The sequence below is a fragment of the Camelus ferus genome, chromosome X, assembly GCF_009834535.1.
Source record: "Camelus ferus isolate YT-003-E chromosome X, BCGSAC_Cfer_1.0, whole genome shotgun sequence".
NCBI classification, from domain to species: Eukaryota; Metazoa; Chordata; class Mammalia; order Artiodactyla; family Camelidae; genus Camelus; species Camelus ferus.
This window is the reverse complement of record NC_045732.1, coordinates 71,639,070-71,702,947: the sequence shown is the minus strand read 5'-3', so window position 1 is coordinate 71,702,947 and position 63,878 is coordinate 71,639,070. Positions and strand designations below refer to the sequence as shown.

Sequence of the window (63,878 nt, the reverse complement as noted above, 5' to 3'; positions counted from 1 at the left end):
GGCGTACTCGCCGATCTCCCCGGGCAGCAGCAGGCACACTGAGGTGTGGATCTCCCTGGAGGTGATGGTGAGGCTCTTGTTAGAGCGGGCCAGGCGCGCGGCCTCGCTGGCTATGCGCTCAAAGATGTCCTTAACGAACGAATCCATGACGCTCACGGCCTCCTGCGAGAGGCTCAGGCCTGTGTGCACCCGCTTCAGCACCCTGCGGAAGTAAGTGGCGAAACTGGTGAAGTCGCCTGCTGGGCGGCGGCGGCGGCGTTGGCGGCGTACGGGTGTCTTCTGTTTCAGCGTCTTTTGTTTCGGCGCCTTCTGCTTCGGCGCCTTCTCCTTTGGCGCCTTCTGCTTCGGCGCCTTCTGCTCTGGGCTCTTGGACTCAGCTTCTTTGCGCTCCTCGGTGTCCACGATCTCCTCCGAAGTGTGGGCGGACCGCGGCTCAGCCATGTCGGAGTGTCTCGCCTCCCCCACAGCTCAGAAGGAAGGGCAAAGGCAGCTGAGAGGACCGGTTTATCAAGCCTGCCTTGCCTGACGTCACGGCCAATCTGCAGATCTGATTGGATAGGATGCGGGGCAGGGAGCCGTGTCGCTAAGGCAGGCCATGTCACGTGTCCTTGGTTGCCCCGCGGCTTGGCCGCACATCAACCAATCCGAGTGGCAATCTGGTGACCTTTAAACTTTCCGTGACCCCCACCAGGTGACCTGTAAACTTTCCACGACCTCCACCAGAAAAGCTTTGCAACACGCAAGTTCATGTCGAAAAATGACATCCGTTCCCCTCAGCTGCTTTATGCCTGCCAGTTATCCGCGAGAACTTTACAGAGAGGTCAAACCCACGTCTCCTACGCGGACGGAAAATCACTTTGATCTCCCTGAGAGGGTCTGACCTCCGCAACCCAAGTGCGTGACGCCTCAGAATGACTGGCCCCCTGGGGGCCATTTGACTTGCACCCAGAACCTGCTCTCTTGGCGGCTGAGTGCGCGGCGGTGGCTTGAGGAGGAGCTGTCCGACTCGGTGAGCGGAGGGCGCCTCAAACTCGTAGACACGACTGACCAGCTCTTACCTGCAATTCTTATCAAAACCTTCAGTGAATCAGAAGAAAGAGAACGGCAAAACCGCATTCTCCACAGACGGAACCCTACAAAAGTGGGATACCTGTACAGAAATATTAAAAATATCTAGTATTTGCCAATTTTTTAATCGTTTTGTAAACATTCCCTACGTTCCCCCCAAATACCACACGTAGTTGATTTGCTGAAAAAACTGAGCTCTCAGTTGAAAGGAGCTATTTTTGTAATTCCTTAGAAACCTTTAGAGTGAGAGGAAAATAGTCAATTAAAGGGAACTTTTTAAAAAATTAAAAATATATTCCTTTCAAAAATCAGTAAGAATTCAAGCAAAACACATCTTTAACGTCTTTATAGAGAAATAAATTACAGATATTGAACCAAAGACGACTTAGGAATAACTGAAGAACTAGAAGTCTTCAATGAGCTATGATCCTAATGCTCATGCTCCCAAGTGTCCTGTGGGACCTTCAAGAAATGAACGGTTAATTCTACCTCTAATAAGGTAGCTCCCGTCATGAAAGGAAAGATTCTGTTTTTTATTACTAGAAACTATTATATGAAGACAAAACCATGGAAGAAAGTTTGCAACAGGGAATTATTTGGACTGTGATGACGATGATAATGTGAACCCTAACGTTTTCGGAGGACGCCCTTGTGATTACAAATTCTTAAGCAGATATTTTCCCTCACCCAAAATCAAGGACATGGAGTAGAATTCTTTGGGGATGGGGGGAGCATCTGCCTTTTCCATTAAGAAATGTCCTGTTTTTCATTAACGGTGCAGTCATTCTAGTAACTACATTTATTAAAGGTCTCAGTGGACTACTAATTTCTGTCACTTTTCACGCATAGCTGAGCGTTTTAATTAATATATATGAATACTTTTGTCAAGTTATTTTTCATGTTTTAAATGGAAAATGTTCTCATTTTCTTTTCCATTTATTGAGCAAATTAGAAGGGCAAGTGACCCTTTAAACTACTCTGCAACCTAAGAGACAACTGACCCTCATACTGGTGCCCTGGAGGTACCCCTCCATGGGTGTGTCCAGCAGGACAGGCAGACTTTTTACTTGTCGGCTCAGAACTCTCAAGCAGCAAGGCAGAAGTTATGTGTCCTCTTAAGGATTAGTTCTGTAATGGACATAACGTCACTTCTCCCATACTCCATTGATCAAAGACATTACAGGTCTACCAGAGTCAAAAAGAGGGGAAAACAGACAGGACTTTTCCGTTGGAGAAGCGTCCAGGAACAAGCAGCCTTTGTGAAGTCAATGAAAGGCATCATACAACACATGCTTCTCGAGATGCTGCTGGGTGCTACACACATGATATATCCGTAGCACAAAGTCCTGGTATCCTTGCACCTCAGTGTTAATCTAAGGAATACTTTCCCACTTTATTCACTGCTATATGGGTGACCGCAGGCATGCAGTGAATCCCTATAATCCAGGGCAGAGTTTTCACTCTAGTGGCATGAGTTTTCTGACCATTGTAGGCATTCCCTCCCACCCCTGGGTCCCTGGACATAGAGACACCGACATACAGATGGACAGAAAGGAGAATGTATCAAATGAGTAAATGTTAAAACAAACTCTACCAGAAACTGATCTCAATATCAGATTTATTTTGATTTCCACATTAATGATCTTATCTCCATACAAGATTATATCTGAGGTACTGGGGGTTAGGACTTCAATATAAGAACTTCAGGAGGGCACAATTCAACTTATATGTAATATGAAACCTGAACTGTGGATCGGCACATATGCTGCCTCTTCCATCATATTGATTATTCCAATTTGGAATATGGATTGTTCCATATTTCCAATTAAGAGAAAAAAGGTGACCTCATTCATCCTCTTTGTACTCAGACTATGCATTGCTTAATTTATGAATATTTTTTTTCATTAATAGCTTCCTACCTCTGTGAAGAGGGAAGATAAATCTGTGATTTCAATTCTTAGAAATGGTTGATGATTTTCTTTAAACCCCTAATTAGTTCAATATTTTAAAGAATGGTCTTTGTACTTTTAAATTAATTTGTAATCTCCCCTGTGAAGAATATCACTTTGAGCCAAACATAGAGACACAGTCTGGATAATCTGCAAAATCTAAACTTTCCTTAAGCCCATCAGAAGCGGCATAGGAAAGTCTAAGAGAGGCAAATCTATTTATCATTGGCAGGACTGCACTAACTCAAGAGAAAGGGTGTGGGCAGGGCAGGGTACTAAAATTGCTTTACTAAGTAGTGCAGGCATGAAGGAAAGCAATTCCTGATCCAGGACTGTGTACAAACCTGTTTGTTTCTTGTTCTGTCCAATGTGGAAGATCTCTGATGAGCTACTATACTTCAGAGTTCTCCTTGGGATCATTAGAGTAAGGATTTAGGATAAATTCACTCTCCTCATGAGGGTCATTAGCTAAAATTATTCTGAAATATTAGAAAAATGTCACTAAAGAATTTGGAAAAAAAAAAAAAAGATTTTCTTCCCAAGGAGACTAGGAAAAATGATCGTGAAATCAACTACAAGTAAATCCCTCTGAATAGTCCTCCGAGATTGCCATACAGATAGGGAACAAAACTTTGAGAGCCAAAGGCTCTTTGGAAATCATGCTCATTTTCAAAGATGGAACTGTGAACCAATTTGAATGCACAGCATTTCATAAGTCCTTTCATTTCCATCATGCTCATTACTGCTATTTCAAAATCCCAGTGTTTGTCCATATGACGTACACATGTTTTGCCAACCTGGATCTTGCCTACTAGTCTCCTGCATATTGTTTTATGTGAGAACTTATTTTTAAGAAAATGAGTCCTTTAGGACATTTTTATAGTTTTTGTGTGTGTTTTGCACCTAAAATTTCAGAAATCGAATAAAAGCATTAGTGAAACAACATTTAAAATGTACCATACAGACAGCGAAGACTGGGAGTGCAGGGGTGAATGACTGATATGAAATCTAGGAGAGAGAGAGGAAAATGAGTTTTGATGTGAAGACTGGAAGCTGAAGTGAGTACACTTTGATCATTTACTCAGAAGGTGATTGAAGGTAAAGGGGACCTGATGAGCAATTATTCTCTAACGGTATGGTTAACAGTAAAGACTAATTGAAGCAAGGTTCAAACTTCCAATTTTAAAACAAAGAAGTCCGTCCCAGGGATCTAACATACGACATAGTGGCTGCAGTTAAATACTGTATTGTATATGTGAGTGTTGCTAAGAAAGCAGTTCTTAAAAGTTCTCGTGAGAGGAAAAAATAATTTGCATCTGTGTCTCGTGGTGGATGTTAACTAGAATTATTGGGGCAATCATTTGAAACTATATATACATATATTGAATTATTATGTTGTACACTTGAATCTAATATAATGTTACATGTCAATTATGTCTCGATAATAAAAATGCTAAGTGGGAGAAACAAGCTTACTACCTCAATTACAAATTAAAAGCAACAGCCCTGGAAAATAGTATTAATATAGCAAACGTATCACAGTCAAATCTACTCAACATTACCTTTGTTATAGAATTTATTGGAAAACATAAGAGAAAACCCAAATATGGTACAGACATTTAAAATATTTAAAAGTTCAAGGAAAAAATACCCATTCCAGGCTCCCAAGGAACTGGAGTTGCTACTCTGAGTCGTTCAGATTAATCTGAATCTACCCCTTCCAAGTTTGTAATCTATTCTGTTTGAAAACGTAAACATTCACGATATGAACAATGGCTTCGTGAGGCTGATGAAGCATCTAATCAAAGTAGCTCAACCCTCATTTAGCTCTGAATTTACCCATCAGGGTTATGCAGCCACTGAGTCACAGCCTTTGGCCCAGTGGATGATCAATCAGGTGACTCAAACTGAAGTGACGAGTCTTACTGGATACTCAGTCTTTGAGACGGAGGGAGAAGCCGGTATCATACATTACCTGCTGTTTCTTTCTTTCTTTGATTAGTTGTATGCATTTAATCATGATCATAAAAATATGAATCCAGATCTGTCAGTGGACATATCTCCTGTCAGTTTCATCAAGTCAGAGAATAATACAAATTAATAGCATTAAAATGATTTTCCTTGACTTAGTCCCCATATTTTAACTCAGGCTATTTGAATGGTCAGTTTGAAAACAAAGCAAAACAAAACTCTAACCACAGGGCTCTCACAAGATAAAACCCATAACATCAAAAGCCCAGCTATGCATTCAGCGGCAGAAACTAATAGACTTTGTTATAATTGTAGATGATTGAATGACTACCCCCTATGTGAAAGCTGAACCTTTTCTATTGGGAAAAAGAGATGCCACGAAAAATTCTATTCCAAGTCTTAGCTCCGGCAAGGATGAGAGAAGTTTCTCCTTGAGAATTTGCAATCACAAGAGTTCCCTCATGTAACTCTGGGGTTCAAATCAACACTATCAGCATGGTCCAAATAATATCTAGTCACAACCCACACATAAGGAAAACGCAAATCTAATCCATTCTGGAGGGCTTTAACCTTAATTGAGGCTTTTTCAAGATTCTTACGGATTAAGTTCCTATATACAGACACATCATCCCCAAAAAATAAAAAAATAAAAAAGCCACTCTCAGCCAAAGCAAACAATACACCCAGATGGAAATGAAGAAGTATTACCAAATGCTAATCTTAAGAAGTATATTTAGCATGTTTATATAAATGAAGAGATATATAAAATATGAGGTAGAAATAGCTAATTATCAACAAAGTGTTAAATGAATTTTCTAAACTAAAAATCATAACCACTAGAAAAAAAGATTAAAGAAATTTTACAGAACCAGTGAGTTATAGCTGGATACAAGATTGGTGAAGTAGAAGACAGAAAAAACAATAGAAATAATACAGAATTCTTCACAGAAAGTAAAAGAAAAAAAAAGGATTAAAGTGGTGCAAAGAGACTTAAGAATGAAATAGTAGGTATTAAGTATCTCATGGGCATTCCAGGAGCATAAAATTGGGAAACTAGGGGGGAAATAATATCAAAGAAAAATGATTGATGATTTCCCAGAACTGGGGAAAGCCATAAGTTCCTCCATTCAGGAAGCAGACCTGACACATCATAGTAAACAGCAAAGGTAACCCTAGAGATCAAAATAGCCGACAAAAAGACACGATGGCTAAAAAAAGAATACCAAATAGTGGGACAGCAGACCTCTTTTTCTGAATAAATTCAAGCCCAAAGCAAGTGCTGAGGGAAAGTACCTGTCATCCTAGTGTGGCGTATCTAGACAAAGTATCATTTAATAACGAAGCTGTGCTACACACGAAGATGGACTGCCCAAACCATATTCAAGGGAAGAATTGCTCCACTGGCTGCTGAGAGTACAGTCAGTTGCCAGTCCTCAGCCATTGGCCCTTTTGGGTATTTCCTCAGCTTTGGAGAGCTAATGTGCCCAAGGTCAGGGACTTCCCAAGATGGTCACATCCAATGTCTGATCAAGGAGAAAGTATAACTATATGGCTCATCCCATCCTCAGATGTTAATTCTGATCAACACTCCCGCAAAATTAGCCCCGTATCAAGGCTGGTTTCCCTCAAGATCTTAACTCAGAAATAAAGAGTTTTGAGAAAAGTGATATCTTACTGTGTTTACACCAGCTGACACCATGTTAAAGGAACTTCTAAAGAATGTAACTTAGGAAGATGGAAAAAGATCACAACAGATAATATGAGATGCAGATAGGAATGGTAATAGAATAAAGTAGCAAATAAAGGTAAATGTAAAGCAATGACTGTATACAAAAGTTGACAATAATGATTATAGTTCCTTTGAATAATCAAGTAAACAAGACGTAGCTAAACACCGCAGTTATGCGTCACTTGGATGATGCAAATACCCAGTGAGAACAGCTCAGGTCCTATTCTGCACTGATTCAGCCAGTGGTGGACTGGTAGCTTCTAAGCCACAACTTTGGCCCAAAGTGTGGGAAAGTGACCAAGGATGAACCAGTGAGAGCATTCCTGGGAGTTTCAGCCCTGGAGACGGTGGAGTAAACTGTAGGAATTCCTTCCCTGTTGTTTGTTTGTGTGCTACCTTGATTTAATCATGGTTAAGTTAATGATACGATTTCAGAGATTATATGGTATATCTCTCTTGTAAATTGCATCCTACAAAGGGAAAGCTTTAAATAGTAATACATCAGGTGGGACTTTTGTATTCACACTGGTAAATGGGACTCTTCAAAAATCAAGAAAACCAAGGTTTGACTGGTTTCATCATCACGCAATGTTCTCCGGTAATAAAAATGAGCACTTCCCCCTTCATCATTGGAACCATTTTATGAGAAGTAAAATTCCCATAAATGCCAAATGGGAATACATTTGGAATCCTGACCACTTCAGGTGAAACCACGTTGATGACCCCGTTTTTGGCCATTCCCCTTAAGCCCTTTTCTGTCTCAATTTCGGCGATTTGTTGGTATGGAAACACATTTTAAAAATGCTTCTGTCTCCATTGTCAGGTATCCTTGATAGAAATACGCTTTTGATTTTAATCTATTTCCATTTATTGATTCCAATCTTCCACCTAAGTTGATTTTTTAGCGAATTAGGGAAATCCTACTTTTGAACTAACAGCTCTTATGTTTCTTTATCAATGCAAGTATGTGTGGTATTTGGGGCGAACCTAAAGAATGTTTACAAAACGATTAAAAATTTGGCAAATACTAAATATTCTTAATATTTCTGTACAGGTATCCCACTTTTGTAGGGTTCCGTCTGTGGAGAATGCGGTTTTGCCGTTCTCTTTCTTCTGATTCACTGAAGGTTTTGATAAGAATTGCAGGTAAGAGCTGGTCAGTCGTGTCTACGAGTTTGAGGCGCCCTCCGCTCACCGAGTCGGACAGCTCCTCCTCAAGCCACCGCCGCGCACTCAGCCGCCAAGAGAGCAGGTTCTGGGTGCAAGTCAAATGGCCCCCAGGGGCCCAGTCATTCTGAGGTGGCACTCACTTGGGTTGCGGAGGTCAGACCCTCTCAGGGAGATCAAAGTGATTTTTCGTCCGCGTAGGAGACGTGGGTTTGACCTCTCTGTAAAGTTCTCGCGGATAACTGGCAGGCATAAAGCAGCTGAGGGGAACGGATGTCATTTTTCGACATGAACTTGCGTGTTGCAAAGCTTTTCTGGTGGAGGTCGTGGAAAGTTTACAGGTCACCTGGTGGGGGTCACGGAAAGTTTAAAGGTCACCAGATTGCCACTCGGATTGGTTGATGTGCGGCCAAGCCGCGGGGCAACCAAGGGCACGTGACATGGCCTGCCTTAGCGACACGGCTCCCTGCCCCTCATCCTATCCAATCAGATCTGCAGATTGGCCGTGACAAAAGTGGGATACCTGTACAGAAATATTAAAAATATTGAACATTTGCCAAATTTTAAATCATTTTCAAAATTCCTGAGGCTCCCTGAAACTACCACACATACTTGAATTGGTGTAGAATTCCTTGAACTGTCAGTTGAAAAATTGATTACTCTGATTCTCTAAGAGATCACCAGAATGAGAGAAGAATAATCAATGATAATTAAATATTTAAAATTCGGTAAATATTTTTTTCAAAAACCCATGATGACATAATCAAAGTCATTTTTTTATTGTATGTATACAAAAACAAGTTACAAACTTTGAACTAAAAAGAAGTTAAGAAGATTTGAGGAAATATGTTTCTTCAATGAGGTATGATCCAAATATTCAGGCTTACAGGTCTATTTTGTGTGGGCTACAAGTAGCAGCTAGTTCTACTGCTAAAAATGGTTCCTATCATGAAAACATTTCTATGTTTGAAAATGAGATGTCTCTACAATGAGTTATTCCCAGCTAACATTGTGTTCTGGATATATAAGAACATAGCAAGCTACCCCCAGAGAGAATTATCTGTAGTTGGTTTTGCGGTAGTATTTACTGCACTCCTAGGGAATCAGATTTTTTTAAATCTTTTCATAAAAGTTTTTTAATATTCCAGAATAATAATAAATGTTCTTAATGAGGGGACTCCTTAATCCTAAATCTTTAAAGATATCATGGAGAACCCTGGAGGTATAATGGCCCATTAGAGTTCTTCCCCATTAGACTATAAACAGAGACATTTACAAAATGTCCCAGAAAAGACTTTACCCTCTTCATGCCTTTATTACTCAGGGAAGCTCTCTCTCAGCTCTCCTGCTTTGTTCCCACTCCTTCTCTTTAGCTCATGAGGCTGTGCTAATATTAGTCTTTTTGCTTTGTCTCTCTTGCAGAGCCCTGTCCCTCTTATGAGGGGCTCAGGAACTGTTTGGTTTCTGTAGTTTACCCAGGTTTAATTCTAATTGTTCGGCTGAGAATGATATCCTTTACACTTTCTACATCTTATTCAATAGGGGAAATTACGACTTATTTTAAAAGCACAAATGGAAAACATAATAAAATTGAAAAAATATTTATTTTTGAAGCAATGATATTACTTTCTAAGGATTGAAATCAGAGTATCTCCTTCAGTCACAGAGAAAGGAAGGAGAAATAAAAGATCAAAATAAAAATGCTCAACATTCAAATAGTTGTGGAAAGTGACCAGGGAGTGTTCAGCTTTAGACTGGTAGTCATGTAGGCTCAAACACGTCCTAAGAAGAACAAAGAAGGAAAAAAAAAAGAAAGAAAGAAAGAAAATGGCCAAGCTTCCAAGGGTGTATCTGGTCAGATCTTCAAGGAAGAGTTAATTCTACTGCTAATAAAATGTTCCAGATTATGAAGGGAAAAACTTTTTTTATTTCAAGAAATATAGTATGATGATAAAATCAATTGAAGAGAGCATGCTAAACAAATTTCTGAGCAGTCTCATTTATAAATGAGGATACAAAGATCTTACTTGAAATAGTATTGAATAAATCTGGTGTTGCATTACAGAAAAGACTGAATAAGGGAAATAGCATTATTGCTGTAAATAACATTACAAACATCAAACTGAGGAGCATGTTATTCATAAAACAGTATACTCCAAACAAACCTTTTTCAACGTAACTTCTATTGTGGGAATTTATTTAAATAAATAATGGAGAGTTCAAACAGAGTCCAGAAATAACTAAATCATGAAATGGTTCATGAAGTGGTATTTTTTTCAGGCTTCCTAGGAACTGGAGTAACTAGTCTAACACATTCAGATTTATCTAATTCTATTATTTTCTGGTCTATACTCTTTGAACAAAAATACAAAGCTTCATGACCTGCAAATGTGCATCACCAGATGATAGGAGATCCAATCAGAGCAGCCCAAGACCCACCCTCCACTGACTCAGCCAATGAAGAACCTGCATACCATAAGTCATAGCCATTGGTTCAAAATAGGAGCAGGTGACCTGAGTTGAACCAATAAGTGCCTTCCTTAGTGTTCATCCTTGGAGACTGAGGAGGAAATTGGTGTGGATTTTGTTTTGTTTTGTTTTGGTTTGTTTTGTTTTGTTGTCTGTCATTTGCTAAGAGCTCTAAATCTCAATCCCTGCTAATAGTGGGCTATTGGGGGGAAGTATTTCTCTGGTTAGACAGGCTAGAAGTGTAGCCCCCACATATATATAAAAAATGCTGAATAACTACTCTAGGTGAGCAGTTGTTTTTCCTGTCTCATATATGTATGAGTGCTCATTTAGCAGCTACTAGTCTTTCATCTGCCACCATGTATCTCTCATCTGTTACCGCTCAGTTTAATACTTACACTGTTCAGGATGAAATCAATATGGCAATGAAAGGGTTGATTATCAGATGCTACTGAACAATGGGAATTATCATCCAACCCCCAGTTCCCCTGACAATATTCATTCTTTCCTTTAGGCCCTCTGAGGTGAGCCTAATCTTGTGCTGGATTACTGTGCAAATACAGAGGTTTTTGAATCTATCATGGATGTATAATATCTTTCTCAAATTTGCAAATAACAGTGTTGAAAAGAGAGCAAATGTGTTGAATGATGGAATAAGATCCAAAGGGATCTGATCATGAGCAAATTTGAGCATATCAGCAACCAAGATGATTCTTCATCATGTAACTTGGATCTAAAGGATCTGGGAAGTATCAGAAGACTTGGAGGTATAGAGGCAGACACCCAACAGCTGATTTCAAATACTGGAGCAGGTATTAACTACATTATGTTGGTGTCTAGCACAGTCCTAGAACTATTGGATAGAAACTACAGGGAAGCAGGTTTGGGCACAGTGTAAGCAGCCTGTCACAGCAAGGGAATGAGTAACTCTACCAGAAAATTGTTTCAGGCAAGAAGTAAGGTATTGGTGACTAACACGGTTACTTTCAACTCTCAAATCTTCTGGCTACACTAAGCCCTGTGATTATGTCACCTCACTGGCATTTGATCAGAGGTGACTCCCCCTGCTTTGTCCATGGAAGTCTATGCTATTGCAGAGACAACAGCTTTCACTTCCTATAAACCTAGTGATTATTAAGGATGTCAGCTCTTAGAAGGGGTTGTAAGATAATACTTGAGGTTGCAAACTGGTACAGACAGCATAATCCCTTTTAGTAAGAAAATATATGAACATTAATAGACCACAGGCTGGATGGTTATACACTCAAATGCTAACATGTGTAATTGGTGGGGTTATAAGTGATTGGTTCTTATAAATCTCAAGTGATAAAAGTGTTGTTTTCGGGCAGTGATCTGGACTCACCTATTTATATGTATTCCTCATTATATTAGTCAGCTTGGCTTGCCATAACAAAATACTGTAGACCAGGTGACTTAAACAACAGAAATTTATTTTCTCACAGTTATGGAAGACAGAAGTTCCAAAACCAAGATCCAGCACAGTCAGTTTCTGGTGAAAATTCTCTTCCTGGCTTGCAGATGGCCACTATCTTGTTGGGTCCTTGCATGGTAGGGAGACAGACCTGGTGTCTCTTCCTCTTCTTTTAAAGCCACAGTCTAATTAGATTAGGGCCCCATTCTTATGATCTCAATTAATCTTAATTACCTAAATACCCTATCTGCAGATACAGTCACATCGAGGGTTGGGGCTTCAACATATGAATTTTTTTGGTGGGGAGACAATTCAGTCCACAGCACTTATGCTCACCACAACTACCAGCAAATACTTGGTTCGTAAGACAGTGAATTCTGTTCAGGACAAGAACGAGACCAGAGGTTCAGCACTGTAGGTCATTAGCAGGTATTAGATATCTGAATTTATGCTCAATAGAAGATGTGATGTACTTAGCACAGCGTGGGTTAGCAATTGTCTCCCCATCCAACCACTGCCTCAGGTGGCCCCTGACTTCAGTTGCAAAGCACTTTCCAAAAAGGAAGAGTCCAGCTAAAATTCCAGTCCTTATTTTTCACCTTGGAAGATCAACTCAGACCCTGTGTTTTCATTTCTCCACTTCCGAGTTAAGGGGGCTAGTCCACGAGACCTCTTCTCCCAAGGTTCTCTCCCTCTATGATTCCAACTCTAAGGAAAAAGCACCTAGCATCTTTGTTGGGAGAAGATACAAAATAATATCCTCCAAACTGAGAATGATCTTTGACTCTGCAAAATGAAGCGAGTAACTCCATAAAGTGCAGTTATGAAGTTTATTGTGGGTAACTTACATACAGGCACGAAGGATAAGAGTGGACAGATGATCCAGAGGCATTCGCAGCTGCACTATGCACTGCACCACCAAAGGGGTTCAGGGGAATTTAAAGGGGCCAAAGCTAAAAATAGAATTTGACTACCAAGGGAGAAGCATGTCTGCACTAACTGGAACCAGGAGTTTCCTCCCCTCAGCGGTCTCGTGACCATTCACCATCTATGATAGCTAAAGGCACTCTTCCAGGTTTCATATCGGATGAAGGCAAGAGTAAACGTTGATAGGGAACTCATCTGGCTTGGACTCATTCCTTATAAATTATGCTAAAGCTCAGTCATGAGGAAAGGGGAGAGGTTAGGACTGTGGGACTAAAATGGAGCTGACAAAATGGAGTCAGTATGGTTCAGCCACACAACTCCCAAGTCAGGACCCACTTGATCTGGACAGAGGAGAGCCTTTCCCATGTGCCAAATCTGCTAAAGCAGCCTTCCTGCACCCATTTTGTTTGGCTGAAAAGTACCCTGTGTCCTTTCACTCCTTAGAAGACCACCAGAAATGAACCACAGGAGCCTATTATAAACATACTGATTATATTTATTATTTTATTGCTCCATTAGAAATGAAAATAAACTACGAGAAGATGTAAAAGCATGCAACTTCATAAAGATTATAAAGCAATAGAGGGAACCATTGTAGAAAGTTAAAAGTGGCTTATCCTGTGGTGGGTACAAGGACTACAAGCACAAAGGTCATCAATGGTAAGATTATTGACAGCACCTGCCAGCTGGAATTTATGCACAAATGGAGGTTTTAAAATGAATGTAAGGGAACATTGGCTACCCCTGACCCCTTAGCCAGGGATTATGGATGAGAAGACATCAGAAGATGCCTAAAATCTCTGCAACACAAAGGTTTACCAAAAACAAGCCAGAAACCAAGACACTCAAGCAATGTTGAAGTTTCTCTTGGGAGGAGATCCCCATTTTATGATGTTTGAACACACTCTTTCTCTTGTTGGATAGCTGGGGGGAAAAAAAAACACAAAAAAATCATTAAGAGGACACTTTCCTAAGATTAAGTTCAGTTTCTTCCAAAAAAGCTCTTTGCCAAGTCACTGAAAGCTGCCAAACTTTCTTTAAATTAGGAATGCCAAGGAACTAATCACAAATCCTTAGTCAGGTATGTGTGTGTATGTGTGTGTGCAAATTAATAAACTGAACATTCATTAAACTCAACTGTGTGGAGTTTTTTTTTCCCCATTTGAGAGGTAGATTTCTGCTTTGCCATTTTTTCCATAGATTACTCTGAGACTGAGGGGCAAGTGAAGCATTTTCTTCAGAATTATCTATCACTGTATGTTAGGAAGGTATGCCCTTTCAGACAATTTTGACTAACTTTGGAACTTTCAAATAATGCTGACATGACAAAACGTGCCCCTTGGCTTGGAATTTCTCCAGCAGGCTGTAAGTCAGGAAGGCAAAATTGATCCCTTGATCCCTGGGAGACTTGAGTATACCCAAGATCTAAACTGGTTCTCTCACCTCATCTTGTCATCAGGTTGAGAAGGCCAAAACCACAGTTTGCATGGCTCATTAGGGAGGAGATCAAAGAATCAAATAGCTAGCTGCAGAAAAATGCCAAATAACCAAAAACTGGACAAAACTAAGATGTTTCTAATGCTAAGTCCAATATTCCAAGATTGGTTTTAATGTGGTTTTTAGCAGTTTTCAAAAAAAAACCTATTTTAAAAATTCCCCCAATATTTTTAGGGCCTATTTTGTAAGAACTGCTTAAATAAGCAAAGTAAAAAGGCAACCATTTCATATTTTAAATGTTACATTAAATAATCGGTACTCTAATTATTGCTTATTTTATGGTAAAGCTTACTGGAAGAGTTTATTTCCTGAACCTATCAATTTTTGCCACTGTTTGTTTCAATTAGAAAGCCCCCATGACTTACTTTCCTTTGAAGGAAGAGTATTTTTTTCTTTAGTATTAGTTTTCTTCAGTTTTGACTTGTCAAACTTCTCCACTTCAGACAGGTCTGGCTTATCACTCATCTTGCCTAAAAGACTGAAAAAAAAAAAAACATTTTAAAAAAATTTATCTGGTAGAGCTACTATCACACTAAGGAGTAACAGCCAAAATTCTTGCATTTAATATCAATGTGTATTCTACCTGCTCATTTTTAAGAGGAAAATAGCAACAGATCTTAGAAAAGTCATGTTTTTATTAGAATACTTTTTATTTCACATTATTACCCTGTTTCTGATAGACAAGAAATGCGACTGATCACGATACACCAGAAACCAAGATGCTCTAAAACCCAGAGTCAATATGTCTGACTCTTAAAAATCACACTGAAGGTCAAATGTAGGTGACAGAAGCACAAGAGCATATAGAAGTAAAAGGAGACGTAAAGACTGGATTTAACCAGCTAATGAATTTGTAACAGGAAAAAGCACTATTTGAGCACCTTCACTCTGTATTCATTTCATCTGCCCAAAGACAGTAGATTAAGGAGCTGCAATAAGAGAAGGAGGGGATTTAATCTCGTCATAACTAATTACACTTCTCAGTAGCTCCCTGTAGCACTGGTTTGTAAACATTGTAAGAAGGGCCAGCTAATTATGATCAGGCTCAGCACTTCAGCAGAAGGGGGTAAACCAAATAGAGATAATTTTTATTTCACAACGCTTTATCCTCAAAGGGCGAGGCTAGGAGATGAGGTGCCCAGTGATCATTCCCGATTTGTCCAGAAGAGACAACAGGAGACCCCTGAGACCGGAAAGCGGACCTGGCCCCACCCACCCTGGTGGGGTAAGACATCTAGTGCCCAGACTAGAATAAAGAGGCCCCCAAGCAGCCAGACGTCGCGAATATGCCTCCTTCCCGTCGAGGTTACCCTAAGACCCTCCTGTGACGAGCGATCAGCCGCCAATCTCCAGAGGCGGGGAAACAGCGACTTCAAATAAATAATAAAAGAGATGGGCGCATCAGCCACTTGGTTAGCAGCAATTTGCTTACATTTTTAAATAACTATCATCATTGTCGGGCGCCCAGCCTAACAGCTACAGTGGGGGAGGGGGAGGAGGGCCAGCCCCAGAGGGCCCGTTTCGGGCGGCCCCAAACTCCTCGTCTTCGCAGCCTCGGACCTGCAGCCACAACGGACCCGTCGCTCTGGGGGCTCCCAACTCGGACCTTCCAGGCACCCACCCGGGAGGACTGCGCATCGCGCGCAGAAGGCGGCGCTGCGAAGACAAAGACGCGGACTCGCCAGGAGTGCAGATTCCAATCGCCAGTCCCAACCCCCCCCCCCCAATTCCAGAAGGCCCGACACCCCAGCCCCGCGGCCACTGGGCCCGCCTGTCCCCATAGTCCTCTGGCTCCGGCGGGGCCGCGCGTCCTCACCCGAAGGCTTGAAGACCAGGGACAGGCCGACGGCTGCGCTGAGACTGCTCCGCACGCAGGACGAGGTTAGCCTTCCCGCGCGGAACCCTGAAGTTAAGTTGCGTGGAAGACCCCGCCCGAGTCGTCTCCCATTGGCCAAGGGATCCCAGACCCGCCTCCTCGCCCCTCCCACCGCTTTAGCCTTGCTAGCCTGAGTCCACCTTCTCCGGGATACTCAGGACCTCACCCTTGTAACAGGGTGTTGATAACATCATTCGAGATCCGCCTCCCCAGACCCCACCCAAGCCCTCTCGGATTTGCCCGGGGACCAGTCACTGACCTACCTCCCCTGCCTCTCCCACTACTTTCGCCCTGAGGGCCCACTTCTCTTCCTCCCAAGTATATCACTCCTCCACGATAATAGGGGACTCTGAAATAAACAGGCATATCCTGCCCAGTTACCTTTGAACGTCTGAAGCTCCGAGATCCAAGCTGAAGGCGCGGTAATCAGATACTCTCGGCTTTTTATAGCCAAAGGAACCTAAGTACGCGGTGACCACCAGTGATTTGGTGCTCAGTGTTGTCTGTTCTAATCCTCGGCCAGGTCGTGGAGGAGGGGTGCTCATAGAGAGGATGGGTGGTTTGGGGTCATTCACCCCCACAGCTGGGCATTTCTGTGACAGTGGTGCGCTCCTATGTAAATGTCACATTTTCTAGTTTTACAGCCACTGAACATGATAACAGTCAGTTTGAGTAATCAGAGGATAATCTACAGAGGCTATTCATCTTTATATCTCCAAACCTGAGCCCTTTGCTTGGCCTACAGTTGACACTTAGATAAATGCCCATCTTTAGATTGAAGTAATAAATCCATGATACAGTGGAATTTTTGGACAGCAGCACCACCCAGTGTCTATGTTGGGAGAGAAAAGTGAGGATCCAGTGAGACTCCACCTGAAAGAACAAATCTTCAAGGTCATCTTCTGGATATTCACCCAGAACCTTGGAGCGTTGAGGTAAAATGGAGATAGGGCTATGTCTTTAGCCTGCACCCCATATTTTCCATATGGCTCATGTATGGTGCTAGAAATCCATATAGATCAGCAATCACTCTCTCAAGGATTTCTCAGGCCTTCCCACCTCTCCCCAATCCCTTTTCTATACTCTTCTAGCATGTTGTGCTAACTTCAGAGTTGTATTTGTTTTCTGGAGGAACTTTTAAAACAGAAGCGCATACTTGTTCAACAAAGAATATTCATTGAGTACCTACAACATCCCAGGCATTAAATATAACAAACACCAGTGTTTCCACCACTGAGATTTAGATGTTGTTAATATTTAGGTATATTTACTTTGCTCTTCTTTTAAGGAATAAAAACGCTGCAGAAAAATTGAGATTTCCTTGACCTTCACTCCATTTCCATTCCCCTCCCACTTCCCCAGAGTTATTCCTGTCCTGAATGTGATATGTAGTTTTCAGCCCATTTTTCTATCATTACAGATTGGTGTGATCTGTTTCCAGGAGCAATATGGAGCATTTTGTGGACCAGTGCTCCAGGTCTGAGACTGAATTTCCACATCACTTGGGGTCGACAGGAAGTCCCACACACACACAAGGCTGTGAACACATCCCCTCTTTAATTCACTTCTCACACCCCTTCCCTACTCCTAAAATGCAACTTGACCTCAATAATTCTTCTGTATCTTCACCCTCTTCTCTGAATGCACCCTTCATTGTCTTGCCCTAACAGAAGCCAGGCTCCTCCCTGAAGACTCTGTGTCCCCTGAAGTCCGGTCAAGAGGAGCAGATGATTTTTCTCTCCCAGAACCATTGTACCACAGAGCCTGAAGTTCCAGTAAATGTTTTCCATGCTTCTCACTGCTGCCTATAGAACATCCCTGAAAACCTCCAGCTTCTGACAGCTAGTGTCACTGACTAGCCTTTATTGTTGTTGTCATCTACCAAATTTCAGTCTCCCGCTGTTGCCACTTATTCCTCACAAAGTTTAGCTCCTGGAACTAGGTCACTCCCAATGGTAGTAGTCCTGTCTTAATTCCTGGTGAGTTCAAGAATGAGCATTCTAACACACTGGCTCCTTCAGTTCCTCGAACATTTCTTTGCCATGACATTGTCCTTGACCCCCACCTCAGCTACTTACTCCACTTGCATGACCATACCCTAGGATTTGCCATTGCAATTATAGCAACTCCTCCATAATCTCAGTTCCAAACATCCCTTTCCATGACCATCATCTCCCCTCTTTTAGCTCATCCCCTTTGGTACCCAAACCCCACTTTCTTTCAATGTCATCAGAATCTCTAATCCACTGATCTTGACAGATTTTACTATCACTTGCTCCCTTATTGTCCTCTCTACCCTCCTCTAGCTCAACTATCATGATAAAGAAACTTTTTGTTCTTTGCCGATATGATTGATGAGAAATGATATATCATTGTAATCACAATTTGTACTTCTGTAATCAGTGAGATGAAACATTTTCTCATATATTTAAGAAATATTGATTTGTCTTTTTAATGAACAATCTCTTCATATATTTGCCCATTTTCCTATTGGATTGTTGGTCATTGGTCTTTTCTTTATGAATTAATAGGGGTTTGCTATATATTAAGGAACTTAGTAAGGCATAGTTTCAAGCTTGAAAAGAAGACAGAAAAAGAAAAACAAACTCCCATTAAATCCAAATTATATGTATCCCCCCAAAAGTTCATTAAAATATGCAATATTAAGATACTCCAGGTTTCTTTCCAAAATTTATTTTTAAAATCCCTTGGTTCCTTCCTCCATTGAAAATTATGTAGAGACCATCTCCTGTGTACCAGACTCTAGGGTAAGCCTTGGGGTTACAGACATCATAGATGAAGACACACCTAGAGATAGTCACTGATCCGTAAACAATAGAAGGCACCATGGAATTCTCATGACTCAATGGCCCCTCATCTCTTTCAACTTGAAATGGAAAGTCAAATTTTTTATATATTCAGGGAGAATGAGGATATGCATCCATTAGGCAGGATATAGTGATGAGAGAAGAGGAGGAGTCAGGAGAGCAGCTAGGATGTGCCTTGAGAAGTGCACGGGTAGCGTCCTGTTTCCTTAGAGAGGACAGTAAAAGAGGCGCCAAAACCGGCCCTATTTAGCGCCTGACACCGGGCTGTGTGTGTGGGAGACACACAGGGAGGACTGTATGACCTGGTTTGGGTCTGGACAGGCAAAGGCCCTCTTTCCTGAGCGATGGTGGGGACTACAAAATGGCAAAGTGTGTTACCATTTCGAATGAGAAGCAGTGTGGCAGAAAAAATGACGACGCTGGTGCAGACAAGTGGTTTGTTTCCTCAACTGCCTTCCCTTAGAAGAGGGACAATGGCTGGGGCTCCGTGGGCGCCCCCTCCCACCTTCCTCCAGTCCACGGTCCCAGCAACAATAAAAGCACACCTGGGGAGGGCCGCCCCAGGACCTCCAAAGTGGTCTGGCCTCAAATAGCCTCACCCCTCCCAGCCTGCTTTCCTAACATTTCCTTTACCTCACCTGACTTCTTGTGCAATGGTGGGTCAGGCCTAAAAGGGGCCCACAACGGGACAGTTTGGCATTTAATCCGTTATCACTTTAGTGCTGCTTTTTAAAATTTTGCTTCCACTTCATCTTCCATTTTAGGTGACAAATAAGGAAACCACACGGTGAGCGGCGGAGTATGGGGTAAGGATGCCACGAGTACAAAGATATTCGAGTATTAATCCTCTTCCATGAGTACAGAGTTGTTTTCCTGCATACCCAAGCTCAAGTCCCTGCATACTTAAGTGCAGAAAAATATCGTGGGCGTCAGGAGGCGAGGCAGGGCATAATGGCACACGTACACATCGGGGTAGTTTGGTATTAAGATGCTTCTCTCCGTCTGTCTCTGCTATAGTCTCCCTATATTCTCATCCCACCTCATCTTCGATTATTTCTGTTTGAGAAATACAGTAGTCAGTAAGGGACTTAGAGAAGAACAAGGAAAAACTAAGCTGTTTGATACAGATCAAGTCCAACCAGAGCAGCTTTCCAGACGCCCCACCCCTGCCCATGTGTTCAGAAAATTACTTGGGAGGGGCGGCTGGGAGGGGCTTTTCTCATAGAGGCAGCGCATAGTTTTTGGAATAGATGAGAATTTATCCTCCTCTCTCAGTTTTGAACCTTTCTGTCTTGAGTCTGTTTCCCGACCTTCTCACCTCGGCTCCCTCCCCCAACCCACCCACTTCGGTGGGCCTAGGGATTTGGAGAGGGCAGTGTGTAACACCACATTTTGGTATCCGTCCGCTTTATCAGACCGAGGCTGATTCACAGTCGCCACCTCCAGAAAACCATATTCGTTTCAGATCAGGGGAAAAGATTGTAGGTTTGGCGGAGGGAGCTCCTAAGAGAGGAGAACTAATACTGAGACCCTTTGACTTTAGTTTGCTTCTTTCAGCCCGGCGCTGCTTTCTCATACCCAGACCCCGCCCCTGCCCAGTCCAGAATCCGAAACCGAGGGTGGGCGGGACGGAGCGCGCAGCTGGAGGAAGGAGCGGCGTAACGCAAAGCTTGGTATCACTCCGCTTCCGCGAGGCCGGATCCCCTTAAACGCCTCTCTAGCTGCTCCTGCTGTCGGTTTTGGTTCTGGGGACGTGGCGAGACAAGAGACTGCGGAGGAAGAGGTAGCTGTTAAAGAGTCACTAGGAGCGGGTCCCTGAGGCGCCTTGGGGACCAGAAGGAGAAGGAAATACCAAAAAGTGACAATTGTTTGCCCTTCATCTGATAAAACAGGTATCTCGTCTTAAATACCAGGTGCCAGGCCAATCCCCACACACAGTCGCCGCCATTGTCTCTTGTCCTTGTGTCCGTCTGACTGTCCGTCCCTCTTTCTTAGGGCTCGGCACCCCTCGAGGCAAGGAAATGAGAAAACTGATTTTCCTCTGATCCAAGCAGAGCAGGTCAGTGAGAAGGTGGGCATCGCTTGGGAGTGTGGTTATGGGTGTCAGAGATGAACGTGGGCGATGTGACCTGGTCGTTGGGGCGCGGGCGGTGAGAAGGGAGAGAGGGACGGGGGTCATTTGAGTGGCACACAACGATAAATTTTAAATGATCTTCCTCTTGCTAGCTTGATTTCCAGACATTCGCCCCACCTCCGACCATGTTTGGCGAGGGAAAGGAGTGTAGTAGCGGCTTCTAGCGGAGAAATGGCGGATTATATTAATAGGAGGGGCTGCTGCTGTCGTGAGAGCAGTTATCTGGGAAGCCCTGGAAGGGAGAGTGTAAAAAGAGGTTGTAAGTGTTTGATAATCAAGGCCCTGGATTAGAAAAGGGTCTCATGTCCTGATTACTAGTCTGACCAAGTCTCTCCCACTGTCTTTTCATTTGGTTTTTGAGTGTGTGTCATGCGTTTGTATGTGTAGGTCTGTTCCTACATTTGCGGTATTACACCTTCCTGTAAAGATCTGTGAGGGGCAGGGAACCTTAAAGGGAGGGGATAAATAAAAGAAAATTGGCCTAATTTCTGTAGAGTGGGCAGTGCTTGTGTGGTAGATGGCTAAGACTAGTGGAGGTAGGGGGTTTAGGGAAAACTCCAGATCTCCTTTCTGTCAGCTTTCCAAACAGTCCTACCTTACTCCCATTGTGATGAAGAAGATGATAGGCTTTGAGGAGTAGAAGAAAACATAAGAACTTAGATTAAATTGGGAAATAATGCTTTTCATTGATTTCCCAGCCAACTTTCATGGTTTGTCTGGGCATTCCATCCCTACTGACACGACCACTATCTTGCAGGGATGATTGAGTTGTCTCTGGAGGGGAATCGTCAGACTTTGAGAATAGAGCAGAGGAGCTTGGAGATTTGGGGGAAGGGAGGAAGAAAGGGAGATAGAAATTTAAAAAATTTTGGCAATCGTGTAACTGCATCCAGAAAGGATCAGTGTCCTAGGTGCTGATCTCTACCAAGGAAGGACTCAGTCTCCATTGTCTCTTGTCGAGTCTATTTATCTATCTCTGCATTTGTGAATCTCTGTGTGTAGATCTGTCCTTAGGTCTGTGGAACTCTCAGTTGCTGTGAAGGTTTATAAATGGTAACCCAACTTGAAGCTAGGAAATAATGAAGAAAATAAATGTGTCTTGTATCTGTTTAGATTGGTGCGAAGGTAGAGTGATTGAGACTAGAGGATTCTATCTCTTCTGTTTTGCCATTTTACTAACCCATTTGGTCCCCTGGTGATTTAATTGGGAGCCTTCTTAAGCTTTGGGGGCATAGAAGGATAATATATGCTTTTATTACTTCCCACTTGGTTTTCCGGTTCTTATGCTTCACCCTAGCCCAGTTCCGAAATAGGGAAATGCCAAGGCAGTCTCTGAAGAGGGAAATGGTGGGAAACAGGGAGGAGGAGGAGTCCTGAAGCAGGACAGTAGGAAGAAAGGACCAGGAGGAGGGAAACACTAGACAGATAACAAATATAGGGACCAGGGACCAAGGTCACTCTACCAAGAGATTGATTTCTGTATCCTCCTGGTTTTTTAAAATTATCTTCAACTTCTTTTTTTTGAAGGGGGGAGATAATTAGGTTTATCTATTTATCTATTTACTATTATTTTTAATGGAGGTCCTGGGGATTGAACCCAGGACCTAGTGCATGCTAAGCACATGCTCTACCTCTGAGCTATACCTCCCCCCTCCTCCTACTTGTTTATTTGTCCATAAATCTGCCTTTAGGTCTGTGGTAGGGCTTGTCATCATTGAAGGCAAGGAAACGAGGAGAAAATCACTCCAGATTAGTGCAGGTTGCTATGAGTGTGGAGACTTCCTCAGTAGACCTGTAGAATGAGGTAGTGGAGATCTGCTTGGGTGCAGTATGGGTAAAGAGCCAGTCCAGGGATTCTTCAGTCTCTCTCAGTCCCGTCCAGCTTTCCCACTCCCCATACTCCTGTTCTGTGTCTGGAAAAAAAGATCAGTTGCTCCTGCAGTAGTAGGGAGCATGAAATGAAGGGAGAGAAAGTTTGCTAATTATCTTTTCCACTTAGCACTAAATTACCATACTTTCCTGTCTCTCTGTGCTAATCAACATGAGAAAAAAATTGGAAAAGACTCAAAGCCCCATTTCCTTCCTCCACCCCTAGGTCCAACTTCAGTGGCAGATCTGGTGGCCTTGGAGTGGCTGAAGACCACCACCCTCCACAGGGCTGCGCTCAGGCACACAGCCATCCTTTCCTTCCCTGAGTGAGCTTCCTCTGCACGTTGTTTATATCATTGGCAGAGCCTATAGTTGGAAAGGGGTCTGAGTGACAACTGGACTTTGTATGAAAACACCAACCTGGGACAGACCTTCAGTCAAGGCTGAGACGGGGGTGGGGGTTTACATAATTTGACCTTGCCTTTAACTTGGATCATGATTGGCTTTGAGGCTAAGGCAGGGGCAGAGGAGGGGCTGGGGCTGGCCTGAAAGCTGGAATCAGTGGCCCTGTCCACACTAGAGCCAAGGCTAAGATCCAAGCCAAGGCAGTGGCTGAGGCAGAACTGAAAACAAGACCAGTGACCCAGGTCAAGGCTGAGGATGGAGCAGTGGCCTCAGTGACCTACACTGAGGCCGTGGCTATGACAAGGGAAGTGAGCAAGATGGAAGCTATGACTAAGACTAGAGACATGGCTGAGATTAAGGCAAAACCCGTGGCCAAACCTGGTATAGTGTCCGAAACCAAGTCAAAGGCCGTACCTATATCCAGAGTCAGTGCTGGGACTAAGTATGAAGTCAAGGCTGGTGCTGGAAGTGAAGCCAGTATCAAGTCCTTTGCCAAAGCTGATGATAAAGGCAATATTGGGTCCAGATCCCAAAGGAGGAGAGAGGCCAGCATCAAGTTGAGGGCTGGGGACAGGGCTGGTATTGTAATCAAGTCCAGTGATGAGGATGAAGAAAATGTCTGCTCTTGGTTTTGGACTGGAGAAGAGCCTAGCGTAGGATCCTGGTTCTGGCCTGAAGAAGAGACCTCTTTCCAAGTTTATGAGCCTCCACCTAAGATCGAGGAAAAGCCCGAGCCCACACCCAAACCCAAACCTGAACTCACTATAAAGCAAAAAGCAGCAGCGTGGTCAAGGGCCAGGTATTGTGTCCTAGTCCCAGTAGAGGGAGGGCAGGGATCCTTGCCTCCAGAGGGGAATTGGACTCTGGTTGAGACTTTGATTGAAACTCCTCTGGGGATTCGGCCTCTGACCAAGATCCCACCCTATAATGGCCCTTACTTCCAGACCTTAGCTGAGATCAAAAAACAGGTTAGGTATAGGGAAAAGTATGGGCCCAATCCAAAAGCCTGCCGCTGCAAATCACGTGTTTTTAGTTTAGAGCCTAAAGAGTTTGATAAACTCGTTGCCCTACTTAAGTTAACTAAGGATCCTTTTATTCATCAAATAGCTACAATGATAATGGGCATCAGTCCTGCTTATCCATTTACTCAAGATATAATTCATGATGTAGGTATTACTGTTATGATTGAAAACTTGGTCAATAATCCCAATGTTAAAGAACACCGCAGAGCTTCAAATATGGTGGATGACAACTCTGAGTCTTCTGCAGGACCAAATACAGGAGAATCGTACATAAATCAAGTTTGTAAGGACATAACCTCTTATCCCTTGAACTCCCCTTTGCAACTGGCTGGACTAAAATTATTAGTGCAACTGAGTGTAAAATTTGAGGATCATCATACGATTGTCAGTTACATTCCAGATTTCCTCACCTTGTTAAACAAGGGAAGTGTCAAAACCAAGTTTTATGTTTTAAAAGTGTTTTCACGCTTGTCTAAAAATCAAGCCAATACAAGAGAACTGATCAGTGCCAAAGTACTTTCATCATTGGTTGCACCCTTTAACAAAAATGAGTCAAAGGCCAATATTCTTAATATCATTGAAATATTTGAGAATATAAATTTCCAGTTCAAAAAGAAGGTGAAGCTATTTACCAAGGAAGAGTTCACTAAATCTGAACTTATTTCCATATTCCAGGAAGCAAAAGAGTTTGGTCAGAAACTACAAGACTTAGCAGAGCACAGTGACCCTGAGGTGAGAGATAAAGTTATACGATTAATACTCAAACTCTGAATAGCTGTATGTTCTCACAAAGCTTGAACAATTTTTTGGTATTGTAATATGAAACCAATGCATATTATAATTATTTCAGTATTTATGCTCTGTGTTGATTGAAGGAGCCAATTTTACAGGTACCAAATGATCTTGAGAATTTGAATATTTGTTGATTTTTATTGTGCTTTGTAAATTGAGATATTTTTAGTATTTCTGCAACATGACCTGATAATGAATTTATTCATCCTGAGTAAGCTATACTTCTGTGCTTTATATTGACATAGGTGTATTCATTTGAGACTTCATTTACATGTTAATAAACTTGCATGCTAAAACTGGTGAAAACATTGTCCTAGTTCTTTAGTTGAAGTCTAGTCAGAGGGATGAAGCACAAAAAAAAAAAAGAATGATAAGGAGCACTGTCTGAGTCTGTAGCGGGGTACAAACAAAATAAGTTTACACTGACCGACCCTTTAGTTTCAGCATGTTCAAGGAGTAGAATCACTCTGCACACGAGACAGGACTGTGCTACCGTCCTCGTAAGCTGACATCTGGGCAGATCTGGGAAAAAGGTGAAGACACAGACTTAGGAGAAAAGGAATACAGATGCTTTCATTTCGGTCTGAGTCCCAGAATTTGTGTTCAGCCTTTCACAAAAGATGTCTCATCAGGATACCTTGAAGCTTTTTAACCTCCAAGAAAATTCCTGGTTCTCACCCCCATTTAGCAAAGCCAAGGGAGTATGGCTCTGAAAGGACCTAGTCCCATTGTGCCCTCAACATCCAGATACCCCATCCTGGGGTACCAAGTTTACTGCATCTGTGGCTCCCTCCCCCTGTATTCCTTGGCCTCAGAGGAGGGCCTTTCTAGGGTCCAACTACAGAAACTGCTTTGTGGATAGTCTCATTTGTCCCACCTTGGTGACTGTTTACTCTCATACTTGCTTTTGTTTGCTGACGAATGCTTTGGACATGATGATTTGCACTTAACAAAAACTAGGTTCTGTTTAGGGGTTTGTGGCATAGAATCTCAGAGTATAGGTTGGGATCTGGGACCACCTCTGCCTCTCCTACCCTCTGCCTCCTTTGCTGTTATTCTCTTTCCTTAACTGCCCAGAATTGGGGAATACAAATATTAGGATCAGGGTACAAATACTGGCCTTTCTATGGAACTTCCTCTCTCTCCTAACTTTTTATGTATTAACGGGAAGGCCTAAACTGAAAAAACTCAAAAGGTGTCATGTACCCTTAGTTTTAGCAGCTATCCTTAGTATAATTTCTATTAAGGTCAAATCTGAATCTTATCTTTCATATATCTAGGAGTTGAAATGAAGGACAACCAGCCACACTTGTGTATTAAGGGTGAAAAAATGCAGGTAGGCTTTTTGCAACATACAGTTGCAACTTAGGTGATTTTTGAAGTTCTTTATAACTTGTTTTTTAATCCACAGAACTCCCATAGCCTGGAATTCTAGCTGTGGGTACTGCTTTCAGAGTTGGGAATCTTCACAGTACAATTGGACGAGACCTTTTGGAAATACTGTGTCTCAAATGCCCTATGGAGCACACACTTAATCAGTTGATGGCTGTGGAATTTTCCGTCAGCTAAAGAGAAGGGTGAGTGTGGGATGTAGGTGTCTCTGTGAAAGCAAGAAGCTGCTGGTCTCTCCTTGGGTGGGAATTATGGAAGACAGAGTCAGTTCCCAAATCATTCCTGGGTTGTACTCAAAGTCAAAACTCCATTACTCATCTCTTCTTTCATCCCCTTTCCTGGAAAAATAATTCAGGCATGCCCATGTAGTATCAGGGCTGATCCAGATGTTACTTGTCTTAAAATGTTGCTGGCTGGGGATAAAAATCAGTGTAGATTTCTCATCTTTCCTGTCATCAAGTAAAGCAAGTAATCTTCCTACAGCACAACTGGACTATTAGCACCCACTGACCCTCTGCTGTGCCCTCAATTTTACAAGAAGTTTCAGTGGGGATTCATCTATATAATATCACCAGATTCGCTAGCAAGGCTTTCAGGGCCCTATATCCTTCAGCACCTTTCCATTTTATCCCACCGTGTGACCTACATTCAAGCCACACAGGACTTCAGGCTGTCTGCAGCATCTTAGTGAGAAATCCTGGTCCAGAGTTAATGATCCATCTGTCAGTGAATAAGTATAAAAAAGCTCTTAGAGGAGGGGCACACTATCATCCTTCAGTTTTCACAACAGATAATTTCCTCTAAGTCAAAACTGGTCTGGTTTGAAGAACAAAAACTTCTGTGAATGTTATCCCTTGGTGTATAAATCTTAAGTGGATAAGAAACAAGAGGAAATGGCTCAAAAGTTGTTCCTTTTCCATTTGAGACTCCTGTTAAAGTAATGTGATTTTTCTGGTATACCAAGAATAGTAGGAATTTTTATAATTTGCATAAATCCACTAATGTCATTTTATATATACATATACACACACACACATATATAGTAAAGTTTTGAAATATAACATTGAAGTTTCCAAAGATAGCCTGGATGAAAAACTCTATTAAATGAAAAGCTTCACAATGAATTCCCCCTCCCCTTCTCTTCATTTTGCAAGAAACCCATGGCTCCATTGTACAGAAAAAAATGTTTTCTTTTGGGGATGCTGTGGCCACCCCTCAGAGACAGAACACAGTATCACCCCAAATTTGGTTCAGATGCTGATATTGATGATGTCACACATATATACACACCAAGACAGTATGAAAAGTTATTACTCACATAAAGAGGCTTTCTGGACAGAGCAGAGTGGCTCCCAGACAGGTCTGAAAATGGCTTGAGAGCATAGGAGGAGATGTCCTTGGGGTATTATGGTAGCTAGGAGATGGGTCCAGGGTGAGGGTTCCTGCAGGTGGTTTGAATTTCCTACCAGTGCCTAAGGAGGGAGCACCTTGGTTTTCTGAGCAGCTTGCCCAGATATGGGGCAGAAGGGGAAGCTATCAACTTATTCATATGTGGGGTAGGGGAGAAGGAGGGATGAGGCTCAAAAGCTATCAGTAGTCAAAGATTAAAAAAAATGAAGTCAGCCTCTTTATTACAGGGACCATAATATCTGCTTCATTTACTAGTCATAACTAAAAGCATATACAGATAGGTTTCCATTGTGATTGAAGCAGAAAGTCATTTTTGGTTAATCAAACTACTCTGAAATAGATAGTTTTGTTCTGGCATCTTTGTCTCAAAGCTGAATATACTAGAATATCCTAGACTCATAAGGATTCAATAAACCAGTGGCTTGAATATCTTGAGTAACTAAAGTGTTGGCTCTATTACATCAGTAACAGAATTTGATGGATAATATAAAAAATAACAAGTATTTTCCTTCAGCACTTCTCAGAGCAAAAAAACATGAAGCTTACTCGATTTGGCTTTAAAATTAGCAAGATTCTTCAAATGATACCATCAATAAAGTGAAAAGACAACTCACAGCATAGGAGAAAATGTTTGCAAATTATATATATGATATGGGTCTTGTATCCAGAATATATAGTGAACTCTTACCACTCAATAAAGAGACAAATGAAACCATTTAAAAAACGCAAAGGATTTGAATAGACATTTCTCCAAAGAAGATATGCAAATGGCCAATAAACACATGAAAATACGTTCAATATCTTTGGTCTTTAGAGAAATGCAAATCAAAACCACAGTGATACCACTTCACACCACTAGATGGCAATAATTCCTTAAAAAACATAATAGCAAGTGTTGGCAAGGATGTAGAAAAATTGGAATCCTTGTACATTGATGGTGGAAATGTAAAAAGCTACAGCCAACATACAAAACAATTTGGCACTTTCTCTAGTGTACCATTTTGATTCATTTCTTTCTTTCTTGGTGGCTACTCTGTAGATCATAATATTTTTTATATAATTAATATCTTAAGTATATTATACCCAAGTTTGAATTAATATCAACCTAGTTTCAAAAGTATACAAAACTGCCCAATTTACAACTCCATTTCCCTCTTTATGTTGTTATTGTCACAAATTAGATTTTATATATCATGTCTATTAACAGATTTATAATTATAGTTTTATGCATTTGGGTTTTAAAACACACTATAAATTTGTTTTTCTCTATTTGACTTAATTTCACTTAGCATAATGCCATCTAGGTCCATCCATGTTGTCACAGATGGCACAATTTCTTTCTTTTTATGGCTGAGTAATACTCCATGTGTGTGTGCGTGTGTGTGTGTGTGTCTTCTTTATCTGTTGGTCGGTCTATTAATGGACATGTCAGTTGCTTCCACATCATGGTTCTTGTAAATAATGCTTCAGTGAACATAAGGTTGCATATATCTTTTCAAATTAATGTTTTTGTTTTCTTCAGGTAAATACTCAAGAGTGGAATTGCTGGATCGTGTGGTAGTTCTATTTTTAATTTTTTGAGGAAACTCCATATATTTTCCATAGTGGCTGCACCAATTTACATTCCCACCAACAGTACATGAAGATCCCCTTTTCTCCACATCCTCGCCAACACCTTACTTCTTGCCTTTTTGATAATAGCCATTCTAACAGGTGTGAGGTAATATCTCAATGTGGTTTCAATTTGCATTTCCCTGTTAGTGATGTTGAGCATCTTTTCATGTGTCTGTTGGCCATCATTGTGTCTTCTTTGGAGAAATGTCTATTCGGGTTCTCTTCCCATATTCTATTTGGATTTTTTAATATTGAGTTGTGTGATTTCTTTATAATTTGGATATTAACCCCTTATAAGAAATATCATTTGCAACTATTTGCTTCCATTTGGTAGGTTGTCTTTTCATTTTGTTGATGGTTTGCTAAGTGAAATAAGTCAGACAAAGAAAGACAAGTACTGTATGAGCTCACTTATATATGGAATCTAAAAAACAAAACAAAATGGAAACAGACTTACACATACAGAGAGCAAACTTGTGATTGCCAGAGGGGAAAGGGCAGGATATCGGGAGAAATAGGTGAAAAGGATTAAAAGATACAAACTTCCAGTTATAAAATAAATGTCATGAGGCTGTAATATACATCATTAGGAATATAGTCAATAATACTGTAATAATTTTGTATGGTGACAGGTAGTTACTGGACTTGTGATCATTTCATAATGTTATTTGATTGTTGGATAACTATGTTGTACACCTGACACTAACATAATATTGTATATCAACTATAATAAAAATTAATGAATGAATACAATACACTGGAAAAAACAAGGAATAACAAGCCAAAAATGCAATAATACTGGCATTTAAAAAATTATTTGACTTTATGTTTTAGAGCAGAAAGTATGGAGAGTTCCTCTGTACTACTTCTTTCTCCCCACCACTCCCTTCCCACACCCCTCCACAGTTTTCCATATTATTAGCATCTTGCATTAGCGTAATACACTTGTTACAATTGACGTATGAATATTGATAGGTTGTTATTAACTAAAGTCTCTAGTATTTATTAGAGTTTGCCCTTTGCATTTTTTTTAATTGTGGTAAAATATACATAACATAAAATTTGCCATAAAATTAAACAATAACTTCCCACTACCCACTATCTACTCTGGTCAGGCCCTTATGAGCACTATTCTATTCTCTATCTCTACAAATGTGACAACTCTAGATATATAAGTGAAATCATACAATATTTGTTATTTTGTGTCTGGCTGTTTAATATAGCATAATATTTTCAAAGTTCATCCTTGTAGCACGTATCACAATTTTATTTCTTTTTAAGATAATAGTATTTCACTGTTGTTTCTGTTTATCCTTTCACCTGTCAATAGACATTTTGGTTGTTTCCACTTTTTGGCTATTATGAATAATTCTGCTAAGAACATTAGTTGTACAAATATCTGTTCAAGTCCTTGCTTTCAGTTATTTGGGGTATATAACTAGAAGTGGAATTGTTACATCATATGACAATTTTGTGTTGAATTTTTTTAAAGGAACTGCCATACTATTTTCCACAGTGGCTGCACCATTTTACATTCCTACCAGCAGAGCACACGGACACAAATTTCTCCATATCCATGCCAGCATTTGTTATTTTCTGTGTTTTGATAATACCCATCTTAATGTGTGTGGAGTGGTATCTCGTGGTTTTGCTTTGTATTTCCCTAATGACCAGTGATGTTGTTCATCTTTTCATGGACTTAGTGGCAATTTATATCTCTTCTTTGAAAAAAAACTCTATTTGAAGCCTTTGCCCTTAAAAATAAATCCTTAAAAATAGGACTGTTTGGTCTTTGTTGTTGTTGTTGAGTTTTAGGAGTTCTTTATATATTCTTGATACTAACTCCTTATTATATATATGATTTTTTGCAAATATTTTCTTCCATTCTATGGCTTGCCTTTTCACCGTCTTGAAAGAGTCTTTTGATGCACAAAGTTTTTGATTTTGACAAAGTCCAATTTATCTTTTTTAAAAAATGTTTTTGGTGTCCTAGCCAAGAAATTATTGCCAAACCTGATGCCAGGAAGTTCTCTTTGTTTTCTTCTAAGAGTTTCAACGTTTTAGCTCTTAAGTTTGTCATTGATCCATTCTGAGTGAATTTTAGTATATGGTATAAGGTAGAGGTCCAAATCCATTCTTTTGCATCTGGATATCCAGTTTTCCCAACACTATTTCTTGAAAAGAATGTCCATTCCCCACTGAATGGTCTTGGTACCCTTGTCAAAAATCATTTGGCCGCATATGCAAAGGTTTATTTCTGGACTCTATTCTGTTTCACTGGTTTATATGTCTATCTTTATGCCAGTACCATATTGTTTAGATTGTTGTAGTTATTGTAGTAAGCTTTGTGTGATGCTGTGATTTATAAGAAATATAATTGGTCGTTCAGATAACCAAAATGTATTTTTCATATATTTGTGGTCTTTGTCCACAGTTCCTGACTCACAGCTCCCAAAACCCATGAAATTCCCTGAATGATAAGAGCAATGGGAGCACCTTTTGTCACAATATTTGATCTCCTGTCTTCAGTTCCGGAAATCCACTTCAGAACCATTATGGTGAAATGGGTGTTTTGTTACTCATAACAAGCCCTTTTCCACCACAACTGGGTTTAGGTTAATAAGGTGACTTTTAGAAAGTACCAAAGATGGTGTCCTGTTGCCAGAGGAACAAACAATGTGATTAGAAGGTTGGAATATTTAGTCCAACACCCATCCCCATTACCTCCTGGGAGGGGAGAGGGGATGGAAGTTGAATCAATCACCAGTGGCCAACGATTTAATCAATCATACCTTTGTAGTGAGGCCTCCATAAACACGCAAAAGGGTAGGGTTTGGAGAGCTTCTGAGTTGGTGAACACATGTAGATTCTGGGAGAATGGAGCGCTTGGAGAGAGCATAGAAGCTCTGCACCCATTCCCTATGCCTTGCCCTATGCATCTCTTCCATCTGACTATTTCTGAGTTATATCCTTTGATAATAAACCAGTAGATCTAGTAGGTAAAATGTTTTTCTGAATTCTGTAAGCCACTCTAGCAAATTACTTGACTCCAAGGAGACCATAGGAACCTCTAATTTATAGCCAGTTGGTCATAAGTACAGGTAACAACCTAGATTTGCAGTTGGCATCTGAAGTCCAAGGAGGGGGTCATGGAAACCTCCAGTTTGTAGCTGGTCGGTCAGAAGCACAAGTAACAACCTGAGCTTGAGATTGACATCTGACAGGGAAGACAGTCTTGTGGGGCTGAGCCCCTACCTGTGGAATCTGATGCTCTCTCTGGGTAGATAGTGTCAGAATTAAGTTGAAATTGTAGGACACCCTGCTGGCATTTGAGAATTGCTTATAGGTGTGGGAACCCCCCCCCCGCCCCGATACACACACATTGAAATTGGGTTCAGAACCACTTTAGTTGGTGTCAGAGAAGGGAGACTTGCTAGAACAGCCCTGGCTCACAGAAATATGTGGTTTGGGAAGAGAAAGGATGAAAGGGTAGGGGATGAGGAACCTCTGATTCATAGTCATCCGTGGTATGGGACAACAGCTATGCTATAATCAGTTACTAAGGGTTAACGTTACCAATGGAATTTAGGGATGGATCTGTCAACAAAAAGTTAATTAATACAATCTAAGAAAAAAAAAAGAAAATTTTATTCAAGCTGACCTGAGGATTATAACCAGGGAGGCAGTCTTTCAGAAAGCTCTGAAGACTCTCCCACCTGTTAGAGGTCAAAGCACAGTTATATACGTTATTGAGAAAAAGGATTGTACATCAACTGATGTGTTGACAGTTTACACAATCCAGATCTGCATATGCAAAGTGAGTAGTGGGTCATCATGAGCTCTTACAAGATTAAGAAGGAATGTTATCTCCTCGGGAGGTCTAGTTAATGCAGATACATAATGAACACTAAAGGAGAGGAAGGAGGCCCAAACAGGCAGAGAAAAATTTTACATTTAAATCTTTCTTGAGTCTTCCCGTAAAATATAAATTTAATTTCATCATATCCAACTCCTGAGGACTTATCTGACTGGATGCATAAGGGAATGCAGAATAATAAGGAAAAGATAAGATATGCAATCCCTTGGTAATTGTTATCTGTTAATAGTTAATCTGAAAGTAAAAGAGAGTGCTGGACCAGACCCTGATGCTAGACCAAGCTCAGATTTCAGTGAATCTGAGCTTCAGCCAGCCACTAGCCTCAAAGTTGCCCCACCCCAAGGTAAAAATTATGCAGGGGTACCTCCAAGATCTCTGGTCATTAAGAAGGTAGTCATTGTATGGGGAAGGCAGAAGTGGGAAACTATTTAAACCAGAGAGCATAGTGTGAAGGAGTTGTTTTATTTTGTAGATCCGTATCATCAGTTTGCTGAGGAACCTTCACTGAAATGGATTGTGAGAGTGACTAATTTAGCAGCTGTGTCTTTGGTTTTGAATGCTTCAGAATGAAAGAGCATGTTTGGATTGATACAGGACCCACAGATCATTATAGAACAATCACAAATGGTTTTATGTGATCCAGACACACAGGAGGTTGGTTATTCCTTAAGGAACAACTAGCCTGGTGAAAAGCATAAAAACCACTGGGAGATCAATTTATCCTGAGAAGGGGACTGCCCATCTTCCCTTATGAATGCCAAGCGCAACACTATAGATGAAGCAGCTGACATGCTTTGAACGCAAGCCATGTGGGACCGGCTTTATGATGACTAGCATATTCACCCAGTGTGTATGCTTGTTACCCAGCTCCTGGTAAATGCCGTGGTTAAAGGGCTCCTTTTACATGGACACCCCATTATAACCTTACTGCTGCAAAACCGAGGGACAGTTCAAGAAGCCTTATCAAATTTGCTGTCTCGGCTTCCCCTCATAGGTCTTACATATGCTAATAAAAATATTAGGTTATTAACAAGAGAATGGAGAAAGGCAGAAGAAATAATCAAGAGAATGGTTTTAGCAAGGTAGAAATTTTTAAACAATTATTAAGGAATAAGATGAATAAAGCAAATATTGATAGCAGTGGAATAAAAGAAAGGGGAGAGTCATGGGACTTGTCCCAGCAGGGTGGAAATCTTTAGATGGTAATTAAGAAATGGAGTAAATAAAATAGATATTGGTGGGGTTAAAACAAAGATTTTAACTCAGCACTACCAAAGGTTGGGTGGCACAAAAGGATCTGGTGGTCCCCCAACATTAAAGGGCCCCAAATAAGTCAGCTCTATTTGACCACAGTTTGGAGAAATTTTGAAGGCCAAAAAGCAGAAATTATATTCTGGAAATTAAGCCTTTGTCAGTCGTCTCATTTGCAAATATTTTCTCCCATTCCGTAGGTTGTTGTTTTGTTTTGCTTATGGTTTCCTTTGCTGTGCAAAAGCTTACAAGTTTAATTAGGCCCCATTTGTTTATTTTTGCTCTTATTTCTATTGCCTGGGTAGACTGCCCTAGGAGAACATTGCTAAGATTTATATCAGACAATGTTTTGCCTATGTTTTCTTCTGGGAGAATTATCATGTCTTGTCTTAATATTTAAGTCTTTAAGCCATTTTGAGTTTATTTTTGTGTATGGAGTGAGGGAGTATTCTAACTTCATTAATTCACATGCTGCTTACAGTTTTCCCAAAACCACTTGCTGAAGAGACTGTCTTTTCTCCATTGTATATTCTTGCCTCCTTTGTCGAAGATTAATTGACCATAGGTCTGTGGATGTATTGCTGGCCTCTCTATTCTGTTCCATTGATCCATATGTCTGTTTTTATGCCAATACCATGCTGTTTTGATTACTGTAGCTCTGTAGTATTGTCTGAAGTCTGGGAAAGTTATTCCTCCAGCCTCTTTCTTTCTCTTCAGTAATGCTTTGGCAATTCTGGGCCTTCTGTGATTCCATATAAATTTTAAGATTGTTTGTTCTAGTTCTGTAAAAAAATGTCTTGGGTAATTTGATAGGGATCACATTAATTCTGTAGATTGCCTTGGGCAGTATGGCCATTTTAATGATACTGATTCTTTCAATCCAGGAGCATGGGGTATCTTTCCATTTCTTTAAGTTATCTTTAATTTCCTTAATCAGTGTTTTGTAGTTCTCCATTTATAAGTCTTTCACCTCCTTGGTCAGATTTATTCCTAAGTGTTTTATTGTTTTGGGTGCAATTTTAAAAGGAATTGTTTCTTTACTTTGTTTTCCTGCTAATTCATTGTTAGTGTAAGGAAAAGCAACTGGTTTTTGTATGTCAATATTGTATCCTGCTACCTTGCTGAATTCTTTTATCAGCTCTAGTAGTTTTTGTGTGGAGCTTTTAGGGCTTTCTACATATAGTATCATGTCATCTGCATATAGTGACAATTTTACCTCTTCTCTTCCAATTTGGATCCGTTTTATTTCTTTTTCTTGCTTGATTGCTGTGCTAGGACAGCTCATCCAACTTAATACCAAAAAGAAACAATCCAATCCAGAAATGGGCAGATGATCTAAACAAGCAATTCTCCAATGAAGGCATACAAATGGCCAATAGGCACATGAAAAAATGCTCAATATCGCTAATTATCAGAGAAATGCAAATCAAAACAACAATGAGGTATCACCTCACACCAGTCAGAATGGCCATCATTCCAAAGTCTGTGAACAGTAAATGCTGGAGAGGGTGTGGAGGAGAAAAGGAAACCCTCCTACACTGCTGGTGGGAATGTAGTTTGGTGCAGCCATTATGGAAAACAGTATGGAGATTCCTCAAAAAAACCAAAAATAGACCTACCACGTGATCCAGCAATCCCACTACTGGGCATATATCTGGAGGGAACTCTAATTTGTAAAAGATACATGCACCCCAATGTTCATAGCAACACTATATGGAATAGCCAAGACATGGAAACAACCTAAATGTCCATCGACAGATGACTAGATAAAGAAGTCATGGTATATTTATACAATGGAATACTACTCAGCCATAAAAAAGAATAAAACAATGCCATTTGTAGCAACATGGATGGACCTAGAGATCATCATTCTAAGTGAAGTAAGCCAGAAAGAGAAAGAAAAATACCGTATGATATCACTTACATGTGTAATCTAAAAAATAAAAAAAAGGACATTATGAACTCATCTACAGAACAGAAACAGACTCGCAGACATAGTAAACAGTCTTATGGTTACTGGTGAAAGGGTGTGGGAAGGGATAAATTTGGGAGTTTGAGATTTACAAATGTTAGCCACTATATATAAAAATAGATTTTAAAATATTTCTTTGCTTCTTCTATATAGCACAGGGAACTGTGTTCAATATCTCATAATAACCTTTAATGAAAAAGAATATAAAAATGAATATATGTAAGTATATGCACAACTGGGACATTGTGCTGTACACCAGAAATTGACACATTGTAACTGACTGTACTTCAATAATAAAAAAAAAAAATTACAGTGAGAAATCTGACCAATCACTTAGGGCAATGGGCAAGCCATTTAATCAATATAGGATGGACAAATCTTATATAAGATTTAAGACATCTATAAGACTTTATGTAAGTCATATATAAGACTTTATTTATTGACTTTATGTAAGTCTTATATATGACTTTATATATAAGGCTTATGGAGTCCCTTGGCTCTAATCCTCGCTGAGGATCCAAAGCTTTTGAACAAGAGTGGGTAAAATAGGGGGAGAGAAAAGTTTGCCAGACTCCTTGATACAGAAGTTCCACGAACCATGGTACCTAAGTCCATTGGTGAAGTCCTAACTTGAGCTACAGTGCAACTGAGAGAGCATAAAAGTGTAAGAGTTAATTGGATTATGAAAGTTGGAATTTTACCTGAATGTTTTCTGGGAATGGAAATTATGTCTGGCTGGGGAACACTTACCTTACCTAGTATTGTAAAGCAGAAACCTGTTGATGAAGTCCTAATGGAGGATAGTTAGGAATGTAAGGGTTAATGTAATGTCTCTCCATTTATTTTGATCTTTAATTTCTTTCATCAATGTTTTGTAGTTTTCCTCATATACATCTTGTTCATATTTTGTTATATTAGCCTTATTCATAATATTCCTTTATTATCTTTTTATTGTCCATGGGTTCAATAGTGTTGGAATCTTTCATTTCTGATATTAATAATTTGTGTCTGCTCTTTTTTTCTTGGTTAGCCAGAGTAGATGCTTATCAGATTTACTAATATTTTCAAAGAACTACCTTTGAGCTTAATTGATTTTCTCTATTGATTTCCTACTTTCAATTTCACTGAGGTCTGCTCTAATTTTTATTAATTTCATTCTTCTGCTCAATTTGGATTTAATATGCTCTTCTTGTCCTAGTTTTATAAGGTGGAAGTTTAGATTATTGATGTTAGATCTTTTATCTTTTTTAATATATACTTTAAAAATCTATAAATTTCCCCTTAATCATTGCTTTTTTGTTGCATCCCACAAATTTTGAAAGTTGGTCTTTCATTTTGATTTATTTTAAAATATTGTTCTAAATTTCTCTTGGGAGTTCTTTGACCTATGTGTATTTACAAGTGTGTTCTTTAATCTCCCAATATTTGAAGAGTTTTCAGCTCATTTTTTTCTATTATTGACTTCTAGTTTTGTTTTATTGTGGTCAGAGAGCATGCATTGTATGATTTCTATGCTTTTAAATTTTTTCAGGAGTATTTTATGGCCCCAAATTGGTCCATGGTGATGTGATCCATGTGAGCTGGAAAAGAATCTATATTCTGCTGTTGTTGGGTGAGGTATTCTATAGATGTCAGTTACATACAATTGATTGATAGTGCTGTTCAGTTCAATTACGTCCTTTATGCCTGCTGGATCTGTCAGTTACTGTTAGAGGGGTGTTGAAGTTCCTATCATAGTTGATTCATCTATTTCTTCTCATAGTTCTATTAGTTTTTGCCTCCCATATTTTCACATTCTTTTGTTAGGGGGGCATACACATTAAGGATTATTATGTCTTCCTTGATTTGACCCCTATATTGCCCCTCCCCTCTTCCCTCTTCCCACCGGTAACCACTAGTTTGTTCTCTATAACTGTGAGTCTGCTTCTTTTTTGTTATATTCACTAGATTGCTTTACTTTTTTTTAGATTCCACATATAAGATAAGTGATATCATACAGTATTTGTTTTCCTCTGTCTGACTTATTTCACTTAGCGTAATACCCTCCAGGTCCATCCATGTTGCTGCAAATAGCAAATTTTCATTCTTTTTTATGGCTGAGTAGTATTCCAGTGTGTGTGTGTGTGTGTGTGTGTGTGTGTGTGTGTGTGTGTGTATCACATCTTTTTTATCTGTTGATGGACGCTTATGTTACTTCCATTTCTTGGCAATTGTTAAGTAATGCTGCTATGAACATGGGGTGCATGTTTCTTTTTGAATTAGTGTTTTTGTTTTTTGCAGATATATACCCAAGAATAGAATTGCTGGGTCATGTGGTAGTTCTATTTTCGGTTTTTTGAGAAATTCCATACTGTTTTCCACAGTGACTGCACCAATTTACATTCCCACCAGCAGTGTACAAGGGTTCTCATTTCTCCACACCCTCGCCAATGTTTATTTGTGTTCCTTTTGATAATAGTCATTCTGCCAGGTGTGAGGTAATATCTCATTGTGGTTTTGATTTGCATTTCCCTGATGATTAGTGATGTTGAGCATCTTTTCATGTGCCTGTTGCCCATCTGCATTTCCTCTTTAGAAAAATGTCTATTCAGTTCTTCTGTCCATTTTTTAATCAGGTTGTTTTTTGATGCTGAGTTGTATGAGCTGTTTATATATGTTGGTTATTAACCCCTTATTGGTCATATCATTTGCAAATATTTTCTCCCATTCAGTAGGTTGTTTTTTCATTTTGTTGATGATTTCCTTTACTGTTCAAAAGCTTTTAAGTTTAATTAGGTCCCATTTGTTTATTTTTGCTTTTATTTCCTTGCTTTAGGAGATGGATGCAAAAAAAAATTGCTACAATTTATGTCAATGAATGTTCTGCCTATATTCTCCTCTAGGAGTTTTGTGGTTTCTGCTCTAGTCTCTGTTCATTTTGATTATGAGACTTTTTCATTTAGCAAGTTACATTGTGAAAGATGCAAATGAATATGAGATTTTGATGGTAAACACAAGGTGGAGGCTTTTTTAACCTCATCACTTTCATAAACTGTGTAGCAGAGATCCACAACCACCATATTTATATGTTAGAAATAATTCATCATCATTAATCCTTGCAGGGAGAAATATCACAAGTTAGATGTTTGAGAAATGTTATCTTAGTTTGCTATTCAAAGGATGCTAACAATTATAGCATCTCTTTAAAAACTCTGTAATATCATATGTGCTTTTCTGTACCTTTTAAAAAATTACGAATACGTTTTGCTTAGAATAGAGAGGATAGTCAGGACTTAGGAAAAGAAGGGCTGTTGCTACTCCCCAAAGGATTAAGTAGACATTAGGGAACATATTAAAGTACTTAGTAATCATATACTTGTAGGCACTGTGCTGAGTTTTTTTCACCCACTTTATTTTTATCTGCCACTATTATCACAAAATAATACTTATGAGTTCACCTTTCCTCACAGAGCAGTAAACAATCTTGAGATCTTTAAGACTTGAAAAATAGGTCTTGGTGCTATTCCCTAAATTAACAATTATCCCCTTAAACTCCAGCAAGGTCTTATCAGCTGTTGTTTTAGAACCTCATGATTTGGAGCATACAGCAGTAGGGTTAGGGCAGGGTGGACAGCGACTTTGTGATGTGCTCAATATCAATATTCTGAACAATTCACCTCCATAGTTCTCTAAAGAAAAGTTCTAGTATATCTTTCTACTGCTTAAAATCAGAGACCACTTTTCTCAGTTTCCTACTGCTCCTGTGACAAATTACTACAAATATAATTGCTTAAAACAACATGAATTTATTATCTTAGTGTTCTGGAAGTCAAAACTCCAAAACTAGTCTCACTGGGCCATAGTGAAGATATTGGCAAGGCTGGTTCCTTCTCGAGGCTGTGAAGGGTAAATCCATTTCCTTCTTTTTTTTTTTTTTTTTTTTTGAGCTTCTAGAGTCTGTCTGCAATCCTTGGCTCATTGTCTTTTCCTTGCATCATTCCAAACTTTGATTCCATTGACCCACCTCTTCCTTCTATCTTTGACCTTCTTGCCTCCCCCTTTTTAGGACCCTGTACTTACACTGGACCCATCTTCATGATCCAGGATAATCTTCCCATTTCAAGACCCTCAACTTATTTACATTAGAATGTAAGGTAACTTGCTGACAAGTTCCAGGGATCAGGATATTGACATCTCTTGGGGGAAAGGGACATTACATACCACTTATATTAAAGGCAGTGGTCACAGAAACAATGAAGCAAGTTCCAGATGGGTAAATGCTGTGGTAAAACAGGATATTCATATATTTTGAGGTTTTAGTATTATATAGATATCTTTGACAGACATCCATCCAGTCATCATCCACGAACTCACACAAGAGATGTTATAATATGGTGAAAACAGATGAATATCAAACTTCTCAAGTTTCCTTACCGAAGTGGAGTTGTGAAATTTTACCATTCTGTAAATTTCACTGCACAATGAACTAAAAAAACAACTTGGAAAACTTTCCTCTGGTGGACTTCCTGTACATATGATAGAGATTCATATTAACTTTCTCTTTATCATGATAATCCTCTCTTATGGGCCGAATTGTCTCCCCTTCCCCAAATTCATATGTTGAAGTTTCAATCTCTGGTACCTCAGAATGTGATTATATTTGGAGACAGGGCATTTGAAGAGGCGATCAAGTTAAAATGAGGCCATTAGAGTGGGCCCTAATCCATTCTGACTTGTGTCCTGATAAGAAGTGGAAATTTAAACACACAAGGAGACACCAGACATACATGAACACGGAGGAAAGACCACACGAGGACACAGCAAGAAGATGGTCATTTGAAATCCAAGGGGAAAGTCCTCAGGAGAAACCAAACCTGCTGACACCTTTATCTTGGGCTTATAGCCTACAGAACTGTGAGAATATAAATTTCTGTTGTTTAAGCCACCCAGTCTGTGGTATTTTGTTATGGCAGCCCGAGCAAACTAATATATCCTCAGACTTTTATTTATTGGCTTGACATCTTACATCAATTTGGGAAAAACAGAAGCCCCATATTTATGATGAATATATAGAATTCTGTGGACATTTCTTTAAAATTCCAAACTTTATAAATCCTAGCAAACCAATAGCCCTTTTTTCAGTATTATATCCAATTCCAGTGTGGTAGTGTGTATACATTAGCTTTCCACCTGCTTTAGATGGCAGAATAAAAAAACACTGAATGAGGCACTTTCACCTTTACCAACACAAAATATTATCTGCAACAAACAACTAGTCTAAAGATTTTTAATGGGGTGCTTCTTAGGCTGGTCAGTGATAGAAGCACATAAAAGTGTAATAATTCTCGTCGGATTTAAAATTATAGTGTAAACTGATATGATTTATATAATCAACAAAAAAGACACTCCAGGGTTCTGGAGGCATTTATATGTTCAACAGATGTTTACTGAGCAATCTGTTATGTGCCAGACACTGTTCCTAGGTCGTGGGAATATAGCATAGAATAAAACAAATAGTCATCCTTGTGGAGCTCACATTTAGAGATGAAGGGAAACAGATAATAAGAAAGTTAATATATAAAATATGTAATATAATATTAAGTAGTGATAAATGCTACAGAAAAAAAAAATAAAACAGGTTTGAATATAGAAGGTATTGGAAGAGGGGATACTATTTTAGGTGGGATAGTTAGCGAAGTTATCTGTGAGCAAATATCTGAATGAAATAAGAGAATGGAACCTGAAGCTATCTGAGGAAGAAGTATTCTAGGCATGGATCCTGCCATTGTGACAACATGGATGAAGCTGTCGGACATTATACTAACTGAGCTAAGGCAGTCATAGAAAGATAAATACTACATGATTCCACATATATGTGGTATTTAAAATAGTCAAACTCATAGTGAAGAAAATAGAATGGAGGTTACCAGGGGTTGGGGGGAGGGAGAAATGGGGACTTGTTGAATGAGTATAAAGTTTCAGTTATGCAAGATGAATAAGCTCTAGAGATCTGCTCTACAACATAGTGCCTATAGTTAACCATACTGTATTGTGCACTTACATTTTGTTAAGAGGGTAGATCTTGTGTTATCTATTCTTACAATGACAGCAACAACAAATGGGCACAAAGAAAATTAGAGGTGATAGATAAGTATATTACTTTGATTATGATGATGGTTTCACAAGTGTATGCATATGTCCACACTAGCCAAATTATCTACATTAAATATATTCAATTTTAATATATCAATTATATTGAGAAGTATTGAGAAATAAATCTGTTTTTAAAAGTCCTCATCATGCTGAATGTCATCAAGGTTTTCTCTTATGTTATCTTCTAGGAGTTTTATAGGTTTACGTTTCATATTTAGGTCTATCATCAATTTTAAGTTAATTTTTGTGAAGGATGTAAGGTCTATGTCTTGATTCAGCTTTTTGCAGGTGGATGTCCAGTTGTTCCAGCACCTTTTGTTGAAGAGACTATCTTTGCTCCATTGTATTGCCTTTGCCCCTTCATCAAAGATCAATTGACTGTGTTTATGTTGGTATATTTCTGGACTCTCTATTCTGTTCCAATGATGTTCCATTGATCTGTCTATTCTTTCACCAGTATCACACTGTTTTGATTACTGTAACTTTATAGTAAGTCTTGAAGTCAGGTAATATCACTTCTCTGAGTCAGTTCTTCTCCTTCAATACTGAGTTGACTATTCTGGTCCTTTTGCCTCTTCATGTAAACTTTGGTATCAGTTTATCAGTATCCATAAGATAACTTGCTAGGCTTTTGACTGAGAAGACCTAGTGGGAAGAACTGACATCTTGACAATACTGAGTCTTTCTATCCATGAACATGGAATAAGTCTTCATTTATTTAGTTCTTCTATGATTTCATTCATCAGAGTTTTATAGTTTTCCTCATATACATCTTGTGCATATTTGTTACATTTATACCTATGTACTTCACTTTGGGGGGTGATAATATAAAAGGTACTGTGTTATTAATTTCAAACTTCATGTATTCATTGCTGGTATATAGAAAAGCAATTGACTTTTTTATGTTAACCTTATCCTGTAATCTTACTAGAGTTGCATATTAGTTCCAGGAGTTTTTTGTATATTCTTTCAGATTTTCTACATAGACAATCATGTCATCTGCAAACAAAGACAGTTTTATTTCTTCTTCCGAATCTGCATCCCTTTTATATACTTTTCTGGTCTTTATGCATTAGCTAGGAATTCCAGTACAATTTTGAAAAGGAGTGGTAAGAGGAGACATCCTTGACTTTTTCCTGATCTTAATGATAAAGCTAGTTTCTAACCATTATGTATGATGTTAGCTGTAGGGTTTTTGTAAATGTTCTTTATCAAGTCAAGGAAGCTTCACTCTGTTCCTACTTTGCTGAGACAGCTTTACTCTTTTGCATATGGATATCTAGTTGCCCCAGCACAGTTTGTGAATGGACAAGATTTTCAACAAATAGTGATTGAATTCCAGGCAATGGAATGTAAGTGCAAATGATGTGGGCATTTCTTTACCAAGGATTTTAAGAAGCAGGTGGACCATCTCTACTCTTTTTCCCATTTTGGGGCTAGACACAGACCACAGTGTTGCCCTATCATAGTGAGGCAGTAGGTAATGGTTAGGTAATGAGAAACATAACAAAACATACTATGCTTTTTTCATTTTTTTTCTATTTTGAAAAGTTAATTTGACATTCAATTAACTGTTAGTATTTTCTGACATTGTGGAAATTCAGGGTTTCTTCTCACTTCAAAGCTAATAACCATAACCTCACCTCACCAGTCCCTTTAGTTCTAGAAATCCTCAAGGGGTATTTCTCATGTCCTGAATTTTTATGGTTTTTACATGATTTTTCCATGTGTTGTTGCCAAACTAAGCTTTACACATCAAACACTTAAGTCCCTCCAATTGCTCTCTCTAATTTTTCCAACCACTGCCCATACCCACAGTCCTCATGATAGCAGAGTTGAGTACTACTAAACCTTAAAGGCATGTTGGAGAGGAGAACATTTTCCTCTCTTTAGGTTACACTTTATGAATGGGATCTGCACACTAGAGTATTACAGAGTTTTTCTGCGAACAGTTCTTTTTGGGATAACCTATGAACCTGCCTTTGTTGTGACAGACATACAGTTGAGGGCATATGTTAAAACAGGCAAAAATAGGAGTTCTAATCTCAATGCAGCCATTAGAATAACTAAACCTTCCTAATGAAAAGGAATCATTCCTGGGCTGAGGTCATTGTTCCTGGCTCTGTTTTCCCTCAAAATAAATTATCTTAAAGAAGAACCCACCCCAAATGTAACCTGAAAATATCCTTGGGTCAGGCCTCTCCACAAGTTCTTTAAATGTGCCTTGTCTCAAGTAGTAGACACAAGTTGAGGTCTTTCCTAGAGGTTCTTCAGCTTCTACTGAAAGTAGACATCTGTTGAGCCAGTTTCATCTTAGTTCACAAGAACTCACCCTATCCTGGTTGGTCCCATATGTGAGACTTGAGTTCCTGTGTAAAACTTCTGAAACCCAGGAATAGGAGAATGGATATGTTCTAAGAATGCATAGGGTTTGGATCAACCTTGAACAAAGGGGAAATCCCAGAAGGAAAGTTTGTGTGAGGCACATGAAGGACAGAAGAGAGGCAAGTTAACGTAAATAGGCAAATCTGGTCCATGACAAGAGTGGATCACTCAAGCTGCACAGGCAAGGGATATGCTAGTGTGAAAGTTCCTGTGCATGTATAATGGCGGTGGGGTGGGTATGGTGAAGCAGCACAGCTGCTTCTGTATCCCAGGCTTAACACTCTGGGAATTATTTGCTTCTGAAATTGTTCTATAGGTCCAGAGCCTATAGATGGTAGCTCTCTCAGTTAGGAATATCATGAGGAGTGATGGAGGGAAGGAAGGGGAGAGAGGGAGAGAGAAGAGAAATACGAAGCTTGGGCTCTGCTTTTATGAGGGTCCCAGGGTAGGGAGCCAAGGGTTTCTTGGGTTGTCTTTACTGGCTAATTTAAAGCACAGGAGCAGAAAGTAGGCATAGGAAGGAAAAAAGCAAGGTCACTGAAAGACTCATTTATCCAGGTTAACAGGGCTTTCTGAAAGAGGGAAGGAACCTCATCAGTGGGAGTGGCCTAATTCCTTGTGAGGTCCTTTTGCTTGTAGCTATGTCTTACAACCCATAATATGTTTATTCAAGTTGGATGTCTTTTGAAATGGATGTCCTGACAATCAAAAGGCATAATGCCAGGCACTTACACTACAGAAATTTAGATATCAGAGGCTAGTCAGTATTACACAGACACTAGTGGAGACACTGGAGGGTGGAACTATAGCTATTGCAATCAGACCAGAATCCATTTTCTGAGGAAATAAATAAAATATTACTTAACACTCAGACAGACATAGGTCAGCATCCTATTTCAATCTCTTATTTGCTCTCTGATTTTAAAGATGACACAATCTATCTGATATCTGTGTGTGTATATATATATATACACACACACACACACAAAGAGCTAAAACATAAAGAGCTTAAAATAGGAATTTTCTCAGTTCAATCAGTGTTATACAGCAATAGTGTCTGTTCTGTAAATGAATTCAGAACAAATTGTCCAAACGATATTTCAAAACCTCACAATAAAATCAGTCAGCTTTTCGTGGATCCATTCCCCTGTGAGTAAATATCTTGGAATACATATCCCAGCATCTGGAAAATTACCCAAGAAGCTTGCACTGGTATGACCATAAACTTTTAGGATAGGAACCTAAATAAAATAGGAACTACAAGTAAATGTAAGCTCACAAGAACAGGGATTTCTTTCTGTTTTGTTTCTACTGCATCTCCAGTGCTTAGGACAAAGTAGGTACTCAGTATGTACTTGTTGCATGAATGAAAGACACAAATACCTTTAAGAAAGAGAAAGAGCAGTTCAGGGAAGGCAAAGAGATTCACGCACACCCACAGATCCCAGCAGAGCACAGCCTTCCTTCTACAAGCCTGGCATTCACCCAGAGACTATACTGTGAAACAAAGAAAACATAATCCACAATTCAACGAAGGCCATTTAAGCAGCACAGCAAAAGAGGCCTTCCTCCAAAAACTGACTGTTGTTTCTAGATTCGTATAGAATCATCTACAGATGTTTTTTCATTCCTATCACTTAAATATTGTACAGTTATAGTTAATATCTAATAACAAGTAAACATATGGAAATATATGAAAATTTATGGTAAATATAAGGTTCCCGTTGCATCCTGGAAAACATCAATGTTTTTCAACAAATAGGGACTTCATCCAAGATAAGCCTCAAAGACCACTGCAAAAATCTCTGTTCTTTAGAAAACCTGGAGAAGGGGACTGCTGGAGATAGTGGTTACAGCAGTCAAGAGGTGAGCCTCTAAAATGGTCCTCCTAGGGGTTGAAGTCCAATTAAAGAAAGTCAAGGGGGGAATGGACTTTAACAGGATGGGGAGTGAATTCGGTTGACACTGCTGCTGTAACAAATTACCACAATCTTGCTGACTTAAAAAAAGAACAATAAAATATCTTACAACGCTGAAGGTTGAAAATAGGAAAAGGGACTCGCTGGTCTGAAATGGTGATACAAAGACTTCATTCCTCCAAGGGGTTCTAGGAAAAAATCTGTCTCCTTGCCTTTTTCAGCTTCTGGGGTCAGCCTGCAATCCTTGGCCGCTGGCTTCCTTCCATCTTCAAGATAAAACCAGCAATGGCCTGTCCGCCTGTCGAGTCTTTCTCATGCTACTTCACTGTGACACTGACACTTCTTCCACGTTTAAAAGTTCCCTTGCCATTGCATTGGTCAGGATACTCCAGTGTAATCTTAATTTTACATTCAGCTCATTAGCAATCTTAATTCCATCTGCAACCTTAATTCTCCTTCGCCATATAACATCACATACTTACAGGTACTGGAGAATAGGACGTGGACATCTTTGGGGACCTTTATGCAGCCTGCCAAGTGAGGGTGCCATTGAATTGGGTTTTAAAATGGACAACAGTGCCAGCAGGTTTGTGCTCAACCACAGTTGTGCTTAACCAGGGTTGCTGTTTGCCCCATGGAGCACAGAGAAGAGGGGCTCAAGACTACAGGCAGGGTGTAGGGGTACAGGAGCCAGGGGATTCAAGAACCGGCAGGTTTCTGTCTTGGGGCAGTGGGTGCATGACGGAACCTTCTCCAAAGAACGGCTGGGGAAACCAGACAGGTGTGCATGCAAGTGGCTGAGATCCAAATGGATTCGAACCCCTGCCACATTCCCTCACTGCCAAAGATGATGGGAGGGTGGAAGTGACTGCAGGAGAAGACTTGACAGACAGAACCCAGGAAGAGGCGCCAGGACAGGCCCTACCTGGTGCCTGACACTGGGCTGTGGGGTGAGAGGCGGGGGGATTGTACGACCCGCTGCGGGTCCCCGACAGGGAAGGGCCCTCTTTCCTGGGCAGCTGCGGGGACCGCGCAATGGCAAAGCGTGTTACCACCGCGAACGAGAAAACAGCAGTGTGGCAGAAAAAATGACGACGCTGGCGCAAACAAGTGGTTTGTCTCCTCAGACCAGAGGTCTAGGGCTGCCTTCCCTTAGAAGAGGGGCAGTGGCTCGGGCTTCGTGGGCGCCCCCTCCCACCTTCCTCCCGACCGCGGCCCCTGAACGTGGAAAGCAGAACTGGGGAGGGTCGCGCTCACAGCCCCTCTCCCATCTGCATCCCGGAAGGATGGCGGGCGGGGGGGCAGGGGAGCAGAGGGGAGGGGAGGGGAGGGGAGGGGGGCGGACACCGAGCAGTCTTGGGGTTCACACACACCGAGGGGCGGTCTGTATCCATCCGCTGCTCCCCTCAGCGCGGCCCCTCCGGACCTCCAGACCCCGGCCCCCACCGCCGACCGCTCGCCGGCCCCACACACTGTGGGGCCAGAAGTGTGGGGGTGGTCGCGGCGCGCGGGGGCCGCGGGGGGCGGGCGAGGCGGGCTGGCGTGGCCCCGCCCCTCAGGCTGGGGTTCCTCCCGGCCCCGCCCCCTCTGGGTCGGAACTACGGTGGGCCTGGGAGGGGGCGTCGAGCCTATTCGTGCCGTATCCCTCCGCCCCCCTTCCCGACACCCTCGCCGCGAGCGGTTGGTGCCGCATCCTGCGCAGCCCCTGCCCGGTTTGGCGCAGCGGCGCGGGGGGCGGGCCGCCTCTTTGCCATTCTGAGCGCACGGAGAGCGGTGGGAATCCGAGTGAGGAGCTCCGACCGGAGGGCCAGGCCGACCACCCGGGCCCTGAGCCTGTGCAGGCAAGTGGGGGTGTCGTGGGGGGCGACGAGCAGCTCACAGCCTGCCCCGCGGACCCCGGCAGCCTGGCGAGCGGGAGGCGACGCGGCTGGAGCCGGTCCCCGAGGGAGGTGCGCAGCTCCGGGGGCGCCTTGGCGCCGAGGCGGCGGCGACCGGCGCGGACGGGACCCGGGGCGCGGGGTCTGGCCGCAGACGCTGGCTGGGATCCTGGCAGGCGAACCGCGCGGCGGCTCCCGGGTCAGCTTTCCGGGCGCCCGCGCCCCGCCCTCGACGGTGTCTGTGCCGGGAGAGGGCTGTGGGGGTGCTGCTGCGGGAGAAATGGCGGAGGGGAGCTGGGGTGGGGGCGCCCGGGGAGGCCGCCGGGGCCGGGTCTGGGGTGGCGGTCGGAGCTGGGGGCCGAGCGAGCGGGTGCGGGGGCTCGGATTCTGGGAAGGGACCTGTGGGTCCCGCGTCCTGGGTGCTGTCCCTTCCCACAGGCGCCTCTTTGATGCCAAAGTCTCCTGTCTGCGCGGTAGGTCTGGCGATTTCAGGCCAAGGGGTGCATCTGTAGAGGAGAGGCTTGAGAAAAACGAAGAACAGGAAACGAGCCTGTATTTCTGAAGGTGTGTGGGGTTGGGAGGTGGGGGTGGGCAGCAGCCATTGACTGGAGACCCGAATGGGGTGGGGTGACTGCGACCAGAGCAGGTCAGGCATACAGGAATACCTTCGAGAATTGCCTTCTCTAACAGGTTTCTACACACTTCTCTTGCCTTCCTTCCTCATCTCCACAAAATTGAGGGTGGAAGAGATGGGCTGGTAGGTGAGGGTCAGGGTTAAGTCTTAAATGCAAGTACCACTGCACAACCTGTTTTCTAGAACATGCGGGCACCCTTCCCTCAATTTAAGTTTTGCAGGGCCAGGGAGGTGAACACCAAGTGATGAATCCTTACAGTTGGAGAAGGGAGCAAGAGGAAGAGAGTGATGTGAAAATGAGGAGTTACGAAGAAACCAGATCCAGAGAGCCTCAATTAATTAAGAGTATTCTACCAACAGGACTCTAAATGTTAAAAGACAGATAACTGGGACACTCCTCTGTTTGGTGTTGGTCTGTTCACCAAGCGCTCAATTGCTACGGTTGTTTCCTGACTGTCTTACCTTTTGTCTGTTTTTCCATAGGCCTGCTTTAAGGTTGGTCCCTTTTCCAAGGAAGGAAAAGAGGAAGACTGGTTCAAATCTGGAGGTTTGTGGGAAGAGGGGCAATGCAGGGGACAGCTACAGAGTAAGATCATGGCAGGTGTCTTTGATTTAAGTGATTGCAGGCCTCCTTCTCCTCTCTCGCTCTCTGCCAGATTGGCATATTGCAGCAGAACCCCTTGTTCATATCCGGCAGGAGACATTAGGAATATCTGGGTAGGTGTGGATTAGGCTGTGAATGGGAGGGGGAGACATGAGAGCAGAGGGCAGGAGACAGGAAACATTAGACAAATTAGAGCCTTAAACAGAAATAGAGATGTTTGCCTCAGTGGTCAGAGTTCCTGTTTGTCTATCTGTCAGTCAGGTTCCATTCTCTCCTATGTGTTTACTTGTTCCCAGGACAGCCTCCAGGCTGCTGTAGACACTGCTGAAATCAAGGAAAGGAGGGAAAACTTGTGACACATCAGCACAGGTTGGTATGAGAGTGGGTACCACTTTGAGTGGTCTAGAGGACACCAACACAGGTCCAGGAGTGATTAGGGTCTGGTTTGGGTGCTTCTCAGCCTCTCCCATTGCCAAAACACTTTCCCACAATTTTCACACCTCTTTTGTAGCTGGCAAAGCAGTGTGGCAGCTCTGGGAGTAAAGGGTGTGCGCAAAATGAGGGTGGCAGAGAGACCTGATAACCTAACTGTCCCACTAAGCATTAAAGGTCCAGTCTCTCTGTGTGTGTTTGCGTGGAGCGACACAATTGGAAGAGACTCAAAGCCCCATGTCATTCTCTCTTCCTAGATTGATCTCCAGTGGCAGCTCTTGTGGTGTGGGATTTGGGGCTGACCACCACCCTCAACAGGTCTGCACCCACCCGGGAGCCATCCATCTTCCCCCAGCTTGCTTGTGCTTCCTCTTCTCTCTGTCTGCAATATTGGCTGAGGCTGGGCTTGGGAAGGAGGCTGACTGCCTGCTGGACTGGTGATTGACTAACTTTTGTTTCCAACTGTATCACCTGAATCATCGAAAGATTAGAGTGTGAAGATCCAGTACTGTGACAGATCTGTGGTAGAGACTGAGACTGGGATAGGAGTGTTTAACGGGGCCTCCCTTGTAACTTGTACTATGACTGGGGCTGAGGTTGAGCCTAGCGCCCAGGCCAAGCGTGAAAAGAAGCCTGGAGAAGAGGTTGGGGGTGGAGCTGAGAGAGAGAATGAAGTCCCAATGGTGGTCAGACCTAAAGTTAGGATCCAGGCCCAGGCAATGCCTGGGGCAAGGCCCAAAACTGAGTCCAAGTCTATGGCTGGGGCACATCCTAAGACTGAAGCTAAGGCAATCCCTGGGGCAAGGTCTGTGGATGAAACCTATTTATGGGCCAGGACTGAGTTTGATGCTGAGGCAATTCTGAAGACAGAAGGAACATCCCAAACCAATGCTATAGCCTGGCCACTGGTCAATACAGAGTCGGATTCAGTTGCTAACACTAAGACTTTGTCTATGGAGAGGGAACTGGTCAATATGGATGCCGAGTCCTTTCCTGGCACCAAGGTCAAGTCCCAGTCAGGAATTCAGCCTTTGTTTGAGTCAGAGGGTGAGACCAATATGGCCTCCTGGTGCCATCCTAGACCTACATCCAGAAAAGAGAGCTCTCAAAATTGTGATTTCAGATGGGTGGATAGATCCTCTTTGAGTTCCTGGTACTGGAATGGAGAAGAGGTCAGTACAAGGCTTCGTCCTAGAGACCGGGTAAAGGCCAGTACTAGGTCCAGGCACATGGCCAAAGAAGAAGCCATGTTTAGGCCCAAAACCAGTCGGGAGCTCTATATTGTATCCAGTTCTGGTTCTGAGGATGAATCTCTTAAGACATCCTGGTACTGGGCCAGAGAAAAGTCCAGTATCCGGTCTAGGCCTAGGGAAGAGGCCAATAGTAGGTCCTGGTTTAGGTCCAAGAAAGAAGTCTCTGAGTCCAGTTCTGAGTCTGAATGTGAGGACAATGTAAAGTCCTGGTTCTGGGCTGGGGAGGAGGCCAAATCCAGGTCGAAACCCAGAGCCAGGAAAGGGTCCAATGTCAGGGCCAGGCACAGGGCCAAGCGAGAAGCTTCCATTGATTTCATGTCTGGGTCTATAGATGTAGTCAAAAAAGATTCCTGGTTCTGGCCTGGAGAGAAGACTAATAACTCGTTGAGGCCCAAGTCCAAGAAAGAGGTCAGGGCCAGAGCAATGGCAAAGGAAGAGGCCAAAATCAAGGCCAGACCCAGGGCCAAGCGAGAAGCCAGGTCAGAGGAAGAGTTCCTCACTGGGGCCTGGTTTTGGGCTGCAGAAGAGTCCAACATAGTGGGTGGGGCCAGTGTCAAGTCCTGTTCTCAAGTGGAGGATGAGTCCATTGTTGGCAGTTGGTTCTGGACTGATGAAGAAGCCAATATGGGGACTGAGGCCAGAAGTAAATTCAGACCAAAGACTGAGAAGGAGCCTATTGGCAATTCTATGCTTGGAACTGGAGGAAAGACCAGTGTAGAAACTGAGGCTGAGGACACTTCCAAATCTGTGGCAACAGATGATAAAGAAAAGGTCATTGCTGGTTCCTGCTTCTGGGCTAATGAAGAAATCAATCCAGAGGCTGAGGAAGAGACCATTTTTGGGTCTTGGTTTTGGGTCACCGATGAGGCCAGTGTGGAAGCTAGTATTGGGGCCAGCTGTGGGTCCAGGCCAGGGTCTGAGGAAGAAGAGGTGATTGGTCCCTGGTTCTGGGCTGGAGAAGAAATCAGTACAGAGGCTGAGTTTGGAGAAGAGGCTAGGCCAGCAGCTGAAGAAGAGACAATATTTGGGTCCTGGTTTTGGGCTGGAAACCAGGCCCAGATGGATTCTGGGGCTGAAGTCAGTTGTGACACCATGCCAGGGGCTGAGGAGGAGGAGCCCATTATTGGGTCATGGTTCTGGGCTGGAGTAGAAGCTTGTGTGGGGGCTGAAGTCAGCAACAAGTCTAGCCTGGAGGACAAGGAAAAGGGTATTATATCATCTTGGTTTGGGACCACAGAAGAGGCCAGTATGAAGTATACCCAATGCAAATTTATGACAGCTGCTGAGGAGATCAATAATGAGTCTAGCTTCTGGTCAGAAGATCCCTGTGTGTTTTCTGCCAATGGATGCAGATGGAAGTCTAGGCCAGAGGAGGAACAGGACACTGTTGATTCATGGTTCTGGTCCAGAAAGTACACAAGGCCAGAGACCATTGTAGGGCCCTGGTTCTGGGCTGTGGAAGAGGGCAGTATAGATGATAGGACTGAAGGAGCCAAGCCACCTAGCAAGGAGGAGATCATGATCACATCCTGGTCCTGGAAAGGGGATAAAGCCATTATAGGGGCTCCAAACAGAGAAGAATCCAGGCCAGATGCTGAAGAGGAAGACATTGGTTCTTGGTTCTGGGCCAGGGAGGAGGACAGGCTTGAAACAGAAGCTAAAGCTAGAGAAGACGACAGGCTGGCAGCTGAAGAGGAGGTTATTGTTGGGTCTTGGTTCTGGACCAGGGAAGAGGCCATTAGGAAGGAGACTGGCATTTGCAGCAAATACAGCCCAGAAGCTGAAGAGGAAGAAGTCACTATTGAGTCCTGGTTCTGGGCTGAAGAAGAGGCCAGACTGGAGGCAGGGGCTAGTTTTGAGTCCAAGCATGGGCCTGGAGAGGAAGAAATCATTGTTGGGTCCTGGTTTTGGGCTGAAGAAGATGTTATAGAGGTTGGACCTCAGGCAATAGAAGAGACCATATCGAAGTCTGAAGAGGAAACCATTTTTGGATCCTGGTTCTGGGCTGCAAAAGAAGTCAGTGTAGAAGCTGAGACATGTGCGTCTAAACCAAGAGAAGATGAAGAGATGATTGTTGAGTCCTTGTTCTGGTCTGGAGACAAGGCCATCGATGACACTAAAACTGTGGCTACTTCTGAGTCCAGGCCTAAAAATGAGGAAGGGGCAGTTATTGGGTCCCATTTTGGAGCTAAAAATGAGGCTAATAACAAGACTGGTAATGGGACCAACTGTGAGTTCAGGACAGCAGCTGAGGAGGACGAGGCCATAGTGGGGTCCTGGTTCTGGGCAGGAGATGAGGCCCATTTTGAATCAAATCCTAGTCCTGTGTACAGGGCCATTTGCAGGTCCAGGTGTTCAGTTGAGCAGGAGCCTGATGCTTCACGCAGGCCCCAGAGCTGGGAGGAGGTTACTGTTCAGTTCAAGCCTGGCCCATGGGGTAGGGTTGGCTTCCCATGCCCAAGCCCCTTTAGATTTCCAAAAGAAGCAGCATTTCTGTTCTCTGAAATGTTTGGAGGAAAGCCCAAGCACATGGAACCGAGCCCAGAAGGGGAAGAGCAGGAGTCTTTGCTGCAGCCTGATCAGCCTGACCCTGAGTTCCCATTTCAATATGATCCATCCTACCGGTCAGTCACAGAAATTCGAGAGCATCTTAGGGCCAAAGAAAGTGCAGAGCCTGAGAGTTGGTCCTGCAGCTGCATACAATGTGAGCTTAAAATTGGTCCTGAAGAGTTTGAAGAACTCCTTCTGTTAATGGACAAAATTCGAGATCCTTTTATTCATGAAATATCTAAAATTGCAATGGGTATGAGGAGTGCTTCTCAGTTTACCCGCGATTTCATTCGTGATTCAGGTGTTGTCTCACTTATTGAAACCTTGCTCAATTATCCCTCCTCCCGTGTTAGGACAAGTTTTTTGGAAAATATGATTCACATGGCTCCACCTTATCCAAATCTGAACATGATTCAGACATATGTGTGTCAAGTATGTGAAGAAACCCTTGCGTATAGTCTGGATTCCCCTGAGCAGTTATCTGGAATAAAGATGGTTAGACACCTCACTACAACTATTGACTATCACACACTGGTTGCTAAGTATATGTCTGGGTTTCTATTCTTATTAGCCATGGGCAATACCAAAACAAGGTTTCATGTTCTGAAAATACTACTGAATTTGTCTGAAAATCCTGTCATGACAAAAGAACTGCTCAGTGCTGAAGCAGTGTCAGAATTTATGGGCCTTTTTAACAGGAAAGAGACAAATGACAATATTCAGGTTGTTCTAGCAATGTTTGAGAATATTGGTAACAACATTGAAAAAGAGGCATTGCTGTTTACTGATGATGATTTCAGTCTTGAGCCACTTATTTCTGCATTCCATGAAGTTGAGGAACTTGCTAAGAAACTGCAAGGCAAAACAGATGATAAAAATGACCCCAAGGTAGACCCAAAAAATGATTATGATTAATCACTTGCCTGTGACTGTCCTTACGTTCCTGAGTTATAATCCTTGAATAATGCTTTGGCTTTCATTTGATTCTATGTTATAATGTACATCTTTAATGCTGTTACTAACTTTGCCCAACTGTGTGTGTGAGTTGAATCAATCTTCTCATGCCAAATGAATATTAGAACTAAAAGCACATTTGTTGATACTTGTTTTTGTCCAGATTGTGAATTTAGTATTTAAGCTTATAGTGAACTGAGCCATCATAAGTAAGCTACCCTTCTGATTGTTGTTCCAGTGTATTGATGTCTATTTGAGTCGTGTTGTGTTTTCAATAAAGTTCTATGTTAAAGTTGGCAGAAATCACTGTTCTCTTTGAACTTAGAGTATACATGCAAAGATAGCATATGAGCACATAGAGATAATGTATGAATAATAATGCTCCTTGAGAAAGTTTATTTTCATAGCTTTAACTGCAAAGGTTACTATGGGCTGCTACTCAGTGTGTGCTTCAGAGAAAAAGGACCCAATTAATTTGGGCTCTGAAATGTAGGAACAAGGTTGAATGTTGTGAAGAAAAGCTTGGAGCTGTAAAAAGTGTTCCTATACAAGTGAGGTATCCAGTAGGCTTGGAGTAGCTGGGAGGTGTGTATTAAGTGATAGAGAGGATGAGGTAAATTTTGAAGAGCTGAGAATTCACACTTTGCAGTTCAGCATATGGCTGTTTCTTTGATGTTACCTAAAGGTTAAATGAATAAGACCAGAAAGCACACAGATTTAAATGTCAGGGAGGCCATTTCTTCATGGTAGTGCCATGGAAATTGTTAAAGTAATACCATACAGCCACGAAAAGTGATGAAGTACAGATTTTTTTAATTGACTAAGAAAAGCTCTGATGTCTTATGTATTTGTAGAAATATTTTCTATATTTCTATAAATAAAAAAGACTGGTATACATGGAAAGATGATCCCATTGTAAAAATGAATGTAAGTGGGCCAAATTTACACAAATTTATATTGGATTATAGAAAATTCTGTAACAATATAAAACATGTCAAAGGGATACAGAAGTATGAGATACTACAGAAGGACTGGCTTGCCAAGTAAAAATCCATAATTATTTAAAGGGAATAAACTAAACTTTCCGAAGTTCCAGAGTTTATGCTACACATTTTTAAAAAAATTCACAATGGTTCATAGCTTATCTTCAGGTAGGCGCAAATGTCAGGGATAAAGTTGGGTTGGCATGGGGGTGGTCCAGGCTAAGGGGAAATACACAAAGTTTTATTTTCAGGAAAGGAACAAGCCATGGTGACCCTGTTACTTTTTATTTGTCTCAGGGTGAAAAGTGCTTTTTCCCTACTTGATTCTAGGGTGCAAGGTTCAAGGAAGTAGGGCAAAGTGGCAGTTTTGCCTCTCTTCACAAACCACAGGTGTTAACAGAGATCATCCCAGTGGTGGAAATGCGAGTTTGTTTTGCCTATCGATATTTTTCAAGACAGATCCCGGGAGTGTGTTATTATGTCACCCGAGTTTTATACAGAATCAGTACTGAAAGTCAGTTCGTCTCCAAACTCCTCATTGAGCGTTCGTCGCCAGCCCTGTACTCCTACAGAGCAAGGCCCAGCCTAGGGCTGGAAGCTTGGCTCCGGCCCAGCCTTCCCTCCAGCTCTGTATCTTCAGCACGGTCAGGAGCTTCAGACTGTTCTAGCAAGCAGCTCGAGCCCAGAGGCAGAAGACTGCCATCGGTGCTGCAGGGCTGCGGCAGACAAGCGGCCTGCGCGGTCACGTGGGGCTGACGGCGGGTCACGTGACCGCGCTGTCCCTTGGACGGGCGTAGAGGTGTGTCGCGCTCAGCTGCAAAGGGACAGGAAGGACTTACACCTGACGACTGACGGACGGCCGTGGGAGGAGTGGTAGGATGTGATGGTGTGTGGGTGGGTGTCTGCATGCTGCACTAGCCTGAAAACGAATCCCTCGGGCGCCCAGAATTACGGCACTTGTTGGGAGAGGACACAGTCCCTCAGCCAATCGCGAGCGTCTTAGCCGGGGTCTGTTTCTGTCCAGGAGCTCCAGACGCAGGAAGTCATCCCGCGGGAGGCCTTCGTGGAGGGAAACGGCCGTCGCTGTTGGAGGAGGTAGGTTCGAGGCCGAGAAGTGGCATCCGTGAGGGGCGCTGGCTGAGACTAGATCCGGGTGCAGGAAGTGCCTCGGACCCTCTGTCTCTCTCCCCTGCCTTCCGAACACCCCTGCCCTCACCCCAGGCTCCCCGCCCAGCGCAGTGTGAATCTGTGTTTCTCTGTGTGGGTGGGTGGGGGAGGTGGACACGTGGAGGGAGTTGGCTTCAGGGGAGACCAGAGACAGGGAACGGTGAAGTGGCAATTCGTGAACACCCAATTTGTGTACACTCGTGGCGCTGGCTCTGGAAAGGCAGGTGTGAGGATGGGAACTGTGAGCTACACTCCCTTCCTCCCACCTACTTGGCGCTCACTGTCCTGTCTGTCTGTCTTACAGACAGTGAGGACGGCTCAGTTTAATATTGTAGAAAAGTTAATGGCAGGAGGTAGCCGTGGGTGGGGGGAATGAGAGGGGAACAAGATTGACTTTTACTCTAAGGTTCCAGCTGCCTGGAGCTGCAAGAGAGGAATAAACCTCAATCTAGGCAGCTCTAGAAAAGAAGAATAGACTCAGGAGGAGGGAATCTAGTTGCTTTGGGCCTCTGGGAACCACCTACAAAAACTGCTTTATGAATGATCTCAGATTCCCCTCCACAGGCTCGGCTCTTTTTCCTTGTTTTTGTTTATGGCCAATGCTTTTGACTTGGTGATTTGCATCTATCCTTAGTGGCACTCCCTTATTTGTGCTAATCCATTTTGGTCAGAGCTCAGCTCTATGAGACATCCGCAGGATATCAAAGTCTCCTTAGGAGAATGTAGTCAGGAAAAACAAATTTTACACATCCCATTAACCCTCTCTATTTGCACATTTTACAGATTTGAAGCCAATTAGTGCATAGCAATTTGCTTTTTTTGTACAGCTCCATTGTGTCACTACCATAATTTGTTTCAATCATTCTCCTATATATGGGTATTTGTTTCTAATATTTTGTGGTTACGAACAGTGCTGGAAGACTAACCTTGTGCAAATGTAATTTTTCTACGGCTAGAGGTATACCTTCAGGGTAGATTCCTAGAAGTGGGGATAGTCAGTCAAATGATAAGTGCATGTGTAATTTTATTTGATATTCTCAAATATCCCTCCAAAGAGGTATTACAAATTTTCATTTTCACCAGCAATGTATGGGTTGCCTGTTTCCCTACAGCCTTGACAATCAATTTCTTATTATGCTTTTGATATTTGCAGAATATCTAGTGATATCATCTCTCTCATTCCTGTTGTTAGTACTAATGTCTTCTCTTTTGTTTTCCTTTATCACTCTGGCTAGAGGCTTATCAATTTTATTGACCTCAACAAACTAATGTTTAATTTTATTGATTTTCTTTATTGTTTTTCTGTTTTCTATTTCACTGGTTTCTGCTCTTACTATTTTTCTTCTGCTTATTTTGTGTTTGTTAGTATTCTGTTTCTAGCTACTTAAAATAGAAGCTGAGGTCATTTGAGATCATTATTTTTCTAATATAGGTGTTTTAGTACTGTAAATTTCCCTCTAATACTGCTTAAGCTACATCCCACAAATTTTGACATGTTGTGTTTTTATTTTTCTTCAATAGAAATTACATACTAACTTCTTTTTTAGTTTCTTCTTTGATTCAAGAGTTATTTAGAAGTATGCTATGTAGTTCCCAAGTATTTGAGGCTTTTCCAGATATGTTTTAGTTATGTAGTTCTACAATGCTGAGCACAATCCTACTGTGGTCAGAGAATACACTTTGTATGACCAAAATCCTTTTAATTTATTGAGACTTTCTTTATGGCCCAGAATATGGTCTATCTCAGTAAATATTCCAGTTGCACTTGAAAAGAATGTGTATCCTTCTGTTGTCCTGTGAACTGTTGTTCTATAAATGTCAATTAGGTCTAGTTGGTTAATAATCTTGTTTAGGTCTTCAATTGTATATCTTTTCTTATTTTGTTTCTACTCACTATTAAGAGGTGCTGAAATCTGACTGTAATTGTGGATATGCCTATCTCTGACATTCTATCACAACATTTTTGTTGTTATTGTTTTTTTTAATATACTGCTAGACTCAACTTACCAAGTTTTTTTCTTTCTTCATCATGAGTGAGATTGGCCTATAATTTTATTTTTTTATGCTGTAGTTTTCTCATCATAGTTTCAAGATTATATAAGTCTCATTAAATGAGTTGGGATAGCTTTTGTTCTTTTTCTTGTCTCAGGAAGAGTTTGTATAACATAGAGAATGTCTAACTTGAAGATACCTTAGAACTTGCCTTTAAACCCTTTTTAACTAATGCCTTTTAAAGCAGAACATACATTATATATCATTTTATAGTTTTTAAAAAATAGGCTTTCACGCTCATCATCTGCACCACAGCTTGTTCATACAGTTCCTTGCAACTGGAGGGTTCAACTTTCTCACTCACTTGTCCCTTCCTTCAGTCATCCCCAGCCCCCTGTAATCTCTGTCAAAGGCCCATCCATTCTTCAAAGATTTTTTAGAAGGCCATCTACCCCCTTCAGAGTGACACTCCTGATCCCTTTAACCAACTCCATAAACCCTCACCTTCAGATATCCAGTGCTGGTCCAGTGGTCATGCCTTACTCAAGAGTCAAGCAAGGACTTCTTCCTTTGGGATGAGGTTGTAGGCTGAATAGTTTTAGATATAGCTTTTAATACGTCTATAATCCTAGCAACAAAATTTTTAAGTCTTTTACTAATGGAATTGGGGAACATGATATTGCATTGTTGTTTGATATTATTAATGAGGTTAAACCTACTTTCAGGTATTTGTTAGCCAGTTGGATTTTCTTTTTGTGAGAAGAGTATGTGTAAGCTTTTCCCACTTGCCTTTTAGAGGTTTTAATTTAGAGACTCTTATAGGTTCAAGAACTGCTTATCAATTTTTATATACACACAAACCTGTGAACAGTCCAGAGAATTTTGAAAGAAACATAATTTGGAAGTTGGAAAGCATTTGCCTCACCAGGAATTTTAAAACATTTTATCAGGCTATAGTTGGTAAAACAGAGTAGAACTACTCAGGAAAAGTTAAATGTAATATAGATAGAGAGCTCATATATTGCCACATATATGTGGGCATTTATATTAGAGTGACAGTTCAGATTCATAGAGAAAAGTGAAGCATTCAGTGTGCCAGGGGACCTCAAGACCACTGATAGGTTCAGTGATTTGCTAGCAGGACTCACAAGACTCAATGTACATTTGTACTCACAGCTATGAATTATTACAAAAGGATGCAAAACCAAATCAGTGAAGGGGAAAAGTGCATGAAGCAAAGTTCCAAAGAAACCAGGCGCAAGCTTCCAAGAGTCCTCTCCCAGTGGAGTCCCACAGAATACACTTAATTCCTCTAACAACAATTTATGACAACATGTGTGAAATGTTATTTATCAAGAAAGTTTATTAGATTCTCAGTGCCCAAGATGTGGGGGAGAGTGGGGTATGGTACCCTTTGCCTAGCATGTACTGAAATTCTAGACTCCTAGATAGAAAGAATTTAGCATAAAGCATATTGTTTGCACAAAGAGTTTAGGCATAGTGAGCCAATCTTATCAGTTCTGGGAATGGTGGGAACCTTCGTCAAATCCAGGTTAACAGAATCCAGCCAAAGGCTAACCTTACAAGAAGGCCTTTCTAAGGCTAGTGGTCCCATGTCTGCTATGTTAACTCTTTTCTACACATTTGGTGAATCATGTTAGAATAATTAGCTAATCATCTGGGAAAACAAATAAGGTTATATCCCAATACACATGAACAAATTCCAGGAAGATTAGATATCTTAAATATTTCAAGAGGGGTGGGAGGATAAGGAAAAATAAACACTCATTTACCTAGAATGAATTTTGACTTCTAATATGTAGAGGGAAATGGAAATGGATTGTTTCCACGTAATACCAGTATCAGTTATTAAATAATATGCCCCTACTCCAACAGTTTCTGATGTCTCTTGTAATATATGGAGTTATCTTCAAATATGTTTCTGAAGTAAATTCTCTCTAGTGTTAGAAACATACAGGTTTGCTTATTACAGGTTATAATAAATGTTGTGGATTATCTGAAATATAATAGTCATAATTCATACATGGTTACTCTAATTAATTTTATCATTTTATCTTATCTTTAATATTATATCATTAAATTGATTGTGGCTAAGGGATACTGATATTCTCATATAACTCCTTTGAAATTCTCTTGGAGTTTCAAAATGGAAGTGTGTTTGACAGGTCAAAGAATATGTCTCTGTGTTGCCAAAGCCTGCTGGAGGTCTTCAAGAAGCCTTCCATGATGGTGCTCCTTAACTAGATGACTTTTTTAAAGAGTCCACAATATCTGTCCCTCAATCATACCAGCTCAGAAGCTTAATATCCTCATACAGAAAAATAACATCCATTTTTATAGGGTGAGCTCATAATTAACAAAGTCACAAGCTTGTAGAATCCAGAGTATCAGCTTACTAATTTGTACAGGGAAACAGCAACATCAGAGGGACTAAAATAATAGCATCTGTTGGATTCTCTCACTGTATATAGACCTATAGGAAATCAAAACTGGAAGACCAATTAATTCAAATTGAAAAGTTAAAAATTTTTATGTGTAAAGTTTTGTTATAAAGTTGGAAAATTTGATTACTCTTAAATTTTTCAAAAATGTTTTTCTACCTTTACTGAGATATAATTAACAAAAAACACTATGTGAGTTTAAGATGTACAGTGTGATGATTTGATATACATATATATTGTGACCTGATTACCACAAGACTAGCTAACACATTCATCTCTTTCTTAGTTATCTTTTGTGTGTATGTGGTCAGAACATTTAAGATCTATCCTCCTTAGCATATTTCAGTTTAGAATACAATATTGTTAACTACAGTCACCAGGCTATACATTAGATCCCCAAAACTAACTCATAACTGAAAGTTTGTATCCTTTGACCTACATCTCCCCATTCCTTCAATTACCTGGCAACCACCAATCTACTGTTTCTATGAGTTCACTTTATTAGATTCCAAATTTAAGTGAGAACGTACAATATTTGTTTTTCTTTGTCTTATTTCATTTAGTATAATGCCTTCAAAGTTCTTCCATGTCACATGGCAGGATTTCCTTTTTTCTCATGGCAGAATTTAATTTATTATATAAATATATATATAATATTTTTTAAATCTATTCATCTGTCAGTGCATACTTAGGTAGTATCCATGTCTTGTCTTGATAGTGATTTCATTTCCTTTGACTATATACCCAAAAGTGGGAATACTGGATCATATGGTGGTTCTATTTTTAATTTTTTGAAAAGCCTCCACACTGTTTTCCACAGTGGCTGCACCAATTTACATTACCACTAACAGAGTGCAAGAGTTCGCTTTTCTTTACATTCTCATCAACACGTTATCTCTTGTCTTTTTGGTAACAGCCATTCTAACAAGTTGAAGTGATACCTCATTGTAGTTTGATTTGCATTACTCTGATGAATACTGATGTCACCTTTTCATGACATTAGTGATGTCATCTTTTCATGGAACTGTTGACCATTTGTATTTCTTCTGTAGAAAACTCTGTTCAGGTCCTTTGCCCATTTTGAAATCGGATTATTATTATTTTTATGATTCAGTTGTATGATTTCCTTATATTTTTATATATTAAACCCTTTTCAGATACAGGGTTTGCAAATATTTCCTCCCATTCTGTAGGCTGTCTTTTCATTTTGTTGATTATTTCTTTTGCCATGCATTCTTTTGCCGTGTTGATCATTTCTTTTCAGTTTGATGTAGTCCTACTTGTTTACTTTTGCTTTTGTTCATTGTGATTTTGGTATCATATCAAAAAAAATTTGCCAAGATCAATGTCAAGGAGCTTTTCCTCTGTGTTTTCTTTAAGGAGTTTTACAGTTTGGGGTATGAGATTTAGGTCTTTAATCCATTTCAAGTCAATTTTTATGAGTTGTGTACGATAGGGGTCCAATTTCATTTCTGCATTTTGTATGTGAATATCCACTTTTCCCAGCACTATGTATTGAAGAGACTTTTTTTTCATTGATTTTTTTTTCTTGGCTTTCTTGTCAAATATTAGTTTACTCTATATGTCTGGGTTTATTTTGGGGCTCTTGATTCTATTCCATTGGTCTATGTGTCTGTTTTTTTGCCAGTACCATGGTGTGTTGATTATATGGCTTTGTAATAAAGTTTAAAATCACAAAGTATAATTAATTCCTCAAGCTTTGTTCTTTTTCAGGACTGCTTTGGCTGTTTGTGATTCCACATGACATTTAGGATTGTTTTTCCATTTCAGTTAAAAATTCCATTGGAATTTTGATAGAGATTGCTTTGAATCTATAGATCACTTTGGGTAGCTGGACATTTTAACAAAACTAATTATTCTGA

The 63,878-nt window shown here is 41.2% G+C and overlaps 3 protein-coding genes across 3 annotated transcripts; 2 read left to right on the top strand and 1 right to left on the bottom strand.

The window, feature by feature from the left end:
- Nucleotides 1–13,190: 13,190 nt before the first annotated feature.
- On the bottom strand, nucleotides 13,191–16,174 carry TMSB15A (thymosin beta 15a). The gene is made up of 3 exons (XM_032476126.1): nucleotides 16,026–16,174; nucleotides 14,575–14,687; nucleotides 13,191–13,636 (listed from the first exon to the last, which is right to left on the bottom strand). Exons 2-3 carry the CDS (start codon nucleotides 14,672–14,674, stop codon nucleotides 13,599–13,601), a joined length of 138 nt encoding a protein of 45 aa, XP_032332017.1. The 5' UTR covers nucleotides 14,675–14,687; nucleotides 16,026–16,174; the 3' UTR covers nucleotides 13,191–13,598.
- A 7,062-nt stretch (nucleotides 16,175–23,236) lies between these two features.
- On the top strand, nucleotides 23,237–25,500 carry ARMCX5 (armadillo repeat containing X-linked 5). The gene has a single exon (XM_032475296.1). It carries the CDS (start codon nucleotides 23,618–23,620, stop codon nucleotides 25,112–25,114), a length of 1,497 nt encoding a protein of 498 aa, XP_032331187.1. The 5' UTR covers nucleotides 23,237–23,617; the 3' UTR covers nucleotides 25,115–25,500.
- A 25,449-nt stretch (nucleotides 25,501–50,949) lies between these two features.
- GPRASP1 (G protein-coupled receptor associated sorting protein 1) lies at nucleotides 50,950–55,694 on the top strand. Its single transcript, XM_032475291.1, has one exon. It carries the CDS (start codon nucleotides 51,216–51,218, stop codon nucleotides 55,350–55,352), a length of 4,137 nt encoding a protein of 1,378 aa, XP_032331182.1. The 5' UTR covers nucleotides 50,950–51,215; the 3' UTR covers nucleotides 55,353–55,694.
- Nucleotides 55,695–63,878: the final 8,184 nt, after the last annotated feature.

Bases quoted from the DNA above. Each gene is read 5' to 3' on its own strand.
- TMSB15A (XM_032476126.1), bottom strand. From the start codon at position 14,674: ATGAGTGATAAGCCAGACCTGTCTGAAGTGGAGAAGTTTGACAAGTCA. The intron at 13,637-14,574 runs GTAAGTCATGGG...TTTTCCCCCCAG, and splicing joins TACTCTTCCTTCAAAGGAAA to CTATCCAACAAGAGAAAGAG.
- ARMCX5 (XM_032475296.1), top strand. From the start codon at position 23,618: ATGACAAGGGAAGTGAGCAAGATGGAAGCTATGACTAAGACTAGAGAC.
- GPRASP1 (XM_032475291.1), top strand. From the start codon at position 51,216: ATGACTGGGGCTGAGGTTGAGCCTAGCGCCCAGGCCAAGCGTGAAAAG.